The 72,089-nt window shown below is 35.3% G+C and overlaps 1 protein-coding gene across 1 annotated transcript; it reads right to left on the bottom strand.

Annotated features, from left to right (window-relative positions):
* Nucleotides 1-34,465: 34,465 nt before the first annotated feature.
* On the bottom strand, nt 34,466-39,232 carry LOC112803173 (monocopper oxidase-like protein SKU5). The gene is made up of 9 exons (XM_025846689.3): nt 38,792-39,232; nt 38,401-38,510; nt 38,000-38,270; nt 37,772-37,910; nt 36,670-37,036; nt 35,989-36,354; nt 35,826-35,904; nt 34,942-35,141; nt 34,466-34,855 (listed from the first exon to the last, which is right to left on the bottom strand). The coding sequence occupies exons 1-9, from the start codon at nt 38,942-38,944 to the stop codon at nt 34,756-34,758; spliced, it is 1,785 nt and encodes a 594-aa protein (XP_025702474.1). The 5' UTR covers nt 38,945-39,232; the 3' UTR covers nt 34,466-34,755.
* Nucleotides 39,233-72,089: the final 32,857 nt, after the last annotated feature.

Here is a 72,089-nt window from a genome sequence, read left to right as displayed (position 1 = left end):
TTACTCTACTTTTGGATAACTAATATAATTTTTTTAATTATAATAATAATATTATTGTGTGTCATTATTATTTACATGCTTAGTTAAATAGTAGTAACAATATATGGATAATTAGGTTTTTCCAAAACTTAGAAAATTAAAAGAATGGATGAGTTTACTAAGAGATGAAGCTGAGTTTAGTAACGGTGTTAGTGACTTCTTAGACTTTGCTTACTTTACTGAAAATCTGCAAGGAGAGGAAATATAATGCCCTTTGCAAAGTGTTGTAATTTCTTATGACACCAAAGGCACACAATTTATATCCATTTAATTGCCTTTGGATTTGTTATGGTTATATGAGATGGATTCATCATGGAAAAAACATAGTCGACATAGATGTTGATAACGATAGTGATAGTGATAGTGAGAGTGAGACTAACTCGTATGACAATATGGAAGCCTTGTTGAATGATAGATTTAGGGATGTAGCACAAGCAGAAGGAATAAAAGAAGGTATGAATGAAAATACAAAGAAATTCTATAACATGGTTGAAGAGGCTAGCAAAGAACTATATCTCAGTTGCAAGGGGTTTTCAACGTTGTTTTTCACCATCCAACTATACTTGTTAAAGTTTCAACATGGGTAGAATAATGCCTCTTTTATTACTTTCTTGGAGTTGCTAAAATAGGTTATTCTTAACTTGAATATTCCTACTTCTTTCAATGAAGCTAAGACTATGGTGAGAGACTTAGGTCTTGACTATAAGAAGATTGACGCATGATCGAATGATTGCATGCTATATTGGAAAGAGCATGAGAAAGCTGTTCCAAAGGACTTATTTAACATAAGTGATCAAGTTAACATTGATGTTGAAGCTACTTATAAAAATGAGCCATTTGATAATTCAACAATTCCTTCTATACCTAATGATAATTGTGAAGTAGACTTGGAAATGAATGATTTGAATGAAAATCTTGTCGATGTTGCAAAAGAAATCTATTATTTCCAAGAGTATAACACAGAATTGAATGAAGAATATGATTTTGAAGACTTTTAAGTGATTTATTTTTCTCATTTCTCGTATATAAGTCAAATGTCATGCTTTATTTTTATAGTTTTGAACCTAAACTTGCTTTATTTCATGATTTATTTGTTATGGTTTACTATTTGATTTGTTGAACATTTTGTTCTTCATATTTATTATTCTCTTGTAACATTTTTCTCTTATTAGATGTGTATGCAATTGTGTTTGATGGTATTTAATATTTTTTACAACAACTTAATAGAAAAAAAAAGCAATTTCAAAAGAAAAAAGGCTAATAAAGAAGTATCAAACTCATGCAAAAGTTAAAAAATTGAAATAAAGAAAGGATCTTCTACTGCAAAACTAGTCTAAAATTTTATATCCAAAGATGATAAAGAAAGTAATCAAGCCAAAATAGCACAACATTCTAAGAGAAAAGTTTTAGAAATTAGAGACAACAAAGTAGAGAGAATTCCATAAAAAGGAGAAATAAGACATTTATGGACAATGTTATGAACCGGTCCTTAAGGTCTTTCCATAATCAAGTGAGGAGTAATGTTCAACTAGAAAAACAACCAATCTCTAACAAGATGAAGAGTAAGGCAAAGTGTCCAATAATGGGCTTGATGTATTTTTGCATACAGAAGGAGTAGAAGTGAAAAGAGAAGTGGAAAAAGGTTTTGAGTCAATTGGTGAAGATGTTAGAGCTATTGAAAAAGAACCAGCTAACTTGACAAAATCAAAAAATTACTTAAAGCATCCAACAATGACTCTTGATGATTTTTTTGTTAAACAAAGAATTCATGTGAAAAGAGAAGAGGAACATATTGAAGTTTCAACTACTGAGGATGCTAGATCTAGGCCATCCTCGAATGATAGAGAAAATATTCATATTCCCGTGAGAAAGATTATGTTAGTGAACATAAAAATGACAACTTTGATGTAGAAAGAGATCAAGTTATGAAAAATTCTTATGTAGAAGGTGATGTAATTTTGTTTGTTGCTATTTTTTTTTTGGCTATTTATAATGTATAATATGAATTCATGTATGTTTTCTAATTGCTATTTTTTGTTTAATTTGTATAACTTGTCCATTTTTTTTATTTAGATATTTCAAAGGTTAGAAAGATTTGTGAAAAAAATAAGGCGCCTGAAGATTTATGCAAGAACTTGGAAAAAAAGGGAAAAAGTGACTTTTGATTATGAAAAAACAGTGGGGCCAACTCCTCAGACAGTGAAAGATTTAACTAATTTTATTGGAACAATAGAAAAGAATATTAATTTTATTACTTTGATGTACACTAATTAAAAAATTGTGTCCAAACAAATCAAAAAATGCATATGATAGTATATTAATATAAGCTCAATTTATCTTTATGTTTAAATCATAGATTTATAATATTTTTATTTATATGATATGATAAAATCAAAGTGTGTATAGGGGAAAAGAATAAAAGGAAGAAGAGAAGAACATTTAAATAAGAAAAATTATTCATATTTGTTTTAGAGCACATATATACAATTCTTTTAATTAACACATTATTAATTAATTGTAGCATCATATTCATATGAAGAGTTAATTAGATGATGTGTGATAATTTTATGTTTATTTAAAGGAGTAGTTTAAACAAATAGAGTCATTTGGAGGAATAATAATGGAAATAATTTAAAATGAAGGGACAGTTTAGATGCATAAAAAATGACAATGTAAGACTATTATTGTAACTTAGTCTATAATTTTTTTCTCTTGGTTCTTATGCTGTGCTTATGATTGCAACTTTAATTATTTTAAAAATACAAGCATGATTATTTTTTCTTTATTACTAATTTTGTTACTATTTTGTATTTAAGGCTGTAATATTTTAGTTAATGTTTTACGCTTATAGCTAAGGGTGTTCAAACACTTGCATATGTATATGTTATTTTAATGGTGTTGTTGGATTGCTGCCCCTATTAATTATTAATATAACATCCGTATTATCAGAATATCACGCTTCCGGCTGTGCTATTTTAATAACAAGTATATTACGATGACTTTTATATATAATTATAATAAGTAAGAACCTTTAACTGAAAATTGTATCGACTTTTTTATGAAAAACCGAAAATATTTTTTCTTTCTTTTCACACACACACTATTGCATTCACATTCATATTTATATACATATATACAAACCATGTTATAAAATCACAATTCTTATCCCTCTTTACAGAAAGTAAATATCAATAACAAAAGTGAAGAGAAAGACATCTATAATAATGCAGCCATAAAGCACAACAAAAAAGCGTAGAAATGTCTTCATAAGTTTCCTTGTCTGTTTCTTGAAAAAGATAAGGGCGTAAGGGGGGTGAAAACCTAACCACACGATCTCAGCAGAGGACTTTCAAAATTGCAGCCATAAAGCACAACAAAAAAGCGTAGAAATTTCTTCATAAGTTTCCTTGTCCGTTTCTTGAAAAAGATAAGGGCATAAGGGGGGTGAGAACCTAACCACACGATCTCAGCAGAGGACTTTCAAAATTGTCATATATATATATATATATACACACACACACACACGTTTTATGATAGTGATAATTACTCTTCTTATGAATCTCTTCTCTGAACTATCCTTAAACTAAAATCAAGCCTAAGCCATAACAATTTATTTAATCTTTAATTCAACAAACTTATCAAGGCATATAACTTACCCACTTACAGTCTCCGGCCTAAAATTCGTTTACGTCTAATTAAGGCCTCCGGCCCAAAAAGACACCGCAACACATCAAGTGATATAACTAATTCAGTCAATCACAGCCTCCAGCCTGAAATATAATCAATCCTTCTGAGATAAACTGAGGTGAACTGGGGAGAAACGAGGGATGCGGGAACTAAAAGTGGGCAAAAATTTTTTGTTCATAAAAATCGATGGTATTTACTGTCGATTTTATTTGAAAAAAAATCAACACTTTAACCGTCTATTTTGTATAATAAATCTAAACCATCCATCTCATTTTAAAACGATCTTCATCGTTTAAATTTATCGACGGCCAAAAGGATGTCAATATAATAAATATTAAAATCGACGACAATCCTGTCGATTTTAAAGGAAAAAAATATTCCTTCCCAATCTCTGTCGGCAATGCAACACTAGCATAGGAACGTTCTAAGTTTCTAAAATAATAGACGACTTCGTTGTCGATTTTAATATTTTATTTTAATTTTAATTTTCTTATTTTATCGATGACAAAATAGTCAAAAATTATCGACAAAGATTTTGCCGTCGATTTTTAACGTCGATAATTACCCTTTTTCTTGTAGTGAGACATCTTTTTTCCTTCCCATTCTATGATATATGTGTGCATCCTAACTATGAGTTATGAGCTATGGTTGATAGTTTTTGCAGAATTTTGATACTTTTCACTTGCAATGCTGTTAGGCAAATATATTATGATTACTAAGATTAAGATAGCAAATTTTTAGTTTGTGAAGTAGATTCTAATTTTTAGTTTTTGAATCTTTGGATTAAATTTGAAATTCAGATATTGTAAGGGATTATAATGTGTCAAGTTATATTCTTTGTATCACTGTTTTGTCTTTTTTAATGGTATGGTGAGGAACTGCCACCAGACATCGCTGCAGGGATGAATTTCGTGAAAGGATCGAGTGAAAAATAGAATCCTAAGATTGAAATTATTTTGGTTCGAAGCAAATATTTTTTTTGAATTTGACTATACAATTCTTAGTAAGAGATTCACTATGTTGATATTTTTATAAATAATTATTTTGTTTTCCAGTTAATTTTGTTATTTTTATCACAAGTTTAGATTCAATGAAAAATATTCAGATTTATAGTATTAAAAAATCCAAAATGGGCAAAAAAATATATCTTTAAAATTAAACCAAAAAAATCAGCAATTTTTAAAAAGAAAATCTATTTTTTTTAATTTGTATTGAAATTAGCGGCAGTTTTATAACTCCCACAAACAGTCCTAAATTAACAAATGGTAATAACATTGCTGCGGTTAGTAACCGCCGGTAAAAAATAAACTAAATCCGAATACTTATATATAGCGGCGGTTATACCAGCAGTTGCTGGAAATCGCCGCAAAATCATTTCTCCCGCCAATAACCAGGGCAGTCTACCAAACCGCCAAAATTTGATCTTGCGGTGATTTAAAACCGCCGCAAAGTAGTGCCTCTGTTGTAGTGTAAAATCTCACCTCTAAATTTTAAATTAAGACTTCTAAATTTTGAACCTGTTTTGGGCAATTAATTTATTATTATTTTACGTTATTTAATTGGTTAATTATTTCTAGTTCTTACATTATAGGGTAAAGTATACTTTTTGTCTCTGAAGTTTGGTAAAAATTTCAAAAATACCCCTAAGTTTTATTTTGTTTCAATTTTGTCCTAAAAGTTTTCGATTTGCATTAAATATAGCTTCGACGGCTAAATTTTCAAAAAATTTAAGACCAATCTAACAATAATGCATAAAAATTATGCTTGATTTGCATGTGTTGAACGTTTTTTTTTATGAAATTATTGTTGAATCAGTCTTAAACTTTTTGAAAAATTAGCTGTTAGGTGTATATTTGATGCAAATCGAAAACTTATGAGACAAAAATGAAACAAAATAAAACTTAAGAGTATTTTTAAAATTTTTATCAAACTTTAGGAACAAAATATATACTTTACCCTACATTATATCATTAACTTTAAAAAAATTTGAAATTATCACAATACATTTTATAAAAAAAATTCAAAATCTCAAATTTGTTAGTCTACATTTTTTAAAAATAAAAGACATAAAAAAAATTAGTTTATGACTTGCAAAATAAAAAAAAATAATAACAAAATAATTTTAATTCGTGTATTATAGATATTATATATTTAAAGTTATGAATGTTATACATATAAAATTATGAATGTTAAATTAAAAATATTTTAATAACTTTTATTATATAATTTATATTTTTATATATAGATTATATATTATAAAATAAAAAATAAAAAATATTAAAAAATTATAAAATAATTTATTAAATATAATTATTAACTAATCAAATTAAAATTAATAAATAAATATAATATGAATATCAACTAAAAAATATTAAAATAATTTAAAATCATGATGCGAGATAATTCAAAAAATACATATCTTCAAATTGAGTAATATTAATCATAAAAGTTCGTTAGTTATTGATATTATACGTATGAAAATATAAATGTTATGGTTATAAAATTATGATGTTAATTTGTGTAAAACTATAGATGCTATGTGTGAAATTTTATAGATATTAACTTAAAGATCGCTACATAAAACAAGAAAAGAAAAAATAAAAAAAATAGATTAAAAAATTATATGCATAATAAAAATCCACCAAATTTAGTAGAATTTTTAATAGTAGATAATATTTTTGTCATAATGGTTGGTAAGGCAATTTGAACCTTTTTAATGTACTTTCTATTATTACTATTAATGCAATTAATGCATATCTTATTCAATTATTATTATTTATCGGGGAGAAAAAATAAGAAGTATGAGAAAAAAAATAATAAATATGTGTATAGTAATTAAAGAAGTTAATAAAATGAAATTTTGAACTGATTTTGACTACTTTATTTTAGTTACCGAACAAATAAATTGCAGGATGATCGAATGTGATCTCAAAGGGTTCGATGATGGTGAAATCAAATATTAGTTTCAGGAACAAAGCCAGAGGGAAGTGAGAGAGAAAGCAATCCACGTTACCCAAAATCAAAACAGGAAAGAAGAGAAAAATTGAAAACACCAATTTTCCGCTCTGGCAGTAAGAAACACATTCATTAAGTTTCTGTTATCAAATCCAAATTTACACAACTTGCAACATGGCATAAAATGTCTTAACTTACTCCATTATTCACTACCAAAGACGTCTCCAAACATTTCATGAGAATCCAATTCCCTAGATACGGAGAGATCTAAATAAAAATCTCTGAGTTATGAGCACCCTTTCTTTGAATTTCCCCAAAACTAACATAATTTATATATAAATTAAATTCTATCACACACCCAAACTCATGATTTTTTCTCATACTTCTCTTCTTTCATTTCAAACGTGTCCTTTAATAGTTAAGGGAAAAGAAACTAAGAAGGTTAAAACTGTGACACAAACAATAAAGGTAAAATGAGAAAAATAAAAATGAACTCAGTTGCATATATGATGAAGACGAATGTTTGGAAATAAATCTATGTTATTTGGAAGATTATTCAAGGTAATTTCTGTTTTTAGTTTTCTTTTGCACTTTTTTTAATTATTATTAACAAATAAATTAAATAATTAAAATATTTTATCCTAATCAATTGAATCATACCTTAAATGTGATTAATGTTAAATATGTTTACTTTGTTTCAACTCCAAAATTGTTTTTTTTTTCTTTTTTTTATGAATCTTGGTTATCTGAATGTGTTGCTTTTTTTTAATATGCGCACACTAAATTTTTACTTCAATCCCCTTCTTTTTTCTTTTTTTCAGAATCCTTCCTCTCATTTTCAGTGGTTATGAATCTTCAAATTTATAGAATAAGATATGCTCGACATGATTATGTTTTTCTAAAATTATTTTTTTCATCTATGCCTTTAGGGGTGGTATTTGGTTAATCATTCTAAAACTTTTTCGTTGATCACTGGAGCATGTTTTGTGCTATTATCATTGCTCCACTCCTCCTCCTCCTCCTCAACATCATCATTATCATCATACCTTAATTTACTGACATGCTTCTTTTTTATTTTATTTTTTCAATGAAGTTGACATGAGAGTTTATTATACTTTATTTTTATTTTTATCATAAAAATATTTTTTATATTTTTTGGTGATATTTCGAAAATAAAATTTATGGTATACAAAAAAACAACCGCTTGAAAGAAAAAGATTTTTTTTTGTAAAAAAATAAATTAAAATAAACTTACTAAAAATGTAGTTGTTGCAATTATATTCTGTTTATTTCTTATCTTAGTTACTTGATATACGTACCACCATTATTGTTGCCTTTTTTATATTTTTATTATATTAAAAAAATAGATTCAATTCTTTTGTTATTATTTTTGTGTGTACTAAATAAATAAAGATAAGGATATATAACTTGATTAAACAATAACGATAGATAGATAAATTTGGATATCAACAACTATTATTAAATTTTTTGGATTACTATTAGCTATGAAATTTTTGGTTCTTCAATTTTTTCTGTTATTGTTTGAATTATGTTTCTGATTGTTGGTAGTGAGTTGACATGGAAAAAGAGATTTTTTTATCTTTTTTATATTTTTTAATATCTAGGATTTTTTATTTTTTAATAAGATATATATGATACCTGATTCAATTTGTATATTTGTGGATCGGATCTGAGGTTAGAAAATACAAATATTAGATCTAATTCGACCAGATAATTTTAGCGCAGATCAAATCGAGATTTTGGTCATATTTGATCCGTATAAAGCTCTACAACCAAATGGAGTATATAAAAAGAAAAACGAAGGAAAAGAAAAAGAGAAAAATATACAACTCAAATTCCTTTTTTATCTTCGACAATACCATCAACAACTAAATGAATAATTTTAGTTAGTTATATGATCTTGAAATCAAAATGAACTATAAAATTTCTTGAGTTATTTTGAAATAATTTTATTAGCATAATTTATTTATATATTTGTCAATATTAATGTTAATTTTAAATTCTTATATTATTGAATAAATAGTTAGCTATGCATTTTTTTTTATTTCTTAACGATCTGATTTATAATCAAGTTTTTTAGTTTAGTATATATAACATTAAAAGAATATTCAAATAAGTTTTTTTTTCGGTGCTTAACCATGTTAATAACTTCGGTATGAAAACCATCAACAGAGCATATCTCGGACAGAGCCAGCACGTGCACAAATTTCTAGAAGCCGACGTTAAAGAGATCAGTTACAAACTTGATAAATGCAACACAAGCTAACGTTTGAAAATTAAAATACACTGACCACCATCGCCATAAAAAATAGGCACCACAAAGTCCAGATTGGTTACAAAACAACAAACTCCGTCACTTATAAAGGGAAGAGAGACAAATGAATAAGACAGGTTGAAAAACCAAGGGACTAAGTACTAAGAGTAAAAAAAACTTCCAAAGAGCATTATTTTTAGTGATTCCATTGACTTGAGCATCAGAGTATTTTTTGCAGGGACCCCGACCTTTGGATCTTCATAAGGAGAAAAGATGGATCAGCAAAGCTGATAAACCCAACACCTGACAAGTTCAAGCTATATACATCAACTGGACCACTGATCAACATAGAACATTTTGGCGTCCGCCGTGGGGCCCGAATAAACTAACTCCACTGAATTTGTTGATTTCTTTGTGTTTACACTTTGTTTTGTAGTAGTTTCCATAGTATGACTGACAACGGAATCCCACTGTTAACACAATTTGAGCTGTTGGCCCAAAATACCGAACTTCATGCCGAGGTTCAGAGAATGACCGAACTGCTAGCTCAAGAAAGGAATGGGAAGCACAGCACTGGAAATCCCAAGACCGCAAACCCGAATGACGTGCAACCACGAGACCCAAATTCTGAAGAGGTGACGCCTCTGAAAGAAAGGAAAACAATATCCAATCCCTTTTCAGAGGATATTATGAAATTCCAGATGCTAAAGAACTTCGTGCTGTCAACCATATTAAAGTTGTACGATGGCCTGGGAGATCCGCACATTCATATTTCTAAATTTCAATCTATGATGTTTTTGAACGGTGCTTCTGATCCTATACTTTGTCGATCTTTTTCAACATTTTTAGATGGTGCTGCTTAACTTCAGTTTTCTAAGTTGTCTGCAGGTTCCATTTCTTGCTTTGAAGATTTGACAAAGTCTTTCACCAATCACTTTGCTGCCTCCAAAATATATGTACACGGATCGGCTTATCTTAGTACTATCAAACAAGGTCAATATGAAAGTATTAAGAATTGCATGACCCGATTCGCTAAAGCTACCATGAAAATCCCCGACTTCAACCCAGACGTCCATCTACACACACTTAAAAGTGGCCTCCATCCTAAAAAGTTTTAAAAGACTATGGCGGTAACTAAGCCAAAAATATTGGCATAATTTTGAGAAAAAGTTGTAGGTCAAATGGAAATCGAAGAACTCCGTGAAGCTCAGTGTATGGAGAAGCAACAACCTCGCCAGGACGAGGAAAGACAACCCAAACCTCAAAATAAGGACATCAGGAAGCCCTTTAAACTAATTTCGAAATTTGATGCATGTACTCAGTTCAATACCAAAAGAAAATAAAGATATTATCAAGGAAATACTCAATGCAAAAATCATCAATCCATCGAGCAAGGTTGGAACATATCAAGACCAAAAATACATGAAGAAATCCAAACATTGTGCTTTCCATCAGAAATTTGGCCACACTACCGATGAAAGTGTAATTGCTAAAGATCTCCTAAAAATACTAGCAAGAAAATGCCTATTGGACAAGTATGTTGATGATCCCATACAGCAAGGACAATTGAGGACAGGTGGCAGTCAATAAGAAAATACAATGAGTACACCAGAGATGGAAAAATACCGACCACCTCAGATAAAAAGTGTAATTAATTGTATTTCTGGAGGGTTCTCAGGCAGAGGACTCACCAACTTGGCAAGAGAAAGAACATACCAAGCAATGTTAGTAGTGGAAGGAACACCATCTGAGGTTGCACCACAGTCATCAATATCACCAATCACCTTAAAGCATTCAGACTATCAAGCGAGAGCAATGAATTTGAATGATCTAATTGTTATTTTCATATAGGCAGGATACCTTTTGGTAAGGAACGTCTTCCTTGACCTAGGCAGTAGTGCTGACATATTATTTTACTCCATTTCTCAGAAAATAAAATTAAGTGAAAAGACAATACAACCATCCTCTGGAGAGCTAGTAGGTTTCTCAGGGGAACGAGTACCTATTCTTAGATATATAAGGACAAAGACGACACTGATAGTGGTTGATTGCGTTAGCCCTTACAAAATCATCCATGGTAGACCTTCTTTAAATTCTCTTGGTGCTATTGCATCCACTGTTCATTTGTGTGTCAAGTTCCATGTGCATGACAATCAGGTGGCAACAACTGATTCCGATCAAAAGGAGGCGCAATATTGCTATAATGCAAGTATCAAATCAAGGATGATACAATAATCACCCAAGTCCGAACATACCCGAGCTATATATAACATCACTTACACGTTGAAGTTGGCCGAACTCGACTCCAGAGAAGACCTTCATGAGAGACCTTTTAAACGTTAGCATGTCCTCATGCTAAGCTCAAGAGAAGCTATAAAGGGGTGAAGAGGAATGGTAGGATATATTAAATACAACTTATCTATATGAATGCAACTACATGCTAAATGCTTCTACCTACTTAGTTAAAAGTAAATCAATCACTAAGAATATATGAACAAGTAGGGCTAAGATAGGCATGTATTCATGAATTCCACTAATTCAAATTTCAAAATAAAGTACAAACAAACTTGCAAGAAGAAAGCTCATGAATGCCGAGAACAAGGACTTAAGTATTGAACCTTCACCGGAAGTGTTTGCACTCAAATCTCTCTAGTGTTTGACGGTCGAATCTCTCAGTTCTCTACTAATCTTGCTTTCCAAGGCTTGTTTTTCTTCTATCAATCAACATATATTCAATGCATGAGTACACATATCAAAAGGTCTTTTCAAGGGTTGTAATGGGGTTAGGGTCAAGGTAGGAATGTATTTGGATAAGTGGACTAAAATCCGAATCCTTGATTAACCTAAACTTCCCACCTAACTTAAGACAATCCATGTAATCAAAATGCAACCTAACTACCCATTGACTATCTTTTGCCACATATTCATGCATCCCAATGTTAAATACAATACATATGCATTGCTATCACCACTTACTTTGGGACATTTTGCCCCCTTTTATTGCTTTCCTATTTTTTTCTTTCTTTTTGTTTGTTTATTTTTTTCTTTTTATTTTCTTTTTCTTTTTATTTTTTTTATATACGTGGTGGATTATATATATTCAAGAGATCAATGCATATGATTAAGGTATAGAATGCATGAACATGCGCCCAAAATTCGTTTCACATTTTCACAAAAATATACAATACCCAATTTCCAAACCAAATGTTTCCATACCCAATTTTCTCACACTTAAATTATATACACTCTCACTAGTCTAAGCTAACCAAGGATTCAAATTAAGGACATTGATTATTTTTCGCTTAGAGTTAACGATGTGCTAAAATAGAGAACAGATAGGGTAAAATAGGCTCAACATTGGTTTGCAAAGGATGATAAAAAGGTAAGGCCATTTGGGTATGTGAGCTTTAGTGAAACGAAGACCTCAATCACATAAGTGCATGCATACATCAAACAATGGAAACATAGAATCAAGCAAGACAAAGACCACAGTCTTAGAGACACCAACACACACCGAATCAAAATATTGGTTGATAAGGTGCAACTAATCAAATAGGTTCAAAATCTTACTAGGCTTGTGTATTCTAGCTCTAAAACCATGTTCCAAACTAAATTTTGTCAAGCAAGTTCAAAAATTTTAATTGAAATTAGTGAAATACCCTAAAACAATTTCTTGGAAAAGAAATCATCACTTCAACCAAGTAGTCCTAACAAGAAAGAAGTGGTAAAATATGTAAAAAATTCTAACAAAAATGCAATCTATCATGCAATGCAACAACTAACTAATAAAGAAGATTAAGAATTGGCGTTGGTGAAAAGATTAGTTACCCACGGAAGTCAGTCTTGACCTGACGGAGGATAAATGTCGGTAAAGAATTTCTCAATTAATTCGCGTTGCAAGTATAGTTCTAAACTGACATACAATCCTCGGTCAACGTTTAATTTGTTTGTCACAATGAAAACCAATAAAAATAACCGAAGTATTTAAACCTCAGGTCGTCTCTCAAAGGAATTGCAGGGAAGTGTACTTACTATTGGTTGTGATAAAGTATTTTTGGGTTTTTTGAATGATGAACAACGAATGTAAATAACAAGAAAATAAACTAACAACTAAAAAAAGTCCTAGCAAGGGTTGAGAATTAGAATTCCTATCCTCATTATCATCGTCAATTGTGATGGTAATTGCCTTTTTGGTCTCGCTTAGTTAACCTCTAACAATTGAAGGAAAGTCAAGTGAGCAAAATCAACTAAAGTTCACAAGTCCTAATCAAAGACTAGATTTAGTAAAGCTCAAGCCAACTAGCAACTTTCAATCACCAATCAACAAGAGACTTTGACAATTCAAGAGTCTCCAAATTACTCAATCCAAGCCAAGATCACAAAAATCTTTTTTAAATTCCAACCAAGCATTTTATCAAATACTTGGAAGGCACAAAATAAAAACATAGAAAATTAACAGGAAATAGTAAAATCTAAGACTAGCAATTGCAAGAAAACAATAACAACAAATTAAAGAAAGCGACAATAAACATAAAATACCTCAAAGTGCATTAAAAGAAAATTGGAATCAACAAGGAGTCATGAACAATAAAGCAACAAGGTAAAGGAAACAACATATAAAACAAAGAAAGTAAAGAGGTAATAACAAGAAATTAAAAGAGGAACTTGAATCAAGATAAGAAGTAGAATCTAAACCTAGATGAAACTGAAAATAAAAGAAGAAACCCTAAAACCTAGAGAGAAGAGAGAGCCTCTCTCTCTAGAATGCTACATCTATCTAAAAACTAATCTAAAGTGAAAGTGTGTCTATCCCAGCTCCATCCCCAGCATCTTGTCTTCATTTTTGGGCTTGAAATTGGGCCAAAAGCAGCCCAGAAATTGTCCCCAGTGTATTCCCTTTACTGAGGCACATGCCGTTTGTCACGCGTACGCGTCATCCACGTGCATGCGTCACTTTGATAATGCACTGGCCATGCGTACGCGTCTATCGTCAGGTGGACGCTGCTCCTTGTCACCCACACGTTGTAGCCATGCATACGCGTCGATACCAGCTTCTCAAATCTTTAATTCTTTGTGTTCCTTCCACTTTTGCATGCTTCCTTTCCATCCTATAAGCCATTTCTGCCCTATAAACACTAAAATCACTTAACAAACACATCACGGCATCAAATGGTAATAAGAGAGGATTAAAAATTCATAATTTAAAGGACTAGGAAGCATGTTTTCAATCATAGCACAAAATTCAGAAGGAAACTTAAAAACATGCAAATTATATGGATAAGTGTGAGTAAAGTTGATAAAATCTACTCAATTCGATCCAAAATAAGTCATAAAATAGTGGTTCATCACCTTTACCAACAGATGATTTTGAAAAGGTAATTTTTAATAACAATGCCGATAAATTTACTTATATCGGATGTTCTCTCCTTGTAGAAGACAAGTGCCAAATCATCAACATCCTCCAAGAAAATGTGGACCTTTTCGCTTGGACCCCTGTGGACATACCAGGCATAGACCCAAACGTCATATGCCACAAGCTGCAAATCAACCCAATTATCCGACCTATAGCTTAAAAGAAACGGAACTTGGCCGAGGACAAGGAAAGGCCTCCCTAGAAAAAACTCAAAAACTCCTAGTAGTGGGATTCATCCGAGAATTACATTTCACCACATGGTTGTCTAACGTGGTTAAGGAAGGCCTCAGGTAAGTGGTGCATGTGTGTAGACTTCACAAAAGATGCTTATCCACTTCCATGTATTAACAAATTGGTAGATAATGACTTAGGGTACGGTTTTTTAAGCTTCATGGATGCCTACTCTGGTTATAACCAGATTTTGATGCATCCCCAAGACCAAGATAAAACTGCTTTTATAACTGAATACGACAACTACTGTTATAAAGTAATGTCTTTTGGACTAAAGAATGAAGGAGCTACTTAACAGCAACTAATGGATAAAGTTTTTGCTAAGCAAATAGGCAGAAACATTAATGTTTATGTTGACGACATGGTGGTAAAGATAACACAAGAAAAAACCCACAGCACCGATCTCCAAGAGGTCGTTGCTCAGCTACACCATCATAATAGGCGACTTAATCCTGAAAAATGTGCATTCAGAGTTCAAGGAGGGAAATTCTTAGGCTTTATGCTAACTTCCAGAGGCATTGAAGCAAACCCCGAAACGTGCCGAGCTATTATAAACATGCACAGTCCGCGAACAATCAAAGAGGTTTAACAGCTTACAGGGAGACTGACGGCTCTATCCAGGTTCCTACCCGCTATCTCTAGTCATTCCCACCATTTTTTCAAAATATAATTCAATTTAGCAGGATCTTTCATTCACATTTTTTTTTCATCAAAAGAGTACACAGCAAACTTTTAACTAGAACTCAGACTGTGAGAAGGCATTCCAAACTCTAAAGAAGACACTATCTTCCCCTCTGAACTTATAGAAGCCAACCACAGGTATGCCCTTATTAGTGTATTTGTCAATCTCTATTAACACTGTCAGTTTTGTTTTGGTGACAGAGATAAAGCATAAACAACAACCAGTATACTTTGCCAGTAAGTTACTGCCACATGCCAAACTTAGATACTCAAATATGGAAAAGCTAGCATATGTGCTAGTAACCACAGCAAGAAGACTAAGACATTACTTCCACAGTAATACAATCATTGTGAAAACAAACCAACCTATGCGACAGATTTTAACAAGACCTGAATAATTGAAAGACTTGTGAAATGGTCAGTTTGAGATATTTGAGTTCGACATTCATTACAAACCTCAGATGGCACTAAAAGCACAGGCTTTAGTTGACTTCATCACCAATTTCACAACACAAACAGAGCACGTTGACATCTGGCATCTGTATGTTGATGGAGCCGCCAACACAGAGGGATCAGGAGTAAGAGTATTGCTCACTAATAAATATGACCTTTGTACTAAGTAGTCGATTCGGTTCTCATTTCTAACAATCAATAACTAGGCAGAATATGAAGCACTACTGGCTGGCCTTTGGTTAGCACAATCTTTGAACATTACTCACTTACAAGTATATTGCGACTCACTGCTAGTAGCTCAACAGGTAACAGGTAACTTCCAAGTCCAAGATCACTTGCTAGATAAATATTTTATATTTGTAAAAGATCTTATTTCGCAAATCATTTTATTCGAAATAGCACACATATCCCTAGAACATAATATCCAAGCTGATACATTATCCAAGTTAGCAATGACTAGGAAATACATGAATAAAACTATTATTTGTCAACTAACCCTTTTTGAGCCTAGCATCAGCAACAAAGTCATTCTATCTCTTTCACAGATCTAGGACTGAAGGGAGTCTGTCAAGCAATTCATCTGAACAGGACAAATTCCAGTTGAAGTCACCAACCTGAGTATATTTAAAAGATGAGCAAATTTATTTATACTGGTTGGAGATAAATTATACAAACAAAAATTTTCACAACCCCTTCTACGTTGCCTTCAGAAAGACGAAAGTGACCTTGCAATGGCAGAAGTCCATGAGAGAGTGTGTGGCAACCATATCGATAGCATAAGTGTAAGACTCCAGATTTTTGAAAATTAAATAATTAGTTTTTTATAAGTCATCATATTTGTTGAGATTTTATTTTTTAAAAAATTATTTTTATAAAAAATAATAAAATAGAATTTTATGATTATTGAAGTTTAATTTAATTGTGACTTATTCTATTAGATTGAATTATTTATTAAAAATTATTTTGATAAACAAAAGTTAATTTTATTATTATTATTATTATTATTATTATTATTATTATTATTATTATTATTATTATTATTATTATTATTATTATTATTATTATTATTATTATATATAATGGAAGGTATCTAACGTTATATATATATATATAACACTTGTTTCATTTCTTTATTAAACTATCACATCTAATATTTCTCAAAATGAAATACTTCCCTAATCACATATAATCTTCATCAAAATTCATTGGCTTCTTTTTCTTTCATATATATATAGACCAAAAATTCTAGTTTCGATTCTTTGCGATCCGTAATTCTAATAAAAAAATCTAATCCAATAAAAGTATTCGTATCTTCCTCCTCTATACGTTGGCATCACTTTTGTCCGGTAGAAGTTGACGGTGACGTAGCTCCCCTCTCCTTGAGTTTGTCTAATTAGAGTTCTAGGAGGCACAGACAATTTCTGACATTTTTTTCTTCGGCAGCTCGGTCAGAAAGATTCTCCGGAACTTTGAGTATTTTAATTTTGTACGGAGGTAGTGTTTGGTAATTTTATAATAATTAAATGTGAATTTGATAAGTGAATATTGATTCGATTGATTATTAGTTGAGTTTGATTAACTTTATGTTAAAATCTTATTGAATTATTATGGTTGTTTGTGAATTGTGGTTTGGCTATGAAGAACAGCCCAGGTGGGGTTATTTTGATGATTTTAGGGGCTATTGTAAATGATAATTATTGATCAAAATTGATGAGGTTTGATGGCCGAGAGATTAAATGAAAAGCGGCGAAAAGTTGGTAATAGTAAAACTTAAAAACGGACTTAAAACACAAGCTGAAAACTTGAAAATAGAAGTTAGTTTTGTAATTATATACGTTTTGGGATATTTTGGGTAATAATTAAGAAGTTCAGGAGTTAAATAGGTATTTTATAAAAGATGCAAGGTTATTGTGGTAATTATATATAAGAATATTTTTATAAATTATAAAATATGCTGGGCTAAAAATATAAATGTTTTAGAAAGTTAAAAGATTCAGAATAATTTATAAAAGTTTAATAATAAAGTTTAAGTTATAAGTTTTGAGTAATAAAGAAAATCATTATTATTGTTATTAATTTATTTAGATTATTATCAATGTATTTTTGAAATGTGTTATATATTAGTATTTTATTTAAAAGATATTATTTTATTTATGATATACTAAAAGGGTAAGCAAAGAATTGTCCTAAAAGCTTTAGAAAGACAAATCTAAATTAAAAATCTTTGATTCTCTTTCCATAAGACACTTAGGAAAAAGCGAGGGAACAATGCAAAGATAATTTATATATATTGTGGAATGATAAAAAAGGGAAGAAAGAAAGAACGAAAAGAAAAAAAGATAAGCAGAGATATGGTGGCGAATCCACCGAGATTCGCTTTCCAGAGATACATCGGCCAATCTAGGGGATGGTCGCACCTGTAAGACAGAGGTTCCTTACAGAGGTTACCAATGCATACATCGGCTCAGGAGAGTCGCACCTATAAGACAGAGGTTGCTTATGGAGGTTATGGTACTAGAAGCCAAACTCAAACAAAGGTTGCTGAGTTAAGTCGAAATATAATTCAATAAATAATAGAGAATAAAAAAATTAAAAGAATAAAAGAAACTAAAAGAATCCCTGCCACAGGAGAGCAAAGCACAGAAAAGAAAAAGAAGGTATTAACTAAAGGGATCTCTGCCACAGGAGAGTAGAGGGCAAAGATAAAGAACAAGCTTTAAAAGACTCTCTGCCATAGGATATGAGAATGATTGAAAGGTCATAAGAGGGTGACGAAAAGTAAATAGTTATGGTACCGATATGAAAATGTTAAGCCGTGGGCTTTGTATGTGAATGACTATGCGGGGATTCCCATAAATATGGAATGACTTCCAGGAACATAGATCACATGCTTCAACTGGAGAATCAGCGCTTGTAAGTACTTGCAGAGGTTATGTTCGACATACTTCAGCAGGAGAATCAGTGCCTGCAAGAAGTAGAAACTTGTAGAGGTTATGTCGCTGGAAAACCTTATCCGACTTGTGAGTTAGATTGCGTCAGATGCAGGTCAAAACTGACAAATGAGCTCATTACCTATGATAGGACTAGACATGCATCATCATTGTTTGTGCATATTTGTTTGTGATTGTATTTTCTATGATTGTGTGTGCTTGTGATTAAATTCTATGTTCTGTAATTGTTGAGTTAGATTGTACTTTGTTGACTATTGTTATTGACTAAGAACATAATGAAATGAGCTTAACTTCTAACCCCGACCCTACTAAGAACTCCCCAGTTCTTACCCCCTATTCCCACCCCTTTCAACTACAGGTGCGAAGGCTTTGTGCAGGGCTACAAGAGCATAGAAGATTATGTTTATGGGTTGATTTGTTAGCATTATTTTTCCTTCGTCGTTTATTGTTTTTAATTTTTAGAGGAGTATGATTTGTTTTTGAAAATCTTAAAATAAGTCTATGTATTTAATGCTATGTGAATATATATATACCTTTGTGGTTAAGTGGTTTAAGATAAAGAATCTTTGTTTCCTTAATTAAAGGTTTCGGATCGTATTCGCTAAGGCTCAATATTAAATAAATATAGTATCATATTAAAGGAGTAGAGGTAGGTGACGCTCGAACTTTTAGTGTGATCATGAGGTGCTAAAAGTTAGGGTGTTACATTATGGTATCAGAGCGGTCCTTCCTGTAGAGCCTTGGAAATGGACTGACTATACTTCACTGCATACTTTGAGTGTCTGTCATGCAGTAGGACTTGTACTAATGACAAGAGTTTGAGTATCACGTGCATGATTATCTATTAATTAATGATATTAGTTGACCATTACATTCCTCATGGTATTAAGTCTGGTCAACTTAATACTAATGATTCATGTATATGGAAACACTAATAGGTTATCATGGACAAAATAGAAGTAATAGGTAATGCAAATCGTAGATTTTTGAAATGTTAGAAATTGCATCTTGGGGTTGCTCGGTTACGAAAATAGCTGTTCGGAACTCATACCAATTCCTCGTTCGGAACACGATTAAACTATGCCTATTCGCAGTCATTGAGGTCATATCTACACCAAATAATCAACATTAAGGTGATCAGTCTTAATATCTCAAGTTAAGCACGAACGTTCCCAAAATGAGTGTTCATAGACATTCATGCCAAATGTATCTTAAAGATACCATAATAGCATGAGACACACAACACTAATTAGTCATGTTAATCACTTTCATTGTTGTGTTAGACAGTAAAATATTTCAAGGCATATTCATACAATAAATAAAGAAAACAGAGAAAATAGATAACAAAGTACAAATAGAGAAATACAAAAAATAAAGCACAACAGAGAGAATATGCAACAGAAAATGATGTGCACACAAGAATGATGCATGTCTAGTCCTAGTACAGATGAGTTCATTTATCAGTTTCTACCTACTCCCGACGTAACCCAAAGTAGCTGAAACGGGTATGGCTTTCCTGTTGGCAACACCCACTGCATGCAGGAAATCACCCTTCTAAACTGTAGGGTGGCATTTAGCATGTGTTTGCTTACACACCCTCTATACACAGGAAATCGCCCCTCTGCCTTATAGGAATGGAACAGGTGGTCACGATACCTCTGTAAGCAAGAAATAGCCCCTTTGCCTTACAGGAATATATTATAGATCAATATCGCAAGAAAGTCTTCTATGGTCATACCACTGTCTATCTGACTGCCTCAATGCAGCAAATGAATATACAAGAGATAAACATACCATAGTTGATTTACTCTTGATTCTCTTTCTCTTTACCTCTTTCTTCTATTCTTGTTTCTCTTCTTAATGTTTGCATATATAGATTACGTAAATTTCGGTATGAATAATCATCATGTTCCAAGTATAGGTTCATTAAATCTAAGTTGAACAATTTGACTTTTCATATAATACCTAACCCTAATGCAAATCAAACACTAACTATATTTTAAGACCCATAAATTTTGAAAAATCTTATTATGAGCCAATTTTAATTTATTTATTCATTAAAGACTTTAATTTCAGAAATTACTTTATTAAAGGTAATTAATCAAGTTTAGATAAACTGAGTTTGAATTAAATTAAAATTTTCATCTAATTTTATAATTATTGGATAATTTTCTATATTTAAATTATCAAGTTTATTAGTCGTAAAATAATAAGAATTTTATATGATTTGATTTAAATAATTGAGATTTCAAATTTAATACTTTAATTTTTATGAATAAAGAAAATTAGTTATATTATATGTAATTCTTGGATTAGAGTATTTTTTAAAATTAATTTGTAAATTGATGAATAAATATTATTTTCATTAAAAATAATTTTATTGGAATAAAATTAGTTTTCAATTATTCTATTATCCCTATTATTATTAAAAATACCTAAACAACCCAAAACCCTAATTTTAGCCTAACCTTAACACATTCACCTCACATCTCTTCTCCCAACGTCATAAGCCCCCCTTCCCAAACACACCACACAAACACACCTTCACAATAATGGAGAGAAAGAGAGAGCATAGAGAGTAGAGGAAGGAGAGAGGGAAGAGCCGCGCTGCTGCCACCGTCCAATCTGCCTCGCCACAGTCGTCGCCATCATGGAAGCTGAGTCACGTTGTCATTAGACCTTGAGGGAGAGTGTTCACGGAAGGAGACAAGGGAGAGAGCGAGACATGCGTGATCCAGGACTAGGAGGAAAAAGGCAATGCCGTGCATCCCGTCGCCGTCACCGTTCGTGCTTGATCGTCGCTGCCGTTCGTGAACCAAACACCGTTGCCAAAGCTCCTGTCACCATCAAAAGCTGCTGCCATCATCGGAGAACCCGAGGAGAGCGAGAGAGGATGCAATGGAGAAGAAGGAAAGCTGCGGTGGTTTCCCTCACTGCCATCGCTATTTGAGGCTACCCCGAAGAGTGAAGGTCTCTGCCACCGTTTTGCTCGTCGAAAGTCATAACCGGAGCTGCAGCTACTCCATTCCTTAGTTCTTCTCTAAGTACAGTAAGTTGTTTTGCTCCAAAAACACCTTTTATCGCTATTTCGATATATGTCACTGAGGTTTTTACGGTGTTATTACAATAGGGTTGAGTTTTGATTCTTGCATGTCATGTTTGGAGTTTCTGCTATTGTTGCAAAAGTGATACCGAGTTGTGGTTGCGGCTGCCGCTTCTCGAGCCGGTAGAAGGGGTTTTGACGCGTTTTATAGCTTTTGGGTTTCGAATATTCGAGGTAGGGGTGCTTTCCTTAAACTCATTTTATTTCTAAATTGTTATAAATCGATATTGCTACAAAAATATATTTTTGGTGATTATGTTATCTTATGGATTGACTGTGTTATTTTGAAAGAATGCGATTATTTCCTTGATTGAACTCTTAATTAATTGAGTTGGAATTGTGATGGTTGATGAAAGCTTGATTCAAAATTCGGATTGGTATATTTATATTAAAAATGATTTGAGTTGGAAATCTGATTTATATACTTTTATATTAAGGAATGGTTTGGTTTTGAAACTGTTTGAGAAGGATGAGAATTCTGAATTACGAATTGATTTTGTTGAAGTTGGTTTGAATTGTGATTGATGAGATTGGTTGCTTGAGTTCTGGACTTTGTTGATTCCTTGAGTTGAGTTGGTATTGTTGTGATAATGGTTTATTGGAAGTGATTTGAATGATTGAGAGATGCTTGGTTTGGTTGTTGGGACTATTGAAGGGTGGCAAAGTCTGAATTTTAGAGGAGATACTGCCAATATTTTTATAAAAATCTAAGACTTTGTTTGAAGCATTATTTAAAAGAAGCTTTGATTTAAGAATCATATTATTGATTTCGATTTATTGTGGAAAGAATCACATTTTCAGTTCTATTTATTGAGAAAAGAATTATGTTTTGAGTTAAATTTATTAAGAAAAGGATTTTGTTTTGAGTTTGATTTATTAGGAAAAGAATTATGATTCAAGTTTGATTTATTAAGAAAAGAATTTTGTTTTGAGTTTGATTTATTAAGAAGAGGATTATATTCTGAGCTCAATTTCATATGAAAAAGAATTATGTCTTGAGTTTGATTAAAGAATCCCATTTTTAGAAGTCAGTAATTGAATTTGATTGGTAAAGAAAGATGATTGTAGGTCTTTGGAAAATTATTGAACTTGAGAATGAAGTTTGATTGAGATGTACCTGTTTGGGTAGATGCAGTGGAGTGATTCTTCTTGCTCTGGGATGTGATTGAGATAGGATGATTATGATGATGAGGGATGATGATAATTGAGTTTAGTTATGATTTTGAATGAAATGAAATGAGACTGAGGATCAAGGTGATAATGAAATTGATTCTAAATGTGATATACCTATACAGGTAGATGCAGTGGAGTGACTCTGCTTGCTCTGGGTTATGGTTTAAGTCTCCCGAGGTAGATGCAGTGGTTCGCCTCTACTTGCTCCTTGTTAAGTATGATATGTGATTTAAAACTATATCTGAGTCACGAATTTTTCCGGGTAGATGTAGTGGGTCGGCTCTACTTACTCCAATTTGAGATTTGAGATTCTGTTAACCCTTCATCAAAAGATGCGGCTGGACACTTATACCTTTTTTATCTTCCTTCCTTGAAGATGAAAAATTCCTCTAGGTAGATGCGCGCACGTTGGGACTGTCTAGGGTTAGCTACCAGATATGTTAGGTTTGCCTGTATAATCGGCTGATGACCTCATTGGCCATAGGAAAGGCATGCATCATATGCATCTATGTGACTTTGTTTGAGTGTGCATATTGTACTTGATTTGCCTATGTGAATAATACTGGTTAACTGCTAATTACTATACTTGACGTAATTCCTCCTTATTGTGTTTGAACTACATTACATGTGATTGTGAATGATGGTTTGGATTATGGTGGTTGGAGTGTGATTTTATTTTGTGCTGGGCCGAAGGCCGTGATGCGATATTGTTTTGGGACAGGGGCCATGATTTGGTTATGTTTGGGTTGAAGGCCTGATTGGATGAATCAGTGGTAAGTTTGATGAAATTGCTCCTTTGGTACATGTAGTGAAAGGTTATGAGATGTTGTGTTTAATTAGAGTTTTTATAAATTCAAAATATGAATCCAGATTTTGGGTAATTAACTAATGATTTTCGAAAAGGTTTATGTTTTTGGATGATTAACAGTTGGTTTTCAAAAAGATTCATAAGATGACCGATGATCACTGAAATCAAAAAACAGTTTTCTTTTAAATATCCTCTTATGACAATTCTTAAAAACCTTCTACTGAGAACTAGTGAGGACGATGTTCTCACCCCCTTATAGATTTTTCTTTCCAGGACGGACGAAGAATTTAAAGAATTCCTTCTGCACATCTGATATTTGTATATTATTGTATATTTATTGTAGTTTCTCCTTGCCTTTATTATTATATCCTTGTAAGAGGGATACGAATTGTAATGATATGTATGTTTATAATATTTGTATGTTACTTGTATATCAAGTCTGATATATATATATATATATATATATATATATATATATATATATATATATATATATATATATATATATGATTGTGAATTATTTTGGTTATATATGCATGTTTGTTATTAAGAAAAAGTATTTTCGGGTTTTAAAGAAAATAGCGATATGGTTTCGAGTCAAAAGCTTCTATTTATTATTAAGTATATGAAAGTCGTTGTAATCCTTCTTGCTATCAGAGTGGCGCAGTCAGAAGTGTGACATTCTGAGAGTAAGGGTGTTACATTATGGTATCAGAGTAGTCTTTTCTATAGAGCCTAAGGAATGGACTAACTATGCTTCAGTTGCATTCCCTGAGCGTTTGTCATGTTGTAGGTCTTGTCCTGATTATGAGAGTTAGAGCTCTATGCACATGACTGTCTACTGATTAATGTTGTTAGTCTATGATTGCATACTTTATGGTATTAAGTTTGGCCAGCTTAATACTAATGGTTTATGTATATGTGAACACTAATGGGTTATCATAGACGAGATAGGAGTAATAGGTAACGAATATCACGGGGTTTGGAAAATGATAGAGGTTGCTTCTTGAGGTTACTCAGTTACTTATCGTATTCTTTCATGGTTTGTCTTGAAATTCCTATTTGATATTTCTTTCTTGGAAAGTAAACCGATTATTCTCTAACCCTGTTCCTTGTGCATATGCATACTCGTTTGATATTGACTTCATATGTCTGCTTAAATTCTTTGGATATCTGCCTTGTGTTATTTAAACTCTTTTTCTTGTCTCTTGAACTCTTTGATGTTCTTTGAACTTGTTTGATGCATCAAAGTGACCGTTAAAATCTTTGAGATTTTGCTGTTGATTGAAATGCCTTTCTTTATGATTTTTGTATTCATTTGAATCAGTTGTGTTTGATTTGACGTGCTTCGTAAGTCTTATTTGAATCCCCTTGATTTAAGTTTCTTTCTTGAAATGTGATTTGATTTTCCTTTTTTAGCACATCTTAATATTCTTGAATATTCTTATGAGGATGTGAATTCAAGTATACTTTCAGAGTTTTGTTTTAACCCTTTTTAAATAAGTTTTGGTTTATTCTTGTGCAAGGTTGTCATCGACTTTGCATTCCTTTACTTGAGTTGGGCATCTCTTTGTTGTGGGTTGAACTTGTTTTGATGTGACACAACCATCTGTTAAAGTTTTAACAAAATCGCTTTTAACTCAGCCTACACTCCATTACCTTAGACTTTAAGAATTTCTGTATGTGGTTTAAACCTATTTGTTTGTAATGTATTCTCTATTACTTTTATGAGCAAAACTTTATCTCAGATTTTCTTCCAACCAAATCGCAGTTTTCATGCATGCTTTTGTTTAGTCGTGCACCTAAATATCTTTCGAAGTATTTGACAAAATATAGTTTTTCCCTTAGCCAAATTAATCTTTCCCTTTTCCAACTTTGTATAGTTTATTTCAACTTGAATTTATATTGGAATAATGCCACGTTCATGCTTCGCTATTCTTTTGAAGGATGTTTGCTGCTTATCTTTTCATTTAGACCACGAAATGATTTTTCTTCAAGATTTTCATTCTTTTATGAATAATGTATTCGAAAGTATTTTTAATCATACTCTTGAGTTTTGTGACCTTTGTCTTGAGGTTTAGATATTCTTTTTCTGTAAACCATACTACTTTGTCTTATCTTAAATTTGTTTCAAAATAATGCATTATTCCTATCAATGTACTTTGGCTAAAGATTCTTCAAACTTCGATTTGAATTTTCTCTCTAGAACACCTTGTTACCTTGGTTCATACTTGTTTACTTGTGCTTTCCAACAATTCTTCCCAATTCTGGCAAATCCTATCCTTGCCGCTTGTCCTTCTTTTCTAAGGTCCAGTCTCCTTCTCAGTAAACACGACATTAGTTTGGTGTCGTGTGCGGCCTTTAGGCATAGCAAGCGATACGTTAGTTCTCCAGGACGCGTTTTGTGGACGCGAAAGGCGAAGCTTGTAAGTGTGCGATGTCAAAGGATGTTGTGGAGCTTTGATTCTTGCAAAAGGGTTTGTCGATGTTGGACTTATGACCAATAGAAAGGTTTGCAAAGTGTTTGACGAGGTTGAGGACCCTTGGATGAGTTGTTCGATAAAGTATGGGTCAGAATAGTGGAGATAACTTATGTTGAAGTTTGAAAAGTTGAATCTCTAAAGTTGGTACGAGATCAGTGTACGGAAGTTAACAAGTTGTTTTAACCCCAGCTTGTTTTATAACATTTCGCCACCATGCTTTACCATCGCATGTTTGAAACATGTCATCTGGCACCTCATCATACCTTCTTCACCAATTTTATAACAAATTGAAACTATGTAATTTTTTATATATCTCATCAATTTTCGAGGACGAAAATTTTTATAAAGTGGGTAGAATGTAAGACCCAGAACTTTTAGAAAATCTTATTATGAGTCAATTTCAATTTATTTATTCATTAAAGACTTGAATTTCAGAAATTACTTTACTAAAGATAATTAAATCAAGTTTAGATAAACTAAGTTTGAAGTAAATTAGAGTTTTTATCTAATTTTAAAATTATTGGATAATTTTCTATATTTAAATTATAAAGTTTAGTAGTAGTAAAATAATAAGAATTTTATATTATTTGATTTAAATATTTGAGATTTTGGAATTTAATACTTTAATTTTTATGAATAAAAAAATTAATTATATTATCTCTAATTCCTGGATTAGAGTATTTATTTTAAAATAATTTGTAAATTGATGAATAAATATTATTTTCTTTAAAGATAATTTTATTGGATTAAAATTAGTTTTTAATTACCCTATTACCCCTATTATTATTAAAAATACCTAAACTACGCAAAACCCTAATTCTAGCCTAACCCTAACACACTCTCACTTCACATCTCTTCTCCCAGTACCGTAGGACCCCTTCCCAAACACACCATACAAACACACCCTCACAACAATTGAGAGAAAGAGAGAGCACAGAGAGCAAAGGAAAGAGAGAGCGAGGAGCCACGCTGCCGCCGCCGTTCAGTCCACCTCGTCACAACCGTTGTTCCTGCATCATCGCCGTCATGAAAGCTGAGTCACATCATCGTCAGACCTTGACGAACAGCGTTCGGGAAAGAAGCCAAGGAGGAAAGAGACGAGCGTAAGCCGTCACCGTTCGTGCTCCGTTGTCGCTGTCGTTCGTGAACCTGACGCCGTCACCAAAGCTCCCGTCGCCATCAGAAGCTGTTGCCATCTTCGGACGACCCGAGGAGAGCGAGGGAGGATGCAATGGAGAAGATGGAAAGGTGCGGTGGTTTCCCTCCCCGCCATTGCTGTTTGAGGCTGACCAGAAGAATGGAGGTGACAGTGGCGCTGCTACAAACGACAACAAGCGGCTGTGTCATCGCCAAAGCTCTCTATCATCGTTTTGCTCATCGAAAGTCATCACTGGAATTGCAACTGCTCCATTCCTTGGTTCTTCTCTAAGCATAGTAAGTTGTTTTACTCTGAAAATCTCGTTTATCGCTATTTCGATATATGTCGTTGAGGTTTTTACGGCGTTATTATAATAGAGTTGAGTTTCGATTTTTGCTTATCGCATTTAGAGTTTCTGCTATTGTTGAAGAAGCAACACAGAGCGGTGGTTGCGGCTGCCACTGCTGCGGGATGGTAGAAAGGGGTTTTGACACGTTTTATAGCTTTCAGGTTTCGACTATGCGATATTGATATTGATGCAGAAATATTTTTTGGTGATTATGTGAGTCTTACGAATTGACTGCATTATTTTGAAAGAATGCGATTGTTTACTTGATTGAATTCTTGATTAATTGAGTTGGCGTTGTGAGGGTTAATGAAAGATTGATTCGGAAATTCGATTGGTATATTTATATTGAGAAATGAGTTGCATTGGAAATCTGATTTATATACGTTTATATTAAGGAATGGTTTAGTTTTGAAACTATTTGAGAAGGCTGAGAATTCTGAATTATGAATTGATTTTGTTGAAGTTCATTTGAATTGTGATTGATGAGATTGGTTACTTGAGTTCTGCACTTTGTTGATTCCTTGAGTTGGGTTGGTACTTTTGAGATAATGGTTTATTGGAAGTGATTTGAACGATTGAGAGATGTTTGGTTTGCTTGTTGGGACCCTTGAAGGGTGGCAGAGTCCGAATTTTAGAAGAGATGCTGCCAATATTTTTACAAAACTCTGAGGCTTTGTTTGAAGCGTTATTTAAAAGAAAATTTGATTTAAGAATCATATTATTGATTTTGATTTATTATGGAAAGAGTCACATTTTCAGTTCGATTTATTGAGAAGAATTATGTTTTGAGTTTAATTTATTAAGAAAATGATTTTATTTTGAGTTTAATTTATAAAGAAAAGAATTATCATTCAAGTTCGATTTATTAAGAAAAGGATTTTGTTTTGAGTTTGATTCATTAAGAAGAGGATTATATTCTGAACTCGATTTCATATGAAAAGAACTATGTCTTGAATTTGATTAAAGAATCCCGTTTTTAGAAGTTTTGGTGAATTTTTAGTAATTGAATTTGATTGGTGAAGAAATATGATTTTGGGTCTTTGGAAAATTATTGAACTTGAGAATAAAGTTTGATTGAGATGTACCAGCCTGGGTAGATGCAGTGGAGTGATACCACTTACCCCAGAATGTGGTTGAGATAGGATGATTATGATGATGAGGGATGATGATGATTGAGTTTAGTTATGATTTTGAATGAAATGAAATGAGACTGAGGATGAATATGATAATAAAATTGATTCTGAATGTGATATACCTGGCTGGGTAGATGAAGTGGAGTGATTCTGCTTGCTCCGGGTTATGGTTTGAGTCTCCGGGGTAGATGCAGTGGTTCGCCCCCACTTGCTCCTGGTTGAGAATGATATGTGATTTAAAACTTTATCTGAGCCACGGATTTCCTTGGGTAGATGTAGTGGGTCGACTCCACTTGCTCCAAGTTGAGATTTGAGATTCTGTTAACCTTTCATCATAAGATGTAGCCGGACACTTATACCTTTCTAGACGTTTCTCCTTGAAGATGTAAAATTTCTCTTGGTAGATGCGCGCACGTTGGGACTGTCCAGGGTTAGCTATCGAATATATCGGGTTTGGCTGTATAACTGACAGATGAGCTCATTGGCCATAGGGCAGGCATGCATTATTTGCATCTATGTAGCATTGTTTGGGTGTGCATATTGTACTTGGTTTACCTATATGAATAATACTGCTTAACCGATCATTGCTATACTTGATATAATTGCTCTTGATTGTGTTTGAACTGCATTACTTGTGATTTTGACTAATGGTTCAGATTATGGTGGTTGGAGTGTGATTTGATTTTGTGCTAGGCCGATGGCTGTGAAATGATATTGTTTTGGGTCGGAGACCGTGATTTGGTTATGTTTAGGCTGGAAGTCATGATTGGATGAATTAGTGGTAAGTTTAATGAAATTTCTCCTTTGGTATATGTAGCAAAAGCTTATGAGATATTATGTTTAATTACAATTTTTTTATAAATTCAAAATATGCATCCGGGTAATTAACTAATGGTTTTCGAAAAGGTTTCAATTTTTGGATGATTAATAGTTTTCACAAAGATTCATAAGACAAGCGATGATCACTGGAATCAAAAAATAGTTTTCTTTTAAATATCCTCTTATGACAATTCTTAAAAGCCCTCTACTGAGAACCAGCAAGGATGATGTTCTCACCCCCTTATAGATTTTTCTTTTCAGGCCGGGCAAAGAATTTAAAGAATTCCTTATGCGTATCTGATATTTGTATATTATTGTATATATATATTGTAGTTTTTCCTCACCTTTATTATTATATCCTTGTAAGAGTGATATGAGTTGTAATGATTGTATATTTATAATATTTGCAAGTTACTTGTATATCAAGTCATATATGATGATTATGATTGATTTTGGTTATATATGCATGTTTGTTATTAAGAAAAAGTATTTTCGTTTTTTCAAAGAAAATAGCAATACGGTTTCGAGTCAAAAGCTCCTATTTTATTATTAAGTATATGAAAGTCGTCGTAATCCTTCTCGCTATCAGAGTGGCGCAGTCGAAAGCGTGATATTCTGATAGTAAGAGTGTTACAATACTGCTCCTAGATCGCTTCTCTAACCAACTTTTGTTTTTGCTATTAAATCTTTACCGACTTTTTCTTTGGTTTTTATCTTTTCTTCAACATTTTATCTTTCTTTTACCTTCTCCTCACTAATATGTTCTTACCACTCTTTAAGTGTTTTATAAACGTAATTATAAGTTTCTAAGTTTAAAGTTGTCTTCGTAAGACTTTTAGAAAAAAATTCCCTTCTTGCCGTTATTTTATTATTTTTAATAATATTTTATTATAAATTTTTGAAAATTACATTTTTAACCCAAAATTTTATTAAATTATATTTTGAGCCCTTAACTTTTGATATTTATACTTTAACCCTCTAAACTTTTAGTATTTATACTTTCCTCCCAAAATATAAAAATATTTACACTTTGACTCCAAAATGGATCAAAGGACTGTTCTTGAGTGTTCTTGGTAAAACTCAAAGTGTTCTTCGTGTTCTTTGTAAATTCTTCAGATTCTTCCTTTAATCCTGACATATTTTTCAATCTTTTTGGTAACCGATTTTTTTTCTAACGTTCTAATTAAATTGGCAGCCACTAAAACCCCATGATTTCTACTTGATTTCAACACAAATTCATCTTAATTTAAGGCGTACGGTTTGGATTTCTACTAGCCCTCAAGAACAAAATTCATAGCTTGAATATCATCAAATTTCATCAAATTTTCACCAAAATTTCAACAAGAATCACTCATATAAACAATCAATTTCAAGCATAACTAAACCAAGCAACAATCACACAACTCAAATACAATTAGTCAAGATTAATTTCACCAAAGGTGGAAGATACTTTTTTTCATTCTTTTTTACTTTATTAACAAAGTCTTTCATATTAGCAGTAGTCAAGATAGGGGCTTTCTCACCTGAAAAACAATACACAAACACAAAAATTCAATACAACATCAACCACTCCACAGCCACAACATAAAACATACAAACCTAAATTACCTAAGTACTCCTCAATCACTTCCCTATCTCCTTCAAGCTCCAACAAACTAGAGTTAGACAACAATTCGGATGATGACATAACCGAAACCAAAAAATCCAACACATAATCCTCACTCTTCGTTCTATTTTCACAATCCAGAATCTTCTTCGGTTTTGAAGACCAAAACACAGGGAATCTTTCATTCATTAACGAATCCAGGAAGAAGGGATAAAATTCCTCACCAATTTGCACCTTCACAAACATCCCCTTAAAATCCTTAAACGATGACTTATACAAATTAAAGATACTACGACCCGGATAACTACTCAATTTTATCCAAGACCGCTTCCATACACCCTTCACCTGAAAGAGAGAGAAAAACAGTTCTAGAGATGGATAACATTCCAAATATTTCATCAAACACTCAAAAGTTCGCACAAAAGTCCAGGAATTAGGAAGTAACTATGTGAGAACACAGTTCAATTGTGACAAAACCCCACATTCAAATTCTGAAAACGGAAGCCTCATACCCAATTCTATCAACATGCAAGTGTACAGGTAAAAGTAGGACCAATCATACCTCTTCTCACATATCCTATCACTTTTCCCATAAGGTAAGAATTTAACCTCTAACTGCTGCCCACTTTTCACCCAGTTAACATCGTTTAATTGCAACACTAAACCGACAGTACTAAAAATTGAAACTCGACTCTTACGTCAACATCAACCCAACCATAAGGGTCCCCCTCGTTAACGACATCTACCTTCTTCTTCCCCATGACTCGACAAAACCCAAACAAGCCAAGCAACTAAACGGACAACTGTAACACAAACAAATAAACACTAACCTTTTTTACTCATGATCTTCTCCTCACACAAAAACATTACAGCTTCACAAGGAAAAAACTGTTTACAAGATACTTGTCTTAATGGAAAGTTACTAAATCCAAAAGCACACACACACACTCTCTCTCTCTCTCTTTCCACTAACCCAAACGTTTTTTATACCCCAACTAGATAAAGTACAATCCCAATTTTCACCCATATCATCGGCCCAACTCTTCCTACGAAAAAAAAAACACGTTGAACTTGGAGGTTACGAGCATGCTCTATCCGACATATACCAACCGAGGATATAGCATCTCAAAAGCTCAACATGCTTATATTCTACAGGCCAAGCTTGGGGACTGTGAATCATGCCAATAACCTCGGTATGAAAACCATCAACATAGCATATCTCGGACAGAGCCAGCACGTGCACAAAGTTCCAGAAGTCAACGTTAAGGCCGGAGATCAATTATAAACCCGATAATCATAACACAAGCTAACATTTGAAAATTAAAATATATTGACCACTACCATCCTAAAAAATAGGCACCACAAAGTCTAGAATGATTACAAAACAACAAGCTCTGTTACCTATAAAAAGAGGAGAGACCAAATGAACAAGACAAGTTGAAAAACCAAGAGATTAAGCACTAAAAGTAAAAAAGCTTTCAAAGAGCATTATTTTTAGTGATTCCACTGATTTGAGCATTAGAGTAGTTTTTGCAGTTTTTGCAGGGATTCCGACGTTTGAATCTTCGTAAGGAGAAAAGACGGATCAACGAAGCCAATAAACCCAGCGCCTGACAAGTTCAAGCTATATGCATCGGCTGGACCATTGATCAACATAGAACAGTGCTGAATTTTCAAATCAGTTGACATTGACCCTTTTTTATGCTTATGGTATTCACATCGAGCCATTTCATTTTTGTCATGCATTGATCCATTTATTAGTTGAGCACTGAGCGATGCCGATCAGTACTTTCTTATCGTACCATTCCGCTTATGGTATGACCACTTTTTATTCACTCTGTTTTTGTTATAATGGGCCTGATTTAAGAAGACTAAAGAACAGAAAACAAAAATTAAATCCATTGAAGTCCCAAATTCCGTCCAAACAAAGGTCCCAAATAAATCCATATGGGGACGACTCATATCCCCCAGCTGGGACTCGGAACAAATGGAGGATTTATAGGTCTCTCTCCTCAAGCTGCATTCGAATTCGAATCCAAAAAGTGGGAAATAGGACCCTCTTCTAGAGAGTGTGTGCGAGTGTAAGGGAAAAAAAAGGTGCCTAGACCAAAATAAAAACTAACAAAACATATTCAGAGTGCTCGGCTTTATATGTTGTTCTGTTTGTCCCAAACCAAGACAAAAAAAAATATTAAGAGTGTATCACATGAGAACAAAAAATTATAATAAAGTGAGAAAATAAAACCTAGAGAGATGCATATAAATAGTCAAAATTGGAAAATAAAACTACATGACCTTTTTAAGTGATTGTATAAATTTTTTAATAACTTTTAATCCTAACCATTTCTGTAAAGTAGTTGGCATCTGAATTAAGATGAACCCAGCTCAATCTACCCAACAATTTTGGCCTGGAATGAAAATTTGTAACAACTGTTCCCAACTTTGGAGTAGGAAACACGTAGGACCACATCAATGATCAAATCTTAACTCATTATTAAAATGTTGAGAAACAAAACTCACTGACATCATAACAAATATTGCTAAATTTATCGAGGCAAAGGTGCAAGAGGAAAACATTCAGTTAGGTTTACTTAATCTTCAGCTATGGTCTACACATCTTGAGCCTAGCATGGGCCTTGAAGAATCTTGACCTATAAAAACTACTACTTAACATTGAAATTGTATCAGACCAAAAAGAAAACTATTGAAACTAATCATATGGTAATGTTAAGGAGACAAAAAAAAGTAGCCAGAACTTGTATTATTTAACATTTATTAATTATCGCAACAGTTAATGAATGTTAAATAAGACAAATTCTAACTGTTTTTGCCTAATTTTCTTTGGTTACCAAACATTTCCGTTGATCATAATACCTTTCTTTTTTTGATAGTATAATTCTATAAAGTTACCAAAATTGTCTTCACCAAATTATCCTTTTCTTCAACTAGGAAATTGTAAAGCTCGTCATTTAAAACAATTATTATCAGTGGGTGAACATGATAAGTAGTAAAAATATTGTAGAAAGAAGCTCGATATCATACTACCATAAAACTTTCAAATGCCAATTATTGTTGGACAATATTAGACCATAAAAGACATATTAACATAATGGGAAAAGTATAAAAATACAAGATTGAAAGAAAAGAAGAGTAAGGAAAGGAGTAATATCAGTGGAAACCACTTGTGCCATGTTGCATTGAATTGAGTTTTGGATTACATGTCATTAACTACTAACATAAATTATAGGCATTAAAAGAATTGCCAGTCCCAATCAATTACACCTGGAACAACAGACATCAAAAGAAGCTAATACAAGTAGAAAAAGAATACAAGTCAAAAATCACTGCAAGATTAATAATAATACAAACAAGACTTACAAAAAAAGAAACAAAAAACTACGAACTCAAGCCAGAAACCTCAGCACTAACAAGCCAATAAAGCCAGAATTGTGATTCCACTAGAAAATGGGGATCAAGGCGCATACAAACGCCAGCCAAGTCAACAACAGCTTCACTGTATTCTTACCGATTGATGCACCGGAACTAATATGTTGAGGCCTGAAAAAGAAAAAATATGGCATAATTTAACCATTTGCACTGGAAAAGAAAAATGTCTGTTGAAAGAGAAGGATTGGGGAACATACTTCTGCAGTTTCTGAAGGGCGCCGCAGAAAAGGGCATTGTCTGGCATGGGAAGCTCAGTCTTGTTGTTAGCCTCTGGATTGACAACTCTGATGTATGTTTCTTGACCGAGATACCAGTTGTCGAGGTTTTCTGTTCTGAGATTCCAAACTCCGACATTGTCCAGCGAGACTAAAATTGCTGTCCATGCTCCGGGATAAACCTACACCGGAAGACAAGGGAAGACTTTAGGTACATGAAAGACATTGTAGAAGTTCAACGGTACATTTGAAATACAAACTTTGTAATTGGTACTGAAGAAGCAGCATAAAATATTTAAAAATTATCCAGTTATTTTCCCCTTTGGCACAACAGGCTATCCAGATAGCATCCTCTGACCGAGTGGTAGCTACTTTGCTACCAGCTATCATAATTCCGTGTTCACCTTAATCCAGCCTATTAAGTAGCCTTTTCAAGGTTCTGATGCCAATGTTAAGTATCTAAGGAAAGTGAAAAACCATACCTTAAAAACTAGCTGTTTAGAGAGTACCACTCTCCTTCAATACAACATCAAGCATCCCATACTACCCGATATAGGACTTTGGTCACCCCATAATACCCATGTCCCCTAGTAGTATGCTTGCCAATTGAGGTTTTCGAGGGTAAATGATGAAAAAGAAGAGCTTGAAGGGTAAAACAGGTTCAGTTGTCACAACAAGTTCCAACTCCAAAACTGCCTTGTTTACAAAGACTTGAGCAGAAACACATGCGAACAGGAAAAACTAACGACAAAACAGAAGTTCTAATGATGATTTGACTGCTTTTTTATTATTCTTTTGATGACAGATTCATAAACAAGAACATATAAATGTTTTCAAGAACAGGATAGCATTAAATATCAGTATACCTGTGCTGTGGTGCGAGCTATTCCATCCCATTTGTTATATGTGCCCCTGCTATTATTAGTCCACTCCCCATAATCCATCCTGCAGACAAAGAAACAAGTTCTAAGTGATATTGTAAGTTCTGAAATGGAATGGCACACAAATGAGAAGGGAATATATCCCTACCCGACGACGAAAAAGGCATAACCATCCAAGTGATAGGAATGCATCTTGGTGTCGTTGTTTTGCAGTATAATCTCCATAAATCCCCTGTAAGTTCCATTAATCACCGATGTCTTGGCCTGAGGTGGTCCAGTTATAGGATTGGTGGGGAAATCAAGCTTGTATACTCCTTTTAATTTGTACTTGTCAGCAAGCCTGATTGGAGTGGAAGGATTGACAAAAGAGATGCCACTGAGTGTTGCTCGATTCTTCCCGTTGATTTTCTCTCTTGGCTTGTTTCTTAGTACATAAATTTCAGTCACATTGATGGAACCATATCGGAAAGACCCTTGTGGGTTGGGACGAGCACCACTTGCTGATACATTCCATCTGCATAATTAACCACATAATCACAAGAGTCAGTCGTCAAGTTTTTGCTTCTCAACACTCAAATTTAAAAATCTAATCTACATAAATTCTAGTGGTGCTATGACTTAATTAAATGTTGTAGTTTAATATTTGCAAAACATTTAATATCTCCATCAACTGGGACACTGATGTACTACAATAAATTTAACAAATATCTCTGTCACTTAATTTGAAAGTGTTCCTGAAACTTAAGAATGATGAATGAAGAGAAGATAATCAACCATGTTCAGTGGAATAATGGAACAATAATGTTATAGAATTGCAGCATAAAGAGACCTGATGGATCTTGCTTGGTTCATTGAGAAAGTCTTGTCAAATTCATCATCTGGAGGTGGTGGAAGAGGACCATGCGCCTTACCCTTGGAATTTGTATAGCGCAAGATACCAACTCCGGTTACTCTTTGCCAGCGTGATTCGTTCACAAACCTGGCGCTTGCAACGATATAGTAATCTGAACTTGCGTTCTGATCCATGGTTACCAGAAAAGAATAAGACTGTCCAACATGAATATCTAAGCTAGTGTAATTCTGTTGCACTGTATACGATCCCTCACTCTCTGCTAGAAGTAAATTATGGCTCTGGATCCTGAAATTCAGACTTGTTGACACTCCAACATTATGTACACGAAGTCGGTAAGTTTTCCCTGTTAAACATTATCAGAAAAATTCAAGGTCTAAACACCAAGCCTCAGCTATACAAACCCACAATATTGATTCATGAGCAATGACGATATTCAAATTCAAGTACCGTAACAACATTATGGGAACAACAAAATTCTTTTCTGCATATATTCTAACATATTTTTACATGCATTATTCAAAAGATATAAGTAAAGTGTGTGAGTACATGAAACCCTGTTGGCTTCTATACTATTATTTGTTCTAAAATTATTATTCTCAACATTCATATGTCGTCAGGTCCCATGTACCCAAACCAATTTTTTTGTGGGTAAAAGAACCAACATATATTCTAGATATTGCTTCTTTGTTTTCATGACTAAAGTCTAAAGAAGTCCAAGATTCTCATGTTGGAATTATACATGACCATACCATGTGCACATCTCCACCATTCATTAAGCTACCTTAAGATGATGAAAAGTAGACATATATAAAGGGTAATAGAGACAATAGTAGAGATGTGCACAATGGCAAAGAAAAGGTTAAAGAAGCAATGGAAGAGATATGCACATGACAAGGTCATGTGCAACTTAAGACGATTCTTTTCCCCAACATTACATGAACTATACAAGGAGACATTCAAGTCTCTAACTTTGACCCAAATGGTATGAAATGATATCAGACCTAACAAAACCACCAATTAGTTAAAATAGATAATAAACAAAAGAACTCAGAGTTCATATTAAATTTCTTCCACTTACCAGGATGAACATCAAACTGCTCAAAATCAATGCCGTCGGGAACAAGTGTATCATTATATCTATACGGACCCTTTCCATTGATGAGAACACCATCAGGCATCCCAAGATCTTTTCCAGCATCAAGGTCCTTCCTCAAATCCTGCATTCCAAGTATTAATTATTGCTTAGCCTGACCAAGATATTTACTTAATCACTTTCTTCTATTTAATTCAATCAACAAAAACTAACCGTGTGATTGCGAGTGTACCAATCGCCAATCATAATGACAATGTCCCCATGTGGGGTGTCAAAAGGAATTGGAATAATGGGTCGGTTGTTTATAATGAATCCACCAAATCCACCAGCTGCTCTCTGCATATTAAGTGAAGGGAAGTAGAAGAAGCTTCCAATCTGATCCTTAACCTGAAACTGGTAAGTCCAGTTCCACTTTGGAGGAATTGGACAGTTTGTGCCAAGAACACCATCTTGCCAAGAACTTCTTCTTTGCTGAACCCCAGACCTGTCTCAACAACCCATAAACAAATATCCATAAATTCATCTCAAAGCTTCTTTAATTAAGAAAACAAATAAAAAAGATCTTAACTTCGGGAAAAAAAAAGGCAGAGAAAAGAAAAAAGAACACCCTTTACCAGTGAAGGAGGAGGTTCTCATCAAGCTTGTTCCGGACATTGACAACAACGTTGTTGTTTGTTGTCACATTGATGGTTGGACCTGGAAACTTGCCGTTTATAGCAATGACCTGAAAATAAATAAAAAAATACAATGCAGATATATATTATATGAAGAAAGTTTTGTTACTAAAACTGAAAACTAAGTAGCACCTTTCTAATCACTCTACCAAACACTAGAATATAACTAAGTGAAAAAACTCAAAACTACTCATCGTGGCATTTCCACAAAAACCACATAGGCATTTCAAATTTTCAAGCTTCACATTGCTATTTGGTGTGACCTATAGTAGATCTGTAAGTAAAAATCTTGAAACTTTAGGGAATTGAAAATAGAAAAGTAGAAAGCAACCTGTTGAGGAACTCCAAGAGGAGAAGCAGTGAGGTAAGTGACCTCAAAGTTGTAGAAAGCAAATGGATCCTCAGCGTTAGTGAAGTTGAGAAGCAGAGAAACGTTGGTTAGGAAGAAGAAGAAGAAGAGCACAAGAGCTTTAAACAAAGCCATTGGCGTGAGATTCAGAGCAAAGTTTTAAGTTTTGTTGAGTAGACCCTTTATTTTCTTTTATCTGAAATTACATTATCAAATATCAATTTCTATCAGAAAAATAGAACTCCGTGGCAGATAGATGCAGAAAAAGAGAGAGAGAGAGAGAGAGAGAGAGAGAGAGAGGGTTTGAATGGGGTGTGAAAGGAGTTTGTAGTGTAGAGTGGAAATGGATGATGGGTGGAATCAAAGGCTTTCAAGGGGTGACAGCAAGTAGCCAGTTCATACCTTGCATATTCTGTCTTCTCTATTTGACCCTTGTTCCTCATAAATATAGCTTTACCCCCCTTTTTTTTAATACCACTTTTTACTCTTTTTGATTGCTTATTTTAGTCAGAATTTAATTTTAAATGGACGTGATATTAGTATATTGTACAAATGTGGTTTAAAAATGTGTAATACTAATATATGAACTTGAGGTATTTTTATGTGAAGAGAAGAAAAAAAAACAACTTTCATTTGTCCTTTCTTACAAAATATTACCTTTTATGTTAAAATTTGAAATTTATTAAAAGCTCCCCACAGTTCCCACTGAGAAAGATTGTTTGCCTCACTAAATAAGGGTTTTTCATCCTACTAAATTCCGTGTTTTCATATGTGCACAAATGACACGGTTAAACTTATTTCATGACGTATATAGTTATATACCATGACTCTTCCTTATTCAAATAAATGAATAAATTATGTCACTCTCCAATTAATAATGCAACTCACCTTTATTATTTATTATTCTCAAATTAACTTCAACTTTTATGAAATTTTTCTCATCACCAAGAAAAATAAAATAATGAGAATCAAATATAATTTAGAAAATTACATTAATTCAAGAGTGGCATTATTATTAATTAAGGTGAATTCTACCGTATCTTTTATAAAGTAATATGTAATTTATTCTATGTAATGTGTCACTTTTTAATTGGTTATTAAGTTAATCATAGTTAGACTATTTTATAATTAAATTAGTTTTTAAAATGGGTAATTATGCAATTTTTTAAAGTATTAAAAATCGAAACATGAATTTTTTTTTCCAAATCATTTCCAGAAGATGTATCATAACCCTCTGAAATGACTTTTGGCCTTTTACTCCTCCCCTATTCCTTCGTTCTCATCGCGCCTCCCAAGCAGCACCGCGTCGTTGATTGTAATCAAATTATAAGTCAACTGAATAACTAAAAAACTGATAAGGAGTTTCAAGAACGCAGAGAAGATAGAAAACCAAAAGCATCTGTAGTCCTTTTTCAGCCTCTGAATCAGATTTTGCTCATGTCCCTCAATTTCAGCCAGAAAATACCTGAAATCACAAAAAAACATACAAACTCATAGTAAAGTCCAGAAATGTGATTTTTGTATATGTATAAAAATACATATGTACATGATGACTAATTTTAATGTATAAATAATATTTTTATTATTTTTTATATTTATTATACAAAAATACCATTTAAAAATAGATATAATTAGATAATTGTATAAAGAAATTTATACCTCCTCCTCCTCCTCCTCCTCTTTTCTTTCTTCTTTGTGTTTCTCCTCTTTTTTCTTTGCGTTTTTTATTTTCGTCGTTGTTTTTTTATTACTATTGTTGTTGCTGTATTTTTTCTCCTTCTTTTTCTATTGATTTTGCAACATTATGTATTTTTTTCTTCTTTGTTTGATTTTTCCTTCTAAGAAGAATCCTGAGAATATGAAATAAGAAGATGAAGAAAAAGAAGCACCAGAAGATGAGGAGGAGGAAGAGAAAGAGTTTTGAATTATTCAGAACTTATCAGCACACATACACCAAAAATTCTTAAACAATACACTCGAATATCTTCGTATTACACCCAAATATTTTCGTGTTACACCCAAATTTGCTACAAATACAGAAAAATATTTCTTCTAATGCTGCATTTTTTTCTTCTTCTGTTTTTTCTTATTTCTTTCTTTCTTTTAGTTGAATGAATATAAGTTCATCATCTTCCAAGTAATTTTGTAGCATTATGTGTTTCTTCTTTTTTGTTTGATTTTTTTTTGTTTTTATTCTTGTTAAAAGAGTAAAATAAGAAGAAACTTGCGAAGATAAAATAAAAAAGAAAAGATGAATAAGAAAAAAGAAGAAGATGATGGTGATGATGATGAAAAAAGAAGAAGCAGCAGAAGATGAAGAGGGGGAAGAGGAAGAGTTTTAAATTATGGAGAACTTATCAGCACACATACACCAAAAATTCTTAAATAATACACTCAAATATCTTCGTGATACACCCAAATATCTTCGTGCTACACCCAGATTTGCTACAAATATAGAAAAATATTTTCTCTAATGTTGTATTTTTTCTTCTTCTTTTTTCCTTATTTCTTTCTTTATTTTAGTTGAGTGAATGTAAGTTCATCATCTTTCAAGTAATTTTGTACCATTATGTATTTCTTCTTCTTTTTTGTTTGATTTTTTTTTGTTTTTATTCTTGTTAAAAGAGTAAAACAAGAAGAAACTTGAGAAGATAGAAGAAGAAGAAGAAGATGATGATGATGATGATGATGATGATGATGATGATGATGATGATGAAAAAGAAGAAGAAGAAGCAGCAGAAGATGAGAAGGAGGGAGAAAAAGAATTTTGAATTATTCAGAACTTATTAGTACACATACACCGAAAATTCTTAAACAATACACTCAAATATTTTTGTGTTACACTAAAATTTGCTGCAAATATAGAAAATTATTTTCTTTAATATAGAACTTTTACATTACATTCATTTTAAACCATCAACGTTGAAACATTATTCACCTACAGAATCATAAACTACTAACGAAAAAATTAACTAAAATTGAACCACACCTCAACCACTTGATTGGATTCAAAATAATAATCAATTTTGTTCTGGTTCAATTGACAATCTGAACTTGAATTATTCATTATCCTCAACAACGAGATAACTGATGATAGAGGAGAATGAGGAAAAGGAAGGAGGAGAATAAGTTCCAATAAAAAAGGAAAATAATAATCAATTTTGTTCTGGTTCAATTGACAATCTAAACTTGAATTATTCATTATCTTCAACAACGAGATAACTAATGATAGAGGAGAAGGAGGAAAAGGAAGGAGGAGAATAAATTCTAATAAAAAAAGGAGGAAGAGGAACAGGAGGAGGAGGTGGTGTTGGTGACGACGATAACGAAGAAGAAGAAGAAGAAGTAAAAGAATGTGCAGTAATGGCACGAAAAAAATGTGCATGCGTGAATATAAATGACTTGTATAGACTTGTATAAAAAAAGGACTTGTATGTAAAGAATAATTGTCCTTTTAAGTGAAATAAAATTATTTGTTTAATATGTAGTTTTACAAATCATTACTGATTCGGGTATCCTAAATATCATAATGGTAAGAATCAGTCCGGTCCAATTTTTGAACCGGTTAAGGATAGAATCGATCAAAACCGATAAGAATCAGTCAAAGTCAGTGAAAGTTGTTCAAAATCGGTGAAAACCGGTTCAATCGAACCGTTCGAGAGAAAATTTCAAAAATGATGAAGATATAGTTTGAACCTCAGTCTTCTTTGTTCCTATATGCTCTCCTTGTTACTAAGCTATGTTGTTCTTTATTATTTTAAATGTTAATTATTAATTATATAGTAAAAACGTACAATAATTTTTTAGATATTATTTTAATTCTATACTCACTTATATTTAAATTAATTATATTTTTTATTATTCATAATTATTAATATAAATATAATTAAATATGTATAAATAAAAAATATCAAATATTTTTATTAATTACAATATAATTAATTTTTTTATGATTATATGATATTTATTAATATTATTTTTCAATAAATACATATAGTATATAACAATATAATAAATATAAACTAATTAATTAGTCATTAAAATAAAAATATTTACTTTAATATAAAAATAAAATTAAAAAATTTTAAATATGAAAAAATACTAAAATTTTATATACTTATTTAATAATAACTAGATTATAACTTATTGATTGTAACTTGTTGATTATAATTTGTTGATTATACCCAATAACTCATCAGTTAAACTATTAAATCAGTAAACCAATACTTTAACCAATTCGGTTACCAGTTCAGTTCTGACAATTAGGATAAATATACTATTAAATTATTAATATTATAAAAATATTTAAATAGTTCATTGATTTGTAGAACTTTTTTTTTATCAAGATCAACATATAAAATCTATATCTATAATAAAGGCAGATTTGGATCATGTTTAGACAAGGTGATCAACTATAAAAAAAAATTATTTTTGTAAAACTACAAAAAATTAATAATTATTATATTTTTGTACTTTTATTTCTCTTTTTATTATAAAATATAACCATAAGATGAGTAGTTGATTGGTGATTAATTTCTCATGTAACATGGTTGAAATTTATTGCTCATATTGTACAACTTTCAAAAATCAAAATCACAAAATAAAACAAAACATTTGTGGTATTTGATATATATATCCACTTTCTGGTTTGAGGGAATAGCCGATTAGCCGTTGCTGGCACTGTATAACTAGCTAGCAGCATTTCAATGCTCCGCTTCTATATAGCAACAAGCCACCAAGCATTACGATTGGTCCTTATTAATTTTATATGATGATATGATTGTATATTAAATTTGAAGGTGCTCAATGTTTGGGCCCTTCTTTCTGTCTCTCTCCACCGATTCGCTGATGGCAACGGCGTAATTTGCGTCATAACGGTCGGATCCCTGGCTAAAAAGTACCACATGCTTGCTAGCCGATAGCGATTTCAAGTGGGCCCCTTTATACACTATATACCATTCTTTTTCTTTTGGTGGAAAAAATTGGTCAATATGTTTAAAATATATAAATATATTTTAAAAAAATATTTTTTATACATTAAAATCAGTTACTTAAATCAATTAATAATATATTTATATATAAATATATGTATAATTTAATTTATTTTTAATAAATATTTATATTTTAATATATATTTTATACTAATAATTAATTTTAATATACATATAATATAACTATTTTAAAAACATACCATCATTTTTAGTTGGTTTGTCAAAAAATGGAAATAGATGGAATATATAGAGTAGGATTTAAATTCTACTTTAATTTATAATATTTCTGTGAGTATAATTTTTTACTTCGAATCTTATTCACATTTGAAACATCTTAATTCAATTTGTAAAAACAAATTTTATTTTAATTAAATATAATATTTAATTATTTTATATTTTCTAATATTAAATATTATTTATGTATTAATTATAAAAAATTTAATTTTGATATATTATCAATATAAAATAATTATATACGTACAATTCAATTAGGTAATTTCACATTAATAAAAATAATTATTTTTTATATTAATTGTGTGAATAATTATTTAAAAGAACGAATGTAGTTACACAATTTTATAAAACACTTTATACTATTAATGTATCAAAATTAAACTCATTAACAAATTAAATTATTAGCTTAATATTATTAAATATTTGTGGGAGAAAAAAAATTTGGGTTTAAATCTTATTTGTTCGTGGTATGTATTCAACACCCAAATTCGATCCTATTTTATAAATAATTATTGCAGATTGAATTATCAACCCACTTCGTTCAGATTGAAGCGGGACGCATGTGCGGATTATGGAATTCCTATAAATAAAATAAATATAGTATTTATGAATATTTACATTTTTCTGTTTTGTTACATATTTCGTTAGCACAGAAAACAAAATAGTAATGAATGTATATTATTTGTACTACCAATGAGATACGTATAAAATTTTATGGATTATGCTACGTATACATCAAAATTAGTCACTAAAATTAACTATCAGTATAAAATATATATTAAAATATAAATACACATTAAAAATAAATTAAACTAGATATGTATTTATATACAAATATATTAGTGAATAATTTTAACGTACGAATAGCATTTTTAAAATTTTATGCATTGATCTTATTTACTCACAAGATAAATTTAAAAAATTATTTAAACATATCTCATTAACAGTACAAACGAGATATACGTTCATATCTTGCTTCTTATGCAAATAAGATAAGATCTATTTTATAATACAATTTGGATTGATTTAAAAGATAAAAATTAGTATAATATATTACCATATTAAAATTTTTTTAACTAAAATCATAACTCATCTGAATTTTTAAAATTATTTAATTCAAAAATTTTAATTGTTAAAAAATTTAATTTAAATAAACATAAATTCATGCATTTGTTTTGAAATTTTTAATGCATTTGTTGTGTATTTATTAAAGTAAACTATTTAAAATTTTCTATTATTAGACAATAAAAAAGGTCTATGGTCACAGTGAAAAATCGTGACCATAGTTAGTGAAATCGTGACCATAGTTAGTGAAAAGGATGACCATAGATCTATGGTAACGATTTTTGACCTATGGTCACAGCTTTTTTACTGTGGCCTATTTTACCGTGGTCCTACTTATGGTCACGGTTTTTTTTATCTATGGTTACGGTTGTAGTGTTCAAATCCTGGTACTTTAAGCCACGTTTTTTTTATCGTGGCCATATGTTAATCTATGGTTATGCGTAAAAACTGTGACCAGAGGTTGCTATATGGTCACCCTTTATTAAAACCGTGACCATAGCCATAGCCTATATGGTCACCCACCTAAAACTGTGACCATAGCCTTATCTATGGCTATGGTTTTTACTGTGACCATAGTCTCTATGGTCACCCCACCTTAAAACCGTGACCATAGCCTTATCTATGGTCACGGTTTTTTCACGTGACCATAGCCTCTATCGTCACCCTACCTTAAAACCGTGACCATAGCCTCTATGGTCACCCCACCTTAAAACCATGACCATAGCCTTATCTATGGTGACGGTTTTTCACCGTGACCATAGCCTCTATGGTCACCCTACCTTAAAATCGTGACTAAAGTTGACGATAAGCCAAATGTCAGTTCTAAATCTCTTCTCAATAAAAGAATTGCTTTGTTGCAAGTATAGTTCCAAACTAACAATCGACTCACATCAGAGTTTAATTTTATTTGTCACAATACAAACCAATAATAACCGAGAGTATTAGATCTCATGTCATCTCTCAAAGGAATTGCAGTGAGGTATGCATGTTATTGGTTATGAGATTCATGGGTAGTAAAGCAAACAACTAAAGATAACAAATACTAAAGAGGCATTCATGGCAAGGATTGAAAATCAAGGTCTTCTATCCTAGTCATTATTTATAACATAATAATTACCAAGAGTTAAGCTTATTACGTTATTTCCAACATCGGGAGAAGATCAAGTAGGCCTAGTTAATCCCAATCCATAAATAGCATCAATGAAAATAAGATTAACTAACAACTCTAGATCACCAATCCAATTTGGGTATCACTAACTCAAGACTACCAAACTTCTCTTTCCAAATCAAGAATGCTCAAAATCTACTCTAAAACTAAGCCAAGTATTTTATCAAATATTTGGAAGGCATAAAAGTAAAAGCATGATAAATTGCAATAATAATAATAAAATCTACTACTACCAAATGTAAGAAAATAACAACAATAACTCAAACAAGCATTAAGAGAACATAAAACATCAAATTGCATTAAAGAAAATTAAGATTAACAATAGTGTTCATAAACTAAAAAGTGGCACAAATGAAGAATTAACAAGATAAACTAGAAAATTAAGGCAATAGAATAAGGAAAAGTAAAAGAAACTAGATCAAAATAAGAACTAGAACCTAAATCTAAGAGGAATTTAAACTAAAAATCCAAAATTCTAGAGAGAAGAAGGAGCTTCTCTCTCTAGAAATTGACCTAAAACATATTTTTAACTTAACCTAATTTCTCTCCCCTTTGTTCCTTCTTGAATTTGGCCTCAAATACTTTAGAAATGAGTTGGATCTGGGCTTGAATGAGTCCAGAAATTGCCAGCCACGTTTTCTTTTCTTTAATGAAGTCACGTGCTTCGTGTCACGCGTACACGCAAGGTCACACGTATGTGCCATATTGCGATTTTCAAGGTCACGCGTACGCGCCACATGGTAGATTTCCAAAACTTCATTTCTTCATTAATTCTCCATTTTTATATGCTTTTTCTTCATTTCTTCAATCCAATCCTTGGCTCCCAAGCCTGAAATCACTAAACAAACCCATCAAGGTATCGAGTGGAATTAAAATGAATTAAAATTTAGTAAATTAAGGGCCTAAAAAGCATGTTTATAATCTTAAGTACAAATTAGGAAAAATTCACAAAACCATGCTATTTCATTGAGTAAATCCTAAAATTGGGGTTTATCAACCTCCCTACACTTAAATAATAGCATGTCCTCATGCTAAACTTAAGAAAGATACAAGAAAGGGGTATCAATATTTATTCAATGCAAACTATCTATATGCACTCTATCTACATGCATGCAACTACTTGGTTAAAATAAATCAATTCCCAAGAATACATATATGAACATAAGTGCTAAAGCAATCACACCTAAGTCAAAATCCAACAATTGATTAGAGTTATTGAAAAGAATTTACAAACTTGCAAGATAAGAGATAATCACAGGTGGAACCATAAAATTGAGCAATTGAACCCCTCATCGGATGTGTATACTCTCTAATCGCTCAAGTGTATAGAGTTGATTCTCTCAATTTTATTCTAATATTGTTTTCGCTCAAAAGGGAAAAAGCGCAATTGAAAATAGCCTACCTAAGCACCTACATTCCCCCAAAATAAAGCAATGGAGACGAAAAAGATTACAACTTTGAAGACATGCAATTATTAGAGAAAGCCTTAAACTTTTTCAAAAAAGAAGCCCAGCAAAGTTCAAACATTATGCGACGAGAAAGTATGCACCAGCAAAACACAAAGAAAGGCGACTATTAAGACGAAAAGGCATAGTACCAACCTGCGACGAAGAGGGAGTGATCGTGATGAAGGCATAGTAAACACATGAACGATCCACACCAATGAGCGCGTCGAAAGATCAAAGAAAGTAAGAAGCTTGGAGCAAGAATCAAAGAGCAAGAACCAAAGAAGGGAAACTCTTTTTTGTTGGAGAAGAGCAAAAGACGAAGAACAAACAAAGAGTGATAAAATTCAAAATAAGAAAAGAGGGAAGAAGAAATGGCCAAAGGGATAAAATTCCAATTAATAGGCTTTAAAGGCACTTATATACCCCCAAAGGAAACAACGCTCTCGAGAAATGAACACAGTAATAAAGGAGCGAAAGGTAAAAATTCTCCGCATTTTTTAAACAGCATTTAATGACGCAAAACTGACAGAAGAAGAAGCAGACTGGATAGATGCTTGAACATGACTTCCTCAAAGGGGTTGAAGTCTCAAAACATGACCTCAAGGGGAAGATCGAAGCTCAAGCAGGGATACTGTTTATACCCTGGACCGAGCTATATGGTCCGGGTTGGATGAGGACAAAGCGGCCGACCTCTTCTAAGGCTGTTTGACACCGACCTCTTCCCAAAGAGCTCAGGTAAATCACCATAGAGGCCCAACCAGGCCCAAAACAGAGGACCACAACCCACTTAAAGGCGGCTGGTCAAAAGATAAGTGATCTCATCCAAAAGATAAGATAAGATAACTAACTTATCTCAAGGAAGGTCACTCTACGCCACTATAAATACACTGGAGCACCCATGTAAAACTCATACTCTAACTCTACAAAAAATCTACTTAAAGCCCATGCTAACTTAAGCATCGGAGTCTCTTGCAGGTACCACCACCCTCCAGTGACCAAGGATCAGTAGCATCCCTAGATCCAGCCAGTCAGACATAACAGTTCCGATCCTACCAGAAGATCTCGTCCGAGATCGACCTTCAGTTTCAGGTAACCCTCGGAACACATAGGATCTATAGTAGTAGGGAGGATGAGAAGAATTATGAATTGGAGTCGCCTGACCCTGAGGAGAGGGTTAACTTCCCTCCCTTAGGTCGGGAAGAGCGTCCCTTTTTCTATGCCTACGATTACTTCTTTTCTTAGCTGAATATTACCACTCCTTTTACTGCCTTTGAAACCAAACTCTTGTGGAATTGTAATGTGGCCCCTTCTCAGCTTCATCCGAACTCTTTGGCCTTTATAAAGATCTTTCAGTTATTGTGCCAAGAATTGGTGTCCGACCTACCTTGCAACTTTTTCTTTACTTGTTCGTGCTAACCAAACCCGGGGTGGCCAAGAAGAAGGCTTCTTGGATCTCTTTCCGAGCTGCCTCGGGGAAAAAAGTGTTCTCAATATTTGATAAATCTTTTCTTGACTTTAAGAACTTCTATTTCAAAGTCTGAGCTGTTGAAGGTGCTCAGCCTTTCTTTTTGGATAAAAATAAGGAACCGACCTTTCCTTTATAATGGCAAAAAGATCCTGTAGTCCTTAAGTATCCTTGGGAAAGTTTAGATGAAGTAGAACAGGCTTTCGTGGGTGTTCTAGAGGAGCACTGGGGGGAGCCTCCACACTTGGATACTAAGAGGTTTCTAGGAGATCCTTCCCTTCTCCGGTCCGAACTAGGTAGTATTCGACCTTTTTTTTTATAGAAGTGGTTTTTTCTTTTACTATTTGTGGTGTTTTGTCCTTTTTCTTCTACTGTGTAACTATTTTCCTGGCTTCTTTTTCAGAAATGGTGAGCTCTTTTGATTCAATGAAAATGTTTTGTAAGACAAAAAAGGTTGTAGCTGCCCAGAACTTGTCAAGGAAAGCTTCGGAGGAGGACTCTTCGGACCAGTTGCCTCCCAAGAAATCGGCAGCTGAGTCTCAGGGTCCGAAGAAGATCATTGCAACCCCACGAGTTTGGACAGTTCCCTCTGACCCTCTTCAAACAACTTCTGGTGCTACTTCCTCCCATACTGCTGGTCCCCCTCTAAAAAGGCAAAAGACTGTTGGGACTTATAATCTGGACGACAAAGAGTTTGATGGTGTGGCCTTTGCCACAGAGTTGATTGCTCCTTATGGCCAGGTTTCGACTGACGATGTGTCGATCCTTTAACACCTTAACTTTATAACAAGCAATAGTATTCGGATGGCCAATCTTGGTGCGGCTGGTGCACGAAATTGTGATCATCAATGGCGCCATCAACATGGTACGCTCAATTGCAATCTCAACTCTTTATCACAACTTCGCACAACTAACCAGCAAGTGCACCGGGTCGTCCAAGTAATAAACCTTACGCGAGTAAGGGTCGATCCCACAGAGATTGTTGGTATGAAGCAAGCTATGGTCATCTTGTAAATCTCAGTCAGGCAGATTTAAATGGTTATGGAGGATTGATAATTAAAAGATGAATAAAACATAAAATAAAGATAGAGATACTTATGTAATTCATTGGTGAGAATTTCAGATAAGCGTATGGAGATGCTTTGTCCCTTCCGTCTCTCTGCTTTCCTACTGTCTTCATCCAATCCTTCTCACTCCTTTCCATGGCAAGCTGTATGTTGGGCATCACCGTTGTCAATGGCTACAGTCCTGTCCTCTCAGTGAAAATGTTCAACGCGCTCTGTCACAGCACGACTATTCAGCTGTCGGTTCTCGATCATGTCGGAATAGAATCCAGTGATTCTTTTGCGTCTGTCACTAACGCCCCACAATCGTGAGTTTGAAGCTCGTCACAGTCATTCAATCCTTGAATCCTACTCAGAATACCACAGACAAGGTTTAGACCTTCCGGATTCTCATGAATGCCGCCATCAATTCTAGCTTATACCACGAAGATTCTGATTAAGGAATCCAAGAGATACACATTCAAGCCTTGTTTGCATGTAGAACGGAAGTGGTTGTCAGGCACGCGTTCATAAGTGAGAATGATGATGAGCGTCACATAATCATCACATTCATCAAGTTCTTGAGTGCGAATGAATATCTTGGAACAAGAATAAGCTGAATTGAATAGAAGAACAATAGTAATTGCATTAATACTCGAGGTACAGCAGAGCTCCACACCTTAATCTATGGTGTGTAGAAACTTCACCGTTAAAAATACATAAGAACAAGGTCTAGGCATGGCCGAGAGGCCAGCCCCCATGATCTAAGATAGCATAAGACTACTCAAAGATAGCTACCCAGATGTAAATACAATAGCAAAAGGTCTTATTTATAGAGAACTAGTAGCCTAGGGTTTACAGAAATGAGTAAATGACGTATAAATCCACTTCCGGGCCCACTTGGTGTGTGCTTGGGCTGAGCATTGAAGCATTTTCGTGTAGAGGCTTCTCTTGGAGTTAAACGCCAGCTTTTGTGCCAGTTTGGGCGTTTAACTCCCATTCTTATGCCAGTTCTGGCGTTTTACGCCAAAATTCTTGAGCTGATTTGGAACGTCGGTTTGGGCCATCAAATATCGGGCAAAGTATGGACTATTACACATTGATGGAAAGCCCATGATGTCTACTTTCCAACTCAATTAAGAGCGTGCCAATTGGGCTTCTGTAGCTCCAGAAAATCCACTTCGAGTGAAGGGATGTCAGAATCCAACAGCATCTGCAGTCCTTTTTAGCCTCTGAATCAGATTTTTGCTCAGGTCCCTCAATTTCAGCCAGAAAATACCTGAAATCACAGAAAAACACACCTCATAGTAAAGTCCAGAAAAGTGAATTTTAAATAAAAACTAATAAAAATATGATAAAAAACTAACTAAAACATACTAAAAACATACTAAAAACAATGCCAAAAAGCGTATAAATTATTCGCTCATCACAACACCAAACTTAAATTGTTGCTTGTCCCCAAGCAACTGAAGATCAAATAAGATAAAAAGAAGAGAATATGCAATGAATTCCAAAAACATCTATGAAGATCAGTATTAATTAGATGAGCGGGGCTTTTAGCTTTTTGCCTCTGAACAGTTTTGGCATCTCACTTTATCCTTTGAAATTCAGAATGATGGGCTTCTATAGGAACTCAGAATCCAGATAGTGTTATTGATTCTCCTAGTTAAGTATGATGATTCTTGAACATAGCTACTTTATGAGTCTTGGCTGTGGCCCAAAGCACTCTGTCTTCCAGTATTACCACCGGATACATACATGCCACAGACACATAACTGGGTGAACCTTTTCAGATTGTGACTCAGCTTTGCTAGAGTCCCCAATTAGAGGTGTCCATGGTTCTTAAGCACACTCTTTTTGCCTTGGACAACTTTATTATTTCTTTTTTTTCTTTTTTTTTGAATTCACTGCTTTTTCTTGCTTTAAGAATCATTTTTATGATTTTTCAGATCCTCAGTAACATGTCTGCTTTTTCATCATTCTTTCAAGAGCCAACATTCATGAACAACAAATTCAAAAGACATATGCACTGTTCAAGCATACATTCAGAAGTTAAAGTATTGCCACCACATCAAAATAATTAATCTGTTATAAAATTCAAAATTCATGCAATTCTTCTCTTTTCCAATTAAGAACATTTTTCATTTAAGAAAGGTGATGGATTCATAGGACATTCATAACTTTAAGGCATAGACACTAAGACACTAATGATCATAAGACACAAACAAAGATGATGAACATAAGCATAAAAATTCGAAAAATAGGAAAATAAAGAACAAGGAGATTAAAGAACGGGTCCACCTTAGTGATGGCGGCTTGTTCTTCCTCTTGAAGATCTTATGGAGTGCTTGAGCTCCTCAATGTCTCTTCCTTGCCTTTGTTGCTCCTCTCTCATGACTCTTTGATCTTCTCTAATTTCATGGAGGAGAATGGAATGTTCTTGGTGCTCCACCCTTAGTTGTCCCATGTTGTAACTCAATTCTCCTAGGGAGGTGTTGATTTGCTCCCAATAGTTTTGTGGAGGAAAGTGCATCCCTTGAGGCATCTCAGAGATTTCATGATGAGTGGGATCTCTTGTTTGCTCCATCCTTTTCTTAGTGATGGGCTTGTCCTCATCCATGAGGGTGTCTCCCTCTATGTCAATTCCGACTGAATAACAGAGGTGACAAATGAGATGAGGGAAGGCTAACCTTGCCAAGGTAGAGGACTTGTCTGCCACCTTATAAAGTTCTTGGGATATAACCTCATGAACTTCTATTTCCTCTCCAATCATGATGCTATGAATCATGATGGCCCGGTCTATAGTAACTTCAGACCGGTTGCTAGTGGGAATGATTGAGCGTTGGATAAACTCCAACCATCCCCTAGCCACGGGCTTGAGGTCATGCCTTCTCAGTTGAACCGACTTCCCTCTTGAATCTCTCTTCCATTGAGCGCCCTCTTCACAAATTTCTATGAGGACTTGGTCCAACCTTTGATCAAAGTTGACCCTTCTAGTGTAAGGGTGTTCATCTCCTTGCATCATGGGCAAGTTGAATGCCAACCTTACATTTTTCGGACTAAAATCTAAGCATTTTTCCTGAACCATTGTAAGCCAATTCTTTGGGTCCGGGTTCACACTTTGATCATGGTTCTTGGTGATCCATGCATTGGCATAGAACTCTTGAACCATTAAGATTCCGACTTGTTGAATGGGGTTGGTAAGAACTTCCCAACCTCTTCTTTGGATCTCATGTCGGATCTCCGGATATTCACTCTTTTTGAGTTTGAAAGGGACCTCGGGGATCACTTTCTTCATGGCCACAACTTCATAGAAGTGGTCTTGATGCACCTTTGAGATGAATCTCTCCATCTCCCATGACACGGAGGTGGAAGCTTTTGCCTTCCCTTTCCTCTTTCTAGAGGTTTCTCCGGCCTTAGATGCCATAAATGGTTATGGAAAAACAAAAAGCAATGCTTTTACCACACCAAACTTAGAAGGTTTTCTCGTCCTCGAGCAAAAGAAGAAAGAAGAGAGTAGAAGAAGAAGAAATAGAGGAGATGGAGGTGGCTTTGTAGTTCGGCCAAGGGGGAGAAGTAGTGTTTAGGTTGTGTGAAAATGAAGGAGTGAAAAAGGGTTTATATAGGGGTGGGGAGAGGGGTAGGGTTCGGTCATGGATGGGTGGGTTTGGGAGGGAAAGTGGTTTGAATTTGAATGGTAAGGTAGGTGGGGTTTTATGAAGGGTGGATGTGAGTGGTGAAGAAAATAGTGGGATATGATAGGTGAGGGGTTTTTGGGGAAGAGGTGTTAAGGTGATTGGTGAATGGGTGAAGAGGAGAGAGAGAGTGGTGGGGTAGGTGGGGTCCACAAATCCTGAGGTGTCAAGGAAAATTTATCCCTGCACCAAGTGGCGAGCAAAAATGCTCCCTTATGCCAATTCTGGTGTTAAACGCTGGGCTGGTGCCCATTTCTGGCGTTTAACGCCAGTCTGGTGCCCCTTTCTGGCGTTAAACGCCCATTTGCTGCCCTTACTGGCATTTAAATGCCAGCAAGTTTTTCCTCTAGGGTGTGCTATTTTTCTTTCTATTTTTCATGCTGTTTTTGCTTTTTCAATTGATTTTGTGACTTCCCATGATCATCAACCTACAGAAAACATAAAATAACAAAGGAAATTAGATAAATATAACATTGGGTTGCCTCCCAACAAGCGCTTCTTTAATGTCATTAGCTTGACAGTGGGCTCTCATGGAGCCTTATAGGTACTCAGAGCAATGTTTGGAACCTCCCAACACCAAACTTAGAGTTTAAATATGGGGGTTCAACACCAAACTTAGAAGTTGGTTGAGGCCTCCCAACACCAAACTTAGAGTTTGACTGTGGGGGCTCTGTTTGACTCTGTTTTGAGAGAAGCTCTTCATGCTTCCTCTCCATGGTTACAGAGGGATATCCTTGAGCCTTAAACACAAAGGATTCTTCATTCACTTGAATGATCAATTCTCCTCTATCAACATCAATCACAGCCTTTGCTGTGGCTAGGAAGGGTCCGCCAAGGATGATGGATTCATCCATGCACTTCCCAGTCTCTAGGACTATGAAATCAGCAGGGATGTAATGGTCTTCAACTTTTACCAGAACATCCTCTACAAGTCCATAAGCTTGTTTTCTTGAATTGTCTGCCATCTCTAGTGAGATTCTTGCAGCTTGTACCTCAAAGATCCCTAGCTTATCCATTACAGAGAGAGGCATGAGGTTTATGCTTGACCCTAGGTCACACAGAGCCTTCTTGAAGGTCATGGTGCCTATTGTACAAGGTATTGAGAACTTCCCAGGGTCCTGTCTCTTTTGAGGTAGTTTCTGCCTAGACAAGTCAGCAGTTCTTTGGTGAGCAAAGGGGGTTCATCCTCCCAAGTCTCATTACCAAATAACTTGTCATTTAGCTTCATGATTGCTCCAAGGTACTTGGCAACTTGCTCTTCAGTGACATCTTCATCCTCTTCAGAGGAAGAATACTCATAAGAGCTCATGAATGGCAGAAGTAAATCCAATGGAGTCTCTATGGTCTCAGTGTGAGCCTCAGATTCCCATGGTTTCTCATTAGGGAACTCATTGGAGGCCAGTGGACGTCCATTGAGGTCTTCCTCAGTGGCGCTCACTGCCTCTTCATCCTCTCCAAATTCGGCCATGTTGATGGCCTTACACTCTCCTTTTGGATTCTCTTCTGTATTGCTTGGAAGTGTACTAGGAGGGAGTTCAGTAACTTTCTTACTTAGCTGACCCACTTGTGACTCCAAGTTTCTAATGGAGGACCTTGTTTCAGTCATGAAACTTTGAGTGGTTTTGATTAGATCAGAGACCATGGTTGCTAAGTTAGAGTGGCTCTGCTTAGAATTCTCTGTCTGTTGCTGAGAAAATGATGGAAAAGGCTTGCCATTGCTAAACCTGTTTCTTCCACCATTATTGTTGTTGAAACCTTGTTGAGGTCTCTGTTGATCCTTCCATGAGAGATTTGGATGATTTTTCCATGAAGGATTATAGGTGTTTCCATAGGGTTCTCCCATGTAATTCACCTCTTCCATTGGTGGATTCTCAGGATCATAAGCGTCTTCTTCAGATGAAGCGTCCTTAGTACTGCCTGGTGCAGCTTGCATTCCAGACAGACTTTGAGAAATCATATTGACTTGCTGAGTCAATATTTTGTTCTGAGCCAATATGGCATTCAGAGTATCAATCTCAAGAACTCCTTTCTTCTGATTCGTCCCATTGTTCACAGGATTCCTTTCAGAAGTGTACATGAGTTGGTTATTTGCAACCATTTCAATGAGTTCTTGAGCTTCTGCTGGCGTCTTTTTCAGATGAAGAGATCCTCTAGCAGAGCTATCCAATGACATCTTGGACAGTTCAGACAGACCATCATAGAAGATACCTATGATGCTCCACTCAGAAAGCATGTCAGAAGGACACTTTCTGATCAATTGTTTGTATCTTTCCCAAGATTCATAGAGGGATTCACCTTCCTTCTGTCTGAAGGTTTGGACTTCCACTCTAAGCTTACTCAATTTTTGAGGTGGAAAGAACTTTGCCAAGAAGGCATTGACTAGCTTTTTCCAAGAGTTCAGGCTTTCTTTAGGTTGTGAGTCCAACCATATTCTAGCTCTGTCTCTTACAGCAAAAGGGAATAGCATAAGTCTGTAGACCTCAGGGTCAACCCCATTGGTCTTAATAGTGTCACAGATTTACAAGAATTCAGCTAAAAACTGATGAGGATCTTCCAATGGAAGTCGATAGAACTTGCAATTCTGTTGCATTAGAGAAACTAATTGAGGCTTAAGCTCAAAGTTGTTTGCTCCAATGGTAGGGATAGAGATGCTTCTCCCATAGAAGTCGGGAGTAGGTGCAGTGAAGTCACCCAGCACCTTCCTTGCATTGTTGGCATTGTTGTTGTTTTCGGCTGCCATGTCTTCTTCTTTGAAGATTTCTGTTAGGTCCTCTACAGAGAGTTATGCTTTAACTTCTCTTAGTTTTCGCTTCAAGGTCCTTTCAGGTTCAGGGTCAGCCTCAACAAGAATGCTTTTGTCTTTGCTCCTGCTCATATGAAAGAGAAGAGAACAAGAAAATATGGAATCCTCTATATCACAGTATAGAGATTCCTTGAGGTGTCAGAGGAAAAGAAAAATAGAAGGAAGAGGTAGAAGAATTCGAACTTAGAAAGATAGAGTTCGAATTGTGCATTGAGGAGGAGTGTTAGTCCATAAATAGAAGGATGTGAGAAGAGGGGAAGAAATTTTCGAAAATTAAAGTGAATTAATTAAAAGAAATTTTGAAAAAAATGGTAATTGATTTTCGAAAACTAATATTTGAGAAAGAAATAAAGTGATTTTGAAAAAGATTTTGAAATTGGAAATCAAAGAGATATGATTGAAAACTATTTTGAAAAAGATGTGATTAAAACGATATGATTGAAAAGTTATGGTTTTAAAGAGATATGATTGAAAAGATATGATTGAAAAAACAATTTAAAAAGATTTGATTTTTAAAATTAATGACTTGGCTAACAAGAAAAGATATGATTTTGAAAAATTATGGAAACTTGAAAAAATTTGAAAACAAAATCTTCCCTCTTGTGCCATCCTAGCGTTAAACGCCCAGAATGGTATCCATTTTGGCGTTTAACGTCCAAAATACTACCCTTTTGGGCGTTAAACGCCCAGCCAGGTACCCTGGCTGGCGTTTAAACGCCAGTTTTCCTTCCTCACTGGACATTTTGAACGCCCAGCTTTTTCTGTGTAATTCCTCTGCTGTATGTTCTGAATCTTCAATTCTCTATATTATTGACTTGAAAAGACACAAATTGAATTTTTTTTGAATTTTTAATGATGAGGAATAATCAAAATGCAACTAAAATCAAATAAACAATGCATGCAAGACACTAAACTTAGAAGTTTGTATACTACTGACACTAACAAATTGAGAATGTATATGAGAAACAACAAAACACACAAAACAAGAGAATTTAAAGATCAGAGCAAGTAAATCATCAAGAACAACTTGAAGATTAATGAAGACACATGATAAATGCAAGAAGAACAGAAACATGCAATTGACACCAAACTTAAAATGAGACACTAGACTCAAACAAGAAATATTTTTGGTTTTTATGATTTTGTAATTTTTTTTTGATTTTTCGAAAATTATATGGAGAAGAAAATAAAGAGATTCAAAATTTTTAATAAGAATTCCAGGAATCATGCAATGTTAGTCTAAAGTTTTAGTCTAAAGGAATTAGACATGGCTAGCCAAGCTTCAGTAGGACATTGAATTCAAGAGCTAAATTGATAAGAATCAATCAGCTTTGGTGATGATGAAAACATCACCTTGAAACACTAGAATTCATTCTTAAAAATTCTGAAAAATTCCTAATCTAAGCAACAAGATGAACCGTCAGTTGTCCAAACTCAAACAATCCCCGGCAACGGCGCCAAAAACTTGGTGTTGTTGCCGGATCAAAACCTGGCACTGTTATTGCAGGGAACAAATGCGAAACTGTAGTTAGGACATTTAATTCCCCGGCAACGGTGCCAAAAACTTGGTGCACGAAATTGTGATCATCAATGGCGCCATCAACATGGTACGCTCAATTGCAATCTCAATTCTTTATCACAACTTCGCACAACTAACCAGCAAGTGCACTGGGTTGTCCAAGTAATAAACCTTACGCGAGTAAGGGTCGATCCCACGGAGATTGTTGGTATGAAGCAAGCTATGGTCATCTTGTAAATCTCAGTCAGGCAGATTCAAATGGTAATGGAGGATTAATGATTAAAAGATAAATAAAACATAAAATAAAGATAGAGATACTTATGCAATTCATTGGTGAGAATTTCATATAAGCGTTTGGAGATGCTTTGTCCCTTCCATCTCTCTGCTTTCCTACTGTCTTCATCCAATCCTTCTTACTCCTTTCCATGGCAAGCTGTATGTTGGGCATCACCGTTGTCAATGGCTACAATCCCGTCCTCTCAGTGAAAATGTTCAACGTGCTCTATCACAGCACGGCTATTCAGCTGTCGGTTCTCGATCATGTCGGAATAGAATCCAGTGATTCTTTTGCGTTTGTCACTAACGCCCCACAATCGCGAGTTTGAAGCTCGTCACAGTCATTCAATTTTTGAATCCTACTCAGAATACCACAGACAAGGTTTAGACCTTCCGGATTCTCATGAATGCCGCCATCAATTTTAGCTTATACCAAGAAGATTCTGATTAAGGAATCCAAGAGATACACATTCAAGCCTTGTTTGCATGTAGAACGGAAGTGGTTGTCAGGCACGCGTTCATAAGTGAGAATGATGATGAGCGTCACATAATCATCACATTCATCAAGTTCTTGAGTGCGAATGAATATCTTGGAACAAGAATAAGCTGAATTGAATAGAAGAACAATAGTAATTGCATTAATACTCGAGGTACAGCAGAGCTCCACACCTTAATCTATGGTGTGTAGAAACTCCACCGTTGAAAATACATAAGAACAAGGTCTAGGCATGGCCGAGAGGCCAGCCTCCATGATCTAAGATAGCATAAGACTACTCAAAGATAGCTACCCAGATGTAAATACAATAGCAAAAGGTCTTATTTATAGAGAACTAGTAGCCTAGGGTTTACAGAAATGAGTAAATGATGTATAAATCCATTTCCGGGCCCACTTGGTGTGTGCTTGGGCTGAGCATTGAAGCATTTTCGTGTAGAGGCTTCTCTTGGAGTTAAACGCCAGCTTTTGTGCCAGTTTGGGCGTTTAACTCCCATTCTTGTGCCAGTTCCGGCGTTTTACGCCAAAATTCTTGAGCTGATTTGGAACGCCGGTTTAGGCCATCAAATATCGGGCAAAGTATGGACTATTATACATTTCTGGAAAGCCCAGGATGTCTACTTTCCAACTCAATTGAGAGCGCGCCAATTGGGCTTCTGTAGCTCTAGAAAATCTACTTCGAGTGAAGAGAGGTCAGAATCCAACAACATCTGCAGTCCTTTTTAGCCTCTGAATCAGATTTTTGCTCAGTCCCTCAATTTCAGCCAGAAAATACCTGAAATCACAGCAAAACACACAAACTCATAGTAAAGTCCAGAAAAGTGAATTTTAAATAAAAAGTAATAAAAATATGATAAAAAACTAACTAAAACATACTAAAAACAATGCCAAAAAGCGTATAAATTATCCACTCATCAGCGGCCTTATCCTGAGTTGTTTAGGAGTCCACAGTTCGTGCTACTAAAGCCTTTATGGAGGATGCTAAAGCTGAGTATGATAGGATTAAGGCTTTGAAAGATGAGCTGGATGCCAGGGTGGCTAAACTTGAGCTTGATATTGAGAAAGAGAAGTCTAGAGCTACTTCAGCGGAGGCAGCTGCTAACCTGGCCAAGGAGATGGCCAAGAAAGCTAAAGAGAGCTATACTCGGACTTATGCCGAGTTATTGGAAATGAGGGAGAGGCTTAAATCTGCTTAGGACGATTACGCCAAGCTTCAAGGCCATATGGTGAGCAGTATGACCGATATGTATGAAATTTTGAAAGCTCAGGTCCGAGTTCTTGCTCCTGACGCCGACCTCTGCCTTTTTAGTATGGACACTGTGGTGGAGGATGAAAAGATTGTGCCTGCCCCAGATGATGATGATGAGGGGTCCTCCTCTTGCGCCACCAGTCAAGGCTTCTACAGCTTCAGCTTCTACAATTCCTTCTGCCTAGGTGGTTCCCCCCGAGCATGACCTAGAGATCCTGACTAGCCCGGATGGGGTTGTTGGAGCCGTCCCTATCTCGATTATCCCTCCTTCTCCTCAGGATGCAGCTGTTGATGCGACTTCGGATCCTTTATGATTCCTTATTATATCTTTGTTTTGATTATGTATTTGGTACAGTCCGACCTGTGGACTTGTTGAACTTTTGTTAGTTTTTTGTAAGTTTCTGTGGATGACTTTTGGAGACTTAGTTGCTTCCTAGCAACTTTTATTTCAAAAAAAACAAACACTTTAAACTCTTGGGCTGCTGTTTTGGGAAGCCTTTGAGTCTTTAATGCTTTAATTTGTGTTTGGATGATACATTGACTTTGATATGCTTGTATTTGAGGTTGTTTTTCAACCTTTGTTTGGAGGGGGTTGCTCTTCAACCTTTATATAGGTGCTTTGGGTTTCCTTGGTTTGACATCCCTTGAACCTTCGCAACTTGTCGTCTGGGCTTCTTTAGTCGAATTCCAAACAATTTCTTGGGTATAAAACCTTCTTAGTTTGTTTGGACGACTTTTTTAGCCTTGTTTTGGGATTATCCTTTTTAGTAGTATCTAGTTTCATAGCCCTAGGTGCTTCGGCTCTAGGTTTTTCAACCTTTGGGACTTTTGCTCGTTCTCCTTTTGTTTCTTTGGGTTGCGCCTTTTTGGTGTCGACCTATATGCCTTCGTTATCCGGGCTTTTAGTCATATTCTAACAACTTTTTAGGTAGTGTTCCGATGGGGAACCTTTTCTTTATAGTTTGTTTAGATGACTTTTTAGTGCTGTTTCGACTTGTGCTTTTGCTTTTTAAGTAATGTCTTTTTTCAAGACTTTGTGCCTTTCAGCTAAGCACTTCTGCCTTGGTTTTTTAACCTTTCTTTGGCCTTTGAGAGATGTTTTTGTCCCTTTTCAGTGATTCTTTCATTGGTCTGACTTCTCTGTCGGGCCTTCTTAAGTTATTTTTAGTAATCCCATTTTTAGTTAGACATCGTCAGGTCACTTTTTCTAGGTTACTTTTTATAACTTTTTGCATTAACTTGCTTCTATCGCTTCACCTTGCCGACCTCTTTGTAATTGGACGATGAATTTTTGCGTTTTATGAGCGTAGATTAATGTGTCTTGGTAGGAAACTTTCTAGGGAATTGACAACTTTCATTCAAATAATAATGAGATAAAAACATAAATAAAAGTGTGTACATGTGAGTGCTTACCCTTCTAGGTCGAGCAGTTTTTTAGATCTCGGTCTGGCGCCTCATTAAAAAACCATTTTAGGAAAAAGAGTACGCCTTGACCTAAGATCTTTACTATTTTCTAGCTATAGTACCTTCTTACGTTATAGGCATGCCATGACCTTGGTAGCTCTTGCCCTTCGAGGTCGGACACCTTATAGTAGCCTTTTCCTAGTACTTCTATAACTTGGTATGTCCCTTTCTAGTTAGCTGCTAGCTTCCCTTCTGCTGACTGACCTGTTCCGATATCATTTCGGATTAAGATGAGATTGTTGGTGGCAAAACTTCGCTGGATTACCTTCCGATTATACCTTAGAGCTGTCTGACGCTTTAGGGCTTCCTCTCTGATCCGAACTTTTTCTTGGATTTCTGGAAGTAGGTCAAGCTCTTCCCTTTGAATTTGGGAGTTGGTGTCTTCGTTGTAGAGGATCACTCTAGAGGATCCTCCTTCTACTTCCACGGAATCATTGCCTCCATTCCGTAAGCAAGTCGAAATGGTGATTCTCCGGTGGTGGAGTGTGGTGTTGTCCGGTATGCCCATAGAACTTGCGGGAGCTCTTTGGCCCAAGCTCCCTTGGCCTCCTGTAGTCTCCATTTTAACCCGTCTAGTATGACTTTGTTGGTGGCTTCCGCCTGTCCATTCTCTTGTGGGTGCTCTATGGAGGTGAACTGGTGCTTGATTTTCAAATCGGCTACCATGTTTCTGAAGCCCGTGTCGGTGAACTGAGTGCCATTGTCGGTGGTAATGGAGTATGGGACCCCAAACCTTGTGACAATATTTCTGTACAGGAACTTCTGGCTTCTTTGAGTGGTGGCAGTGGCTAAAGGTTCAACCTCGATCCATTTTGTGAAATAGTCTATTCCTGCGATGAGGAACTTGACTTGCCCTGATCCCTGAGGGAACGGTCCGAGGAGGTCGAGCCCCCACTTTGCGAATGGCCAGGGTGAAGTGACACAAATGAGTTCTTTGGGTAGTGCAATATGAAATTTGGTGTGCTTCTGACATGGGGGGCATGTTTTGATGAACTCTGTTGCTTCCTTTTCCAAGGTCGGCCAGTAAAAGCTAGTTCGGAGTACCTTTTTTAAAAGAGCTCGCACCCTGAGGTGGTTACCGCACATGCCACCGTGGACTTCCTCAAGAACTTCCCTCATAGCGGAGGTTGGGATGCATTTTAGGAGGGGTGTAGATATTCCTCTCATATATAGGATGTCGTGCACTATGGTGTAGTACTGCGCTTCTCATACTAGCCTTTTTACCTTCTTTTTATCTGAGGGGAGTGTTTCAGACTTGAGATAGCTGACTGTGGGGGTCATCCACCCTTGGTCCTGACCTGATATGGTTAGGATCTTCTCTTCCTCCAAGATTGATGGGTTTTGTAGTGTTTCTTGAATGAAACTTCTATTATTTCCCCCCTGGTTTGATGCTAGCTAGTTTTGAAAGGGCATCAGCTCGGGCATTTTGTTCCCGAGATATATGTCGGACCTCTTATCCTCTGAATTGTCTGAGTTGTTCTTTGGTTTTGTCCAGATATTTTTTCATGGTGGGGTCCTTAGCCTGATAGCTTCCTTTTATTTGCGAGGTGATTACTTGTGAGTCACTGAAGACGGTAAGCCGTTGAGCTCCCACCTTCCTAGCCAGCCTCAAACCAGCCAGTAGAGCCTTGTATTCAGCTTGGTTATTTGAGGCAGGGAACTCGAACTTTAAGGAGAGGTCGATTTTGGGTTCCTTGATCACTCTCTAATATTACGCCTGTGCCACTCCCGATTTTGTTTGAGGAGCCATCCACGTAAAGGCTCCACTCTTTGGGGGTGCCCAGGGTGTCAGTGTACACTAGCATGTCATCTACATAAACCTCCATCAGCTTTCCAATGTGATTGGCGAAAACTTTGTTCATCAGTCTCTGGTATGTAGCCCATGCGTTCATGAATCCGAAGGGCATGACTATGTAGCAGTAGTTTGCTCTTGGGGTTAAGAATGAGGTTTTCTCCTGGTCGGGTTGATACATTGGGATTTGATCCATAAAGGAGAGGTACTTATACCCTGATGAAGCGTCGACTAGTGTGTCTATGTTCAGGAGTGGGTAGGGATCTTTTGGGCAGGCTTGGTTGAGGTCGGTGTAATCAGTGCACATCCGCCACTTCCCATTTGACTTCTTGAACAATACTACGTTGGCTAGCCATAATGGGTACTTTACCTCCCTTATAAACCCTGCCTCCAACAAGGCTTGTACCTGCTCCTCAACAGCTTGCGACCTCTCCGGGCCGAGCTTCCTACGCTTCTGATGCACTGGCCAAGACCCAGGATATAGGGCTAACTTATGACAGATTAGTCCGGGATCAATACCGCGCATGTCGGCAGCCTTCCATGCAAAGAGGTCAGAATTATCCCTTAGGAGCTTTGTTAGCAGCTCCTTTAGGTCCCTTTGTAGATTGACCCCTATGTTTGTTGTTTTGTTTCGAGTGTCTCCGATTTGAACTTCTTCGGTCTTACCTTCCGGTTGAGGGTGGAGTTCCTCGCGAGCTCGGATTCCCCTGAGTTCTATAGTATTGGTTTCCTTTCCTCTGGGGTTGCCTTTGAGGTTCATACTTTCGTTGTAACAGCGTCGTGCGAGTTTTTGGTCCCCCTTTATGATAGCGATCCCGTCTGTAGTTGGGAACTTCATGCATATGTGTGGAGTGGAGACCACCATGGCTAGCTAATTTAACATTGTCCGACCTATAAGGGCGTTGTATGCGGAGTTCACATCGACTATGATGTAATCTATGCGCAGCGTTCTAGACCGTGTTCCTTTTCCAAATGTTGTGTGCAGTGGGATGTACCCAAGTAGTTGGATTCGGGTGTCTCCGAGTCCGAACAAGCTATTTGGATATGCTCTGAGCTCTTTCTCTTGTAGGCCGAGCTTGTCAAAGGTGGATTTGAATAGGATATCTGCAGAGCTTCCTTGGTCTACCAACGTTCGGTGGAGATTGGCGTTGGCGAGTATGATGGTAATGACCACGGGGTCATCATGCCCTAAGATGATGCCTGTGGTGTCTTCTTGAGTGAAGGTAATAGTGGAGAGGTTGGGTGACCTGTCCCCTTCTTCGACATGATACACCTCTTTAAGGTTTCTTTTGCGGGATGACTTAGAGATCCCTCCTCCTGTGAATCCTCCATTTATCATGTGAACATGTCTCTCAGGGGTGTGATGGGGACGTTCAGCTCGTCCAACCTCTTCATCCCTTCTTCTCTTTTTCAGTTCATCTGCTCTATTGGCTAAGAACCGATCTAATTGCCCTTCTCATGCCAATTTTTCTATGACATTCTTTCGGTCGTAGCACTCATTGGTAGGATGCCCGTAGATTCAGTGGTATCCGCAATACTCTATCTGACTTCCTCCTCTCTTATGTTTAATCGGGAGAGGTGCTGGGATCTTCTCAGTGTTGCATATCTCCCAGTAAACGTCCACAAGAGACACCCAAAGAGAGGTGTAGTTGTGGTACTTTATGGGTTTCTCAGTGGGTTGGTCTTCTTTCTTCCTGGACTCTTTATCCTTGTCCCGAGGCGGGTAGGAGAATCTGGTCTTTGAGGTTTCTCCTAATCGGGAGTTCTCCTCCATATTAATGTATTTTTCTTCCCGTTCTTGAACCTCATTGAGAGATGTTGGATGCTTTTTGGATATGGAGTGACTAAAGGGTCCTTCTTGTAGGTCATTGATGAGACTCATGATGGCTGCTTCTGTTGGAAGATTTTGTATGTCCAGGAACGTTTTATTGAATCTTTGACGTGGCGAAAATTGGCCGATTAAGATTTTATAGAGAAAACAGCGTTGCAAGTACAGTTCTTAACCGACTAAAATCCGCTTATCAATTTAGAAAAGAGTTGTCATAAAATTTAGAAATAAAATACTGGGAGTATGAATCCCAGGTCATATCCCAACGAGTTGACAAAAGAGTGCTATTTCACTGATAAAAGGTTTCTCAAGAATTTTTAAGAGTTGAAGAACAGAAAAGTAAATAATTGTAAATTAAAGTAATAAAAATTAACAAGAGAATTTATATAATCAAAATGAAGGCCTTAACCGGGAGAAGATTAATCGGAAGTTCTATCCTTGTTGGATGTTCCCAAGTGTAATGATAAGAGGTTGTTGTTCTACTTGGTTATCCTTTACTGATCAAAGGAAAGTAAAAAAACCAACCAATCAACTCTATCCTCAAGTCCTAATCCTTTCCTAAGAAGGGATTAGAGTTAGAGACTAGAAAGTCAGCCAACAACTTCCAATTAAAATTAACACTTGAGTATTCCCAACTCAAGGTTCTCCTCTTAATCAACCCCCAAGTCAAGTTGGGAATCTACTCCATTGACATGAATACTACGTTCACCGGCATATAAGGGGAATAAAGAAAATACATGATAAATTGAATAATAACTGACAATTTATTAAAGGTAAAAATAGTTTTTGCATTAATAAATTCTAAAAACAATCCAATTGTAATTCTAAACAAAGACTAAGGATATGAAAGAGTAAGGGAAAAAGGAAACAAAATAGAATAATGGAAACTTCAACGGAGGTAGTAACTTCTCTCAATATCCAAATAAAAAAGCATCAAAACTAGAAATCTATGAATGTGAGGAAAACCTAGAGGAAGTAGTAGAATTCTCTCTAATATTCCAATCTAAAAACTAAAGCTATGCGTAATGAGAATATGTGTTGAGTCTCTACTTGTCCCCTAGCTCTAGTCTGTGTTTCTGGGCCAAAAATGGGTCCAAACTCGGCCCGAAATCGCCCCCAGTGTTTTTCTGCAGCTGCTGTATGTCGCGCATGTCACGCGTGCACGTCAGGTGCGCGTGCGCGTCGATTGTCCTCTTTGCCTATTGCGCGTACACGCCAGGTGTGTGTGCGCGTCGATGTGTGAGTGCACTAATGTGCACGTGCGTGCCAAGTGCGCATCCGCGTCGCTCCTCGCTGGTCAGCTCCCTTGTTTCCTTGCATTCCTTCCATTTTTGCAAGCTTCCTTTCCGTTTTCCAAGCCACTCCTACCCTATAAAGCCTAAAAACACTTAACGCACAGATCACGACATCGAATGGTATAAAGGAGAATTAAAAATACATCATTTAAAGGCTTAGGAAGCAAGTTTTCAATTATAGAACAAAATTGGGAAGGAATTGTAAAACCATGCAAATTGTATGAATAAGTGTGAGAATAGTGGATAAAATCCACTCAATTGAGCATAAGATGTACCACGAAATAGTGGTGCATAAAATCCCCACACTTAAACATTAGCATGTCCTCATACTAAGCTCAAGGAGATCAAGGGAATGAATGGGGGAGAAGTAAGACTCATAAAGTGCAACCTATATATAAATGCAACTATATGATGAAATGTCTATACCTACTTGGTTAAGGAAATGAACAAGTCTTCTAAGACAAATAAAATTAGATTTCACTAACTCAAATCACACAATAAAAGATAAGTAGACTTGTGAGAAGATAGCTCATGAAAGTAGAAAACATAGAGTCAAGCATCAAACCCTCACTGGAAGTGTATATGCACTCTAATCACTTAAGTGTATAGGGTAATCCACTCTAGTCTCCTCTATTCATGCGTTCTAAAATGTGTTCTTCATCTAACCAATTAACAAATATTTAGTGCATACATGCAAATATCATGAGGTCTTTTTCAAGGTTGTAATGGGGCTTAGATAAGGGTGAGGATACATGTATGGCCAAGTGAGCTAAGAATTGAATTCTTGATTAACCTAAGTTTTCACCTAACGCACACACATTCCCTATGCTTATAAAATCATGCATAACTATCCATAGTTTCACTTTTGTGTTTTTCACCTACTCATGTATTGAAATGTTCTTCTATTTTATCTCACATGCATTGATCTTTTTATTGAACTTAACGTTGGGGTGGTTTCATTCTCTAAATTTGAAAATATTATATTTATTTAGAAATAAACATAACATTTCAATGCATATGGTTTTTCTGGTTTCATATGAGTAGGCACCCAAATTCCCTATATTTAAATAAAGTGAAAACACAACACCTCCCTATTAACCCAGGTTCCCCACAATTTTCCACACTTATTTGATACATAATCTCTATCTTAAACTAACCAAAGATTCAATTTGGCTAATTAATTGTTTTTCTGCTTAAGGTTAGTGATGTGGTACTATATAGAACAAATGGGGATTAAAAGGCTCAAAGTGGTAAACAAAGGTAAAGGAGTGGTAGGCCATTTGAGATAGTGAGCTAATAACAAATGATGGCCTCAATCATACATATGCATGAATACATTAAAAAATGGACATATAGAATGGAACAAACCATAGATTACAATCATAGAGGAGAGAAAACACACAAGAATAAAAATAATGGTTAAATAATGTAACCATGTAACTAAGCTCAAAATCTCACAGGTTGTGTGTTCTTGCTCTGACCATGTTCCAAATTACAATCTTCAGACAAGTTTAACATAGAATTTTTAATTTGAATTAGTGAAATTTTCAAAAAGAGGGTCTTGAAAGGAAACTTATTTTTTTTCAACCAAATAGAACATGCATGCAAACACTTATTACTATGCAATCTATACTATCTAACAACAGAAAACTAACCTATTGGTGTTAAGAAAAAGCAATTACCTCTGGAAGTCAGGTACTGACCGACCTCCCCATACTTAAAGCTTGGCACCGTCCTCGGTGCCATCAGTCAGGAACAAAGGGGGGCTGGTAACAACATCTCCACAGTCGGGGTCATCATGGCTCCCGGTGCTGGTGGGTGAAGTAGAGTCTGGAGTGTCAGGTTTTTCTTCAAGTGGGTGGTTGCTAACAATCAGCTTCTTGAGGTATGTAAATCGGTGATTGTTACAGTGCTCCATTCGTTTTGCTTGCCGGTCTAATCGGTCTAATCTCTGAAGTATCTGAAGGAGTAGCTGATTAGTTGAAGGTGCTTGTGATGTGGAAGGAGAAAGAATATCTCCACCCGGGTCTACAGTCCGGCTGATAGTGGCTGTTGGGGGTCTGATGTACTTTCCGTTGGGGACTTTCTGATCATCCCGTGGAATCATGGCCTTGGTGTCCCCAGCTTTGTAGGAGACTCTGGCTGCTGAGACTAGATCTGAAACTAAGGCGGGAAAAGGTAGGTTGCCCATAATCTGTACGTGTCCCATGGCTTGCCAGAGGTGTCTTGGTAAGTTGAGGGACTGGTCTGTAAGGATACACCAGATGAGAACAGCCATGTCTGCAGTGAGGGAGGACTCGTGAGTGCTCGAAAAGATGTAGTAGGACATAATCTGTGCCCACACATGAGCCTCCAAGGTAAGTGCTGAAGCCAATATGCCCTTAGGTCGGGATCGATGGTATCCATAGATCCATCTGCTGCCAGGGTGTGCTATAACTCTGAGGACATCGTCCCAGTTAAATTGGTATGTTTGGCGCTTGAGAGAGGCTTCTTGGTATACGTCTAATCCTTCTGGAGCAGGGAGAAGATCTAAAACTCGCTAAATGGCCCCTTTAGATACAGGGACTTGCTTCTGACGGACATAGATAGCTGCAGGTTTGGCACATGAAAATTGGAGTAGAATTCAACTAACCATGAAAGGTTGACCTACCTTGGCTGCCTCCGTAAGAATCCCCATTGTTTGCGCTCAATGCGGGGATCTATAAGATCAACAATGTTGGTAGGGAGGATGAGTAGGTGCTCATTGTGGTAATTTCGCTCAGCCAGGATAGGGAACATCTGCTCACAGTAGCGGTTAGTGAACCGCACAGTGTCCTTCGCTGGAAAGGCTTTTTCGGTTTCATCGACCTTGATAATCCTCTTAACCCGCTTTATTGATGGCTTGACTGATGTTGAGGGTGGTTCCTCTGCTGGTGCTCTTTTTGTTCCTTTTCTCGCCGGTGGCTTGTTAGAGGCTTTCTCTTTACCCTTTCTGGTGGCCATCCTGAAAAGGGAGAAAAGAAAGGGACATGAAATCAAGTAGCTAGAACCGGGAGGAGAAAATATACAAGTGATAATCAAAGGGTTAGAGCAAGGAGGAGGGAGGTACAAGTGATAATCCATGCCAAGGTAAAGAAGAATGTCATAAACATATGGTCGCGATTCCATGTTATTAGGACATCAATGGAAATATAGTATGAAAAATGAAGACAAGTAGATGCAAGATGTTTATTAGTATGCCGGCAAAGGCATGAGTAGCATAGATCAGGCATTAATTGCTTAAGTTGATTATCAAATGTAACAAACTAACAACCACATTTGTATTGAAAATTATATTCAATCAATAAAAAATAGCAAGGGTTTTGTGAAAAACAGGTAGTAGAGTAGAAGAATAGAAGAATTAGGAATTCATAATGCCATACGGGCTTTTGCACAAACACTTGGTATGCATGTAAAATATGTTAGGGAAAGTATGAAATCCAACATGCAAGCAATCCGAAAATTGATATGAATTGTCAAATCACTCTTTAATATGTCCACAAGCATTATAGAAGAAACAATCACCCAATTAAATTTCTGACACTAATTAAAAGAATGCAAAAAGAATAGGAAAAATAATAAGAAGGAAGGAAGTAGAGTAGGAAGAAAGAATCTTGAGAAGAAGATGAAAAAAGAGAGATAATGGAGGATGTGAGTGAGAAAGAAGTAAGAGGAGGAGAAGAAGAAGAAGATAGAAAAGATAGAAAAAGAAGAAGAAGAAGAAAAAAGGAAGAAAGAAATTAGGATTAGGAAAGAGAGAATTAGGATTTGGGAGGGAGAGAGAATGAAAACTGGGCGGCGCACTGTGTGAGTGATGTGGCGCAATCGCCACGGACGCGCACTACGTGTGTTTGCGCGAGTCGCAAAAAAGGGAAGGGACACAGATGCGTCCAGTACGCCTGCGAGTGACCAAGGCGGTGCCTCAAGCGCGAGGCCATCACCGCGCACGCACAACTCACTGTAACTTTCGCAGTGGGGTAAAATTTCCATCGATGCGTGCGCGGCATGTACGCGCACGCGTGGATAGCAAAGTGGGGAAAAGGATGCGTACGTGTCAAGGACGCGTATGCGTGCGTCAATTTGTGCTTCTAGCACGAACCTAGCACAACTTTCGGCCAAAACACTCATTTACGCCGATCAACATAGGCACGCGCGCGCGCCATCCACGCTTCCGTGTGGGTCACCCAAACTGAGAGGGGCACGTACGCGTCAGGTACGCGTACGCGTGGGTGAGCTTGTGTGTTGGGCATGCCTCCTGAGCCACTCCCGCGTAACTCTCTGTTCAATCAAACCCATTTCACATCCACGAAGGACGCGGATGCACACTAGGCGCTAGCGCGTCGGTCCCCCCTTTTTTATGCAGAATGCAGTATGCAGTTGATTGTGCAGAAATAATGAATGGATACTGAGAGAATTAAAATAAAATAAAGCGAAGAATAAAATTGAAAAATCATACCATGGTGGGTTGTCTCCCACCTAGCACTTTTCTTTAACGTCCTTAAGTTGGACGGTCTACTAGCTCAGTCTTCTGCTGTTGGTGGATCCTCCAAGAGAAAGATCTTTAGCTCCTTGTTGTTCTTCATCTTCTCATCATGGTACAGCTTTAAGCGATGTCCATTGACCTTGATGAATTTGGAGTTTGAAGGACGACTCAGGTGAAAGATTCCGTATGGCTCTGCCTTCTCTACTCTATAGGGAACTTCCCATCTTGATCTCAGCTTGCTTGACATGAGCCTCAGTCTGGAGTTGTAAAGGAGAACTAATTCCCCAGGTCTGAACTCTCTCCTTTTGATGTGCTTGTCATGCACAACCTTCATCTTTTCTTTGTATAGCCTGGAGTTATCATATGCTTCTAGGCGAAGGTTCTCTAATTCTTATAGTTGCAGCTTCCTTTCAGCTCCGGCCTTCTTAAATCCCATGTTGCATTCTTTTACCGCTCAGAAGGCCTTGTCCTCTACTTCCATTGGAAGGTGACAAGCTTTGCCATAGACCAGGCGGAATGGACTCATTCCTATGGGTGTTTTTTATGCTATCCGGTAAGCCCAGAGCGCATCAACAAGTCTGGTGCTCCAGTCCTTCCGATGAGGTTTGACTATCTTAAGCAATATGCGCTTTATCTCTCTGTTAGACACCTCGGCTTGCCCATTGGTCTGGGGATGGTAAGCTGTTGCTATCTTGTGAAGGATGCCATGTTTCTTCAGTAGGCCTATTAATCTCCAATTACAAAAGTGAGTGCCTTGATCATTCACGATTGCTCGTGGTGATCCAAAGTGACAAATAATATGATTTCTGACAAAAGAGACAACAGTGTTAGGATCATCATTACGGGTAGGAATTGCTTTCACACGCTTAGAAACATAATCTACAGCTAAAAATAAGTATGAAAAACCATTAGATTTTGGAATGGACCCATGAAGTCAATGCCCCAAACATA

Source organism: Arachis hypogaea, chromosome 1 (genome assembly GCF_003086295.3).
Source record: "Arachis hypogaea cultivar Tifrunner chromosome 1, arahy.Tifrunner.gnm2.J5K5, whole genome shotgun sequence".
Taxonomy (NCBI): domain Eukaryota; kingdom Viridiplantae; phylum Streptophyta; class Magnoliopsida; order Fabales; family Fabaceae; genus Arachis; species Arachis hypogaea.
This window is presented reverse-complemented; position numbering and strand designations above follow the sequence as displayed.

Coding starts and splice junctions, on each gene's coding strand:
- LOC112803173 (XM_025846689.3), bottom strand. CDS start 38,944: ATGGCTTTGTTTAAAGCTCTTGTGCTCTTCTTCTTCTTCTTCCTAACC. Junction 38,271..38,400: donor GAGAACCTCCTCCTTCACTG/GTAAAGGGTGTT, acceptor TTGTTGAGACAG/GTCTGGGGTTCAGCAAAGAA. Junction 37,037..37,771: donor GCAGTTTGATGTTCATCCTG/GTAAGTGGAAGA, acceptor AATGTTTAACAG/GGAAAACTTACCGACTTCGT.